Source organism: Lutjanus erythropterus, chromosome 1, assembly GCF_056507025.1.
Source record: "Lutjanus erythropterus isolate fLutEry1 chromosome 1, fLutEry1.hap2, whole genome shotgun sequence".
Lineage (NCBI taxonomy): Eukaryota > Metazoa > Chordata > Actinopteri > Lutjaniformes > Lutjanidae > Lutjanus > Lutjanus erythropterus.
Window position 1 is genome coordinate 1,004,462 of NC_139317.1, and position 72,089 is coordinate 1,076,550.

The 72,089-nt window shown below is 39.6% G+C and overlaps 1 protein-coding gene across 1 annotated transcript; it reads right to left on the reverse strand.

Annotated features, from left to right (window-relative positions):
- Positions 1-2,484: 2,484 nt before the first annotated feature.
- kifc3 (kinesin family member C3) lies at positions 2,485-56,882 on the reverse strand. The gene is made up of 23 exons (XM_084741440.1): positions 56,002-56,882; positions 42,947-43,067; positions 38,982-39,124; positions 37,227-37,362; positions 36,908-36,996; positions 36,416-36,481; positions 36,059-36,208; positions 35,449-35,730; positions 34,783-34,956; positions 34,202-34,288; positions 31,210-31,357; positions 30,961-31,091; positions 30,381-30,492; positions 29,844-30,025; positions 29,568-29,672; positions 29,340-29,470; positions 27,988-28,111; positions 27,310-27,439; positions 26,763-26,992; positions 26,511-26,663; positions 25,781-25,910; positions 25,254-25,300; positions 2,485-3,103 (listed from the first exon to the last, which is right to left on the reverse strand). Exons 1-23 carry the CDS (start codon positions 56,266-56,268, stop codon positions 3,095-3,097), a joined length of 3,147 nt encoding a protein of 1,048 aa, XP_084597566.1. The 5' UTR covers positions 56,269-56,882; the 3' UTR covers positions 2,485-3,094.
- Between the last annotated feature and the right edge of the window lie 15,207 nt (positions 56,883-72,089).

Sequence of the window (72,089 nt, forward strand, 5' to 3'; positions counted from 1 at the left end):
CAAGACAAAACGACTTTAGAGACGCAATGAGACAAAAAATTGACTTGAAAGAAGTAACGAGACATTTAAGACAGGACTAAAACTACTTTAAAAGACATAAGACAAAACCGATGTAACAAAAGAATGACTTAAAACATGTAGCAAGACAAAAAACGATGAAAAAGACAAAAAAAAGACTTGACACTAAAACTAGATGTAATAACGCAAAACAAAGATGCGAGAAGTACCAGAGCGCTCTAGGCCGAAGGTCAATAATTGATTTTGTTATCGTGCCGTTTGATCTGAGGCTGTATGTATTGGACACTCGGGTGAAGAGAGGGGCTGAGCTGTCAGCTGATCACCATCTGGTGGTGAGTTGGGTCAGGTGTTGGAGGAAGCCTCTGGACAGACCCGGTAAGCCCAGACATGTAGTGCAGATGAGCTGGGAACGTTTGGAGGAGGCCTCTGTCCAGGAGACGTTCAACTCTCACCTCCAGCGGAGCTTTTCTGGCTTCCCTGTGGAGGTTGGGGACATTGAACCAGAGTGGTCGATGTTCAAAACGTCCATTGCCGACGCTGCAGCTGAGAGCTGTGGTCTTACGGTCATAAGTGCCTCAAGGGACGACAACCCTCGAACATCGTGGTGGACAGGTAAGCTGTCCAACTGAAGGAGGCGGCCTTCAGGGATATGCTACCTCAGGGGACTCTGGAGGCAGTTGCAAGGTACTGACAGGCCTGAAGGACAGCAGCCTCGGCGGTGACACAGGCAAGGCAGCGGGTGTGGGAGGAGGATCAGCACCTCTAAGTCTCAGGCCATGGTTCTCAGCAGGAAACCGGTGGATTGTCTAGTCCAAGTAGGGAATGAGTCCTTATCCCTAGTGAGGGAGTTCAGGTGTCTCAGGGTCTTGTTCTTGAGTGAGGGGACAATGGAGTGTGAGATGGGCCGGAGAACCGGAGCGGTATTGCGTTCACTTTACTGCAGTGTCGTGACAAAAGGGGCCAGAAGGCGAAGCTCTCGATCTACCGGTCAATCTTCGTTCCTAAAAAACATAATTGTAGTTAGTAGTTTGCTGAAGGTGTTGAACCTCCAGCTCCGTATTAAACAGTTATGAGATGGTGATGTCATTAATGGACGGGACCAGTTCCACTTAGTTTTGAGTGTTTATTTAAAAAGGGAATAAAAAACAACAAACTGTAGAAGTCTACAGCGGAGACGAAGCAAGCAGACACACAGCAGCTCATTCCTTTTAACTACAACTACATCTAGCTACGAACTTGCTCCACCTGCGCCACATCAAGCTCAGCACCGGGTCAACAGCTACAGGTCGGTTCTGTCCGAGGTCAAAGGTCACCGGTGGTGACCGGACGACAGCAGGAGCACACCGTGGACGAGCGGTCCAGGAACAGTGAAGATTTGTTTGACGAAGCTTTTTCAAACATCCACAAGAACAGAAAAAACAACAAGCGTGTACACAGGAGAGAACATCATCATATTGCTCACGTCTGATTGGACAGATTGGGATCAGTGGAGTACCCTGATTGGATAAAGGAGGACCGCGAGGACACAAACACGGCCTCCATTAGAGAACTACAGAAGAGACGTGATGAAATGAGATTAACGTCAACGATTCAGAAATGTACGGAGGCTGAGAGCAGCCGTGGTGACAGTTTTTTAATGCCGTTATCCTGAGATCAGGATTATTAAAATAAATTACTTTTGTTTTCTTGAGATCCCAGGATGATTATGTAAAACAGAAAAACAGACGAGATAATTAACTTGATTGAGATAACAAAACTAGTTGATAAATTAACCTGTTATCTTGATATTGAGGGAAAAAAGGCAGATTAGATAATTTATCATGAAAAAAACATCTGGATAATTACAGAACTTCAAACTTCAAAAGTGAGATAATGAAATAATCAACTTGTGATCTCAATAACGGCAATGTCTCCTCAGAAACACGTGGCATCATCCAGCAAAAATAAACAAATAAAATAAGATTTAAAAAAAAAAAAAAAAGGCAGATTTCTAGAGATAACAATATAATTAATTGAAAAAAGACTTACTTTCTCAGGATCACAGGATAATTATGGTGTTAAGATAAAAAAATTAACTTGTGATCTTGAGATATCTGCATTTAAAAAAAAATATTTGAAAGCACAGCCATTCTTGGCTTCTATAAAAATCATCATTTTCATCAGAGAACTGTAAGATTAACCTCAGAAAATGTTCAAATGGCATCTTCCACCAAAAATAAAAATTGACAAAAAATAATAAATAAATAAAGATATAACAAACAAAAAAAGGTGATGAGATACGAAGATAAGATTCGTCATGAAAAAGTGACGTCTGTTTTCTCAAAATCCTGGAATAATTATGGAGAAAATAAAAATCAAGATAATGAAGCAATTTTAATAAATCAAAATAAACCAAAGTCGGATTTTTTGAGATAACAAGAAAATTTATCCAAAAAAAAAGACTCGTCCTCTCAAGATCGTGGGACAATTATGGTTGAACATGAAAAACACGATAACAAATTCATTAACTCGAGTTTAACTGCATCAAAGCACGGCTGTCCTCAGCTTCCATACACATCTTACTTTTCATCTCAGAATTTCAAGATTAACCTCAGAAAATGTTCATGTGGCCACGTCCACCAAAAATAAATCAAATTAAAGCAAAATAATAACAAGATTAAAGCATGTCAAACATAAATATAGAAGAATATGATGCATATATTAGAATCAACCACATCTGGAATTGTGGGTTAGAAAATAATCTAAAATTTAAAGTGCAACTTGACAAAGAAACAATAAAAGAAAAATACTGTGATTGGAGAGTTTATATACTGAAATCAGACGTTAGTAATCAGTTCAGTCCAGGGAGGGGGCGGAGCTTCTTTATAATTGTTCATCATCAGCAGCAGGAAGACGCGAAAACGTTTGGCCACGTTCTCTGCTGTGAGACAACAGAGAGAAGTCTGTTAAAGTTCCCATCAGTCTTTGCTCCTCCGTCCTGCTCTGAGGAGAGACATGAGTCCCAGAGGGGTGGGCGGAGCCTTGGGGCGTTTGCAGACACCCCGCCCTCTTCTCCCTCTCCCTCAGGCCGTCAGCTTCAGTCGTCCTGCAGAGAAAATCAGAGCATCAGTCAGCAGTCACATGACCCGTCTTACTGTTAGACCATGTCCACACTGCTGCCAACAAACATCCAGACCCTTCAGTCCACACCAGCAGAGGCATTCAAGGACACGCTCACACATGGCTGGATTTGTTTCTTGTCGTGCTGAATGTGTGCAGGTCAGGATGATGTTGGGTCAAACACATTTAAGAACACGTGAAGCAAATATTCGCAGATAATGCAAACGGTAGGTGAGTGAACAGGAAGTGAATATTCGCCAGTGTTAATTTCATACATGAGTGACTTCTGGTGCTAACACATGTTTACACCTGATACTAACACGTTTACATGTTGTACTAAGGTGCTAACACATGTTTACACCTGATACTAACACATGTTTACATGTTGTACTAACACGTGTTTACATGTTGTACTATGGTGCTAACACATGTTTACACCTGATAGTAACACATGTTTACATGTTCTACTAAGACGTTTACATGTTGTACTATGGTGCGAATACATGTTTACACCTGATACTAACACGTTTACATGTTGTACTAACACATGTTTACTTGTTGTACTAAGGTGCTAACACATGTTTACACCTGATACTAACACGTTTTCACCTGATACTAACACATGTTTACATCTTATACTAACAGGTTTACATGTTGTACTATGGTGCGAATACATGTTTACACCTGATACTAAGACGTGTTTACATGTTGTACTAACACGTGTTTACATGTTGTACTAAGGTGCTAACACATGTTTAAACCTGATACTAAGACGTGTTTACATGTTGTACTAACACATGTTTACATGTTGTACTATGGTGCTAACACATGTTTACACCTGATACTAACACGTTTTCACCTGATACCAACACATGTTTACATGTTATACTAACACGTTTACATGTTGTACTATGGTGCGAATACATGTTTACACCTGATACTAAGATGTGTTTACATGTTGTACTAACACGTGTTTACATGTTGTACTAAGGTGCTAACACATGTTTACACCTGATACTAAGACGTGTTTACATGTTGTACTAACACCTGTTTACATGTTGTACTAAGGTGCTAACACATGTTTACACCTGATACTAACACGTTTACATGTTGTACTAACACATGTTTACTTGTTGTACTAAGGTGCTAACACATGTTTACACCTGATACTAACACGTTTACATCTTATACTAACACGTTTACATGTTGTACTATGGTGCGAATCCATGTTTACACCTGATACTAAGACGTGTTTACATGTTGTACTAACACGTGTTTACATGTTGTACTAAGGTGCTAACACATGTTTACACCTGATACTAAGACGTGTTTACATGTTGTACTAACACGTGTTTACATGTTGTACTAAGGTGCTAACACGTTTACACCTGATACTAACACGTTTACATGTTATACTAACACATGTTTACATGTTGTACTATGGTGCTAACACATGTTTACACCTGATACTAACACATGTTTACATGTTGTACTATGGTGCTAACACATGTTTACACCTGATACTAACACATGTTTACATGTTGTACTATGGTGCTAACAAGTTTACACCTGATACTAACACGTTTACATGTTGTACTATGGTGCTAACACATGTTTACACCTGATACTAACACATGTTTACATGTTGTACTATGGTGCTAAAACATGTTTACACCTGATACTAACACACGTTTACACCTGGTGCTAACACATGTTTACACCTGGTACTACTAACATGTTTACACCTTGTACTAACATATTTTTATACCATGTTGTACAAAGGTGCTAACACATGTTTACACCTGATACTAACACATGTTTACATGTTGTACTAACACGTGTTTACATGTTGTACTATGGTGCTAACATGTTTACACCTGATACTAACACATGTTTACATGTTGTACTATGGTGCTACCACATGTTTACACCTGTTACTAACACATGTTTACATGTTGTACTAACACGTGTTTACATGTTGTACTATGGTGCTAACACATGTGTACACCTGATACTGACACATGTTTACACCTGTTACTAACACGTGTTTACATGTTGTACTAAGGTGCTAACATGTTTACACCTGATACTAACACATGTTTACATGTTGTACTAACATGTGTTTACATGTTGTACTAAGGTGGTAACACATGTTTACACCTGATACTAACACATGTTTACTTGTTGTACTAAGGTGTTAACACATGTTTTCACCTGATACTAACACATGTTTACATGTTTTACTATGGTGCGAATACATGTTTACACCTAATACTAACACATGTTTACATGTTGTACTAACACGTGTTTACATGTTGTACTATGGTGCTAACACATGTTTACACCTGTTACTAACACATGTTTACATGTTGTACTAACACGTGTTTACATGTTGTACTATGGTGCTAACATGTTTACACCTGATACTAACACATGTTTACATGTTGTACTATGGTGCTACCACATGTTTACACCTGTTACTAACACATGTTTACATGTTGTACTAACACGTGTTTACATGTTGTACTATGGTGCTAACACATGTGTACACCTGATACTGACACATGTTTACACCTGTTACTAACACGTGTTTACATGTTGTACTAAGGTGCTAACATGTTTACACCTGATACTAACACATGTTTACATGTTGTACTAACATGTGTTTACATGTTGTACTAAGGTGGTAACACATGTTTACACCTGATACTAACACATGTTTACTTGATGTACTAAGGTGTTAACACATGTTTTCACCTGATACTAACACATGTTTACATGTTGTACTATGGTGCGAATACATCTTTACACCTAATACTAACACATGTTTACATGTTGTACTAACACATGTTTACTTGTTGTACTAAGGTGTTAACACATTTTTAACCTGGTACTAACACATGTTTACATGTTGTACTAAAACGTGTTTACATGTTGTACTAAGGTGCTAACACATGTTTACACCTGATACTAACAAGTTTACATGTTGTACTATGGTGCTAACACATGTTTACACCTGATACTAAGACGTGTTTACATGTTGTACTAACACGTGTTTACATGTTGTACTATGGTGCTAACACATGTTTACACCTGATACTAACACATGTTTACATGTTGTACAAACACGTGTTTACATGTTGTACTATGGTGCTAACACATGTTTACACCTGATACTAACACATGTTTACATGTGGTGCTAATACATGTTTTCACCTGTTACTAACACATGTTTACATGTGGTACTAACACATGTTTACTTGTTGTACTAAGGTGTTAACACATGTTTAACCTGGTACTAACACATGTTTACATGTTGTGCTAACACATGTTTACACCTGATACTAACACGTGTTTACATGTTGTACTAAGGTGCTAACACATGTTTACACCTGATACTAACACATGTATACATGTTGTACTAACACGTGTTTACATGTTGTACTATGGTGCTAACACATGTTTACACCTGATACTAACACATGTTTACATGTTGTACTATGGTGCTAACAAGTTTACACCTGATACTAACACGTTTACATGTTGTACTATGGTGCTAACACATGTTTACACCTGATACTAACACATGTTTTCACCTGTTACTAACTCAAGTTTACATCTTGTACTATGGTGCGAATACATGTTTACACCTAATACTAACACATGTTTACATGTTGTACTAACACGTGTTTACATGTTGTACTAAGGTGCTAACACATGTTTACACCTGATACTAACACGTGTTTACATGTTGTACTAACACATGTTTACATGTTGTCCTATGGTGTTAACATGTTTACACCTGATACTAACATGTTTACATGTTGTACTAACACGTGTTCACATGTTGTACTATGGTGCTAACATGTTTACACCTGTTACTAACACATGTTTACATGTTGTACTAACACGTGTTTCATGTTGTACTAAGGTGCTAACACATCTTTACACCTGATACTAACACATGTTTACATGTTTTACTAACACATGTTTAAATGGTGTACTATGGTGCTAACACATGTTTACACCTGATACTAACACATGTTTACATGTTGTACTAACACCTGTTTACATGTTGTACTATGGTGCGAATACATCTTTACACCTGATACTAACACGTTTACATGTTGTACTAACACGTGTTTACATGTTGTACTAAGGTGCTAACACGTTTACACCTCATAGTAACACGTTTACACCTGATACTAACGCATGGTTACATGTTGTACTAACATGTGTTTACATGTTTACACCTGATATTAACACATGTTTAAATGTTGTACTAACACGTGTTTACATGTTGTACTATGGTGCTAACACATGTTTACACCTAATACTAACACATGTTTACATGTTGTACTAACAGGTGTTTACATGTTGTACTATGGTGCTAACATGTTTACACCTGTTACTAACACGTTTAAATGTTGTACTAACACGTGTTTACATGTTGTACTATGGTGGTAACATGTTTACACCTGTTACTAACACGTTTACATGTTGTACTAACACGTGTTTACATGTTGTACTAAGGTGCTAACACATGTTTACACCTGATACTAACACATGTTTACATGTTGTACTAACACATGTTTACATGTTGTCCTATGGTGCTAACATGCTTACACCTGACACTAACACGTTTACATGTTGTACTAACACGTGTTTACATGTTGTACTAAGGTGCTAACACATGTTTACACCTGATACTAACACATGTTTACATGTTGTACTAAGGTGCTAACACATGTTTACACCTGATAATAACATGTTTACATGTTATACTAACACATGGTTACATGTTGTACTATGGTGCTAACACATGTTTTCACCTGTTACTAACACAAGTTTACGTCTTGTACTGTGGTGCGAATACATGTTTAACCTGGTACCAACACATGTTTACATGTTGTACTAACACGTGTTTACATGTTGTACTAAGGTGGTAACACACGTTTACACCTGATACTAACACATGTTTACTTGATGTACTAAGGTGTTAACACATGTTTTCACCTGATACTAACACATGTTTACATGTTGTACTATGGTGCGAATACATCTTTACACCTAATACTAACACATGTTTACATGTTGTACTAACACATGTTTACTTGTTGTACTAAGGTGTTAACACATTTTTAACCTGGTACTAACACATGTTTACATGTTGTACTAACACGTGTTTACATGTTGTACTAAGGTGCTAACACATGTTTACACCTGATACTAACAAGTTTACATGTTGTACTATGGTGCTAACACATGTTTACACCTGATACTAAGACGTGTTTACATGTTGTACTAACACGTGTTTACATGTTGTACTATGGTGCTAACACATGTTTACACCTGATACTAACACATGTTTACATGTTGTACGAACACGTGTTTACATGTTGTACTATGGTGCTAACACATGTTTACACCTGATACTAACACATGTTTACATGTGGTGCTAATACATGTTTTCACCTGTTACTAACACATGTTTACATGTGGTACTAACACATGTTTACTTGTTGTACTAAGGTGTTAACACATGTTTAACCTGGTACTAACACATGTTTACATGTTGTGCTAACACATGTTTACACCTGATACTAACACGTGTTTACATGTTGTACTAAGGTGCTAACACATGTTTACACCTGATACTAACACATGTATACATGTTGTACTAACACGTGTTTACATGTTGTACTATGGTGCTAACACATGTTTACACCTGATACTAACACATGTTTACATGTTGTACTATGGTGCTAACAAGTTTACACCTGATACTAACACGTTTACATGTTGTACTATGGTGCTAACACATGTTTACACCTGATACTAACACATGTTTTCACCTGTTACTAACTCAAGTTTACATCTTGTACTATGGTGCGAATACATGTTTACACCTAATACTAACACATGTTTACATGTTGTACTAACACGTGTTTACATGTTGTACTAAGGTGCTAACACATGTTTACACCTGATACTAACACGTGTTTACATGTTGTACTAACACATGTTTACATGTTGTCCTATGGTGTTAACATGTTTACACCTGATACTAACATGTTTACATGTTGTACTAACACGTGTTCACATGTTGTACTATGGTGCTAACATGTTTACACCTGTTACTAACACATGTTTACATGTTGTACTAACACGTGTTTCATGTTGTACTAAGGTGCTAACACATCTTTACACCTGATACTAACACATGTTTACATGTTTTACTAACACATGTTTAAATGGTGTACTATGGTGCTAACACATGTTTACACCTGATACTAACACATGTTTACATGTTGTACTAACACCTGTTTACATGTTGTACTATGGTGCGAATACATCTTTACACCTGATACTAACACGTTTACATGTTGTACTAACACGTGTTTACATGTTGTACTAAGGTGCTAACACGTTTACACCTCATAGTAACACGTTTACACCTGATACTAACGCATGGTTACATGTTGTACTAACATGTGTTTACATGTTTACACCTGATATTAACACATGTTTAAATGTTGTACTAACACGTGTTTACATGTTGTACTATGGTGCTAACACATGTTTACACCTAATACTAACACATGTTTACATGTTGTACTAACAGGTGTTTACATGTTGTACTATGGTGCTAACATGTTTACACCTGTTACTAACACGTTTAAATGTTGTACTAACACGTGTTTACATGTTGTACTATGGTGCTAACATGTTTACACCTGTTACTAACACGTGTTTACATGTTGTACTAAGGTGCTAACATGTTTACACCTGATACTAACACATGTTTACATGTTGTACTAACATGTGTTTACATGTTGTACTAAGGTGGTAACACATGTTTACACCTGATACTAACACGTTTACTTGATGTACTAAGGTGTTAACACATGTTTTCACCTGATACTAACACATGTTTACATGTTGTACTATGGTGCGAATACATCTTTACACCTAATACTAACACATGTTTACATGTTGTACTAACACATGTTTACTTGTTGTACTAAGGTGTTAACACATTTTTAACCTGGTACTAACACATGTTTACATGTTGTACTAAAACGTGTTTACATGTTGTACTAAGGTGCTAACACATGTTTACACCTGATACTAACAAGTTTACATGTTGTACTATGGTGCTAACACATGTTTACACCTGATACTAAGACGTGTTTACATGTTGTACTAACACGTGTTTACATGTTGTACTATGGTGCTAACACATGTTTACACCTGATACTAACACATGTTTACATGTTGTACGAACACGTGTTTACATGTTGTACTATGGTGCTAACACATGTTTACACCTGATACTAACACATGTTTACATGTGGTGCTAATACATGTTTTCACCTGTTACTAACACATGTTTACATGTGGTACTAACACATGTTTACTTGTTGTACTAAGGTGTTAACACATGTTTAACCTGGTACTAACACATGTTTACATGTTGTGCTAACACATGTTTACACCTGATACTAACACGTGTTTACATGTTGTACTAAGGTGCTAACACATGTTTACACCTGATACTAACACATGTATACATGTTGTACTAACACGTGTTTACATGTTGTACTATGGTGCTAACACATGTTTACACCTGATACTAACACATGTTTACATGTTGTACTATGGTGCTAACAAGTTTACACCTGATACTAACACGTTTACATGTTGTACTATGGTGCTAACACATGTTTACACCTGATACTAACACGTTTTCACCTGTTACTAACTCAAGTTTACATCTTGTACTATGGTGCGAATACATGTTTACACCTAATACTAACACATGTTTACATGTTGTACTAACACGTGTTTACATGTTGTACTAAGGTGCTAACACATGTTTACACCTGATACTAACACGTGTTTACATGTTGTACTAACACATGTTTACATGTTGTCCTATGGTGTTAACATGTTTACACCTGATACTAACATGTTTACATGTTGTACTAACACGTGTTCACATGTTGTACTATGGTGCTAACATGTTTACACCTGTTACTAACACATGTTTACATGTTGTACTAACACGTGTTTCATGTTGTACTAAGGTGCTAACACATCTTTACACCTGATACTAACACATGTTTACATGTTTTACTAACACATGTTTAAATGGTGTACTATGGTGCTAACACATGTTTACACCTGATACTAACACATGTTTACATGTTGTACTAACACCTGTTTACATGTTGTACTATGGTGCGAATACATCTTTACACCTGATACTAACACGTTTACATGTTGTACTAACACGTGTTTACATGTTGTACTAAGGTGCTAACACGTTTACACCTCATAGTAACACGTTTACACCTGATACTAACGCATGGTTACATGTTGTACTAACATGTGTTTACATGTTTACACCTGATATTAACACATGTTTAAATGTTGTACTAACACGTGTTTACATGTTGTACTATGGTGCTAACACATGTTTACACCTAATACTAACACATGTTTACATGTTGTACTAACAGGTGTTTACATGTTGTACTATGGTGCTAACATGTTTACACCTGTTACTAACACGTTTAAATGTTGTACTAACACGTGTTTACATGTTGTACTATGGTGGTAACATGTTTACACCTGTTACTAACACGTTTACATGTTGTACTAACACGTGTTTACATGTTGTACTAAGGTGCTAACACATGTTTACACCTGATACTAACACATGTTTACATGTTGTACTAACACATGTTTACATGTTGTCCTATGGTGCTAACATGCTTACACCTGACACTAACACGTTTAAATGTTGTACTAACACGTGTTTACATGTTGTACTATGGTGCTAACATGTTTACACCTGTTACTAACACGTTTACATGTTGTACTAACACGTGTTTACATGTTGTACTAAGGTGCTAACACATGTTTACACCTGATACTAACACATGTTTACATGTTGTACTAAGGTGCTAACACATGTTTACACCTGATAATAACATGTTTACATGTTATACTAACACATGGTTACATGTTGTACTATGGTGCTAACACATGTTTTCACCTGTTACTAACACAAGTTTACGTCTTGTACTGTGGTGCGAATACATGTTTAACCTGGTACCAACACATGTTTACATGTTGTACTAACACGTGTTTACATGTTGTACTAAGGTGGTAACACACGTTTACACCTGATACTAACACATGTTTACTTGATGTACTAAGGTGTTAACACATGTTTTCACCTGATACTAACACATGTTTACATGTTGTACTATGGTGCGAATACATCTTTACACCTAATACTAACACATGTTTACATGTTGTACTAACACATGTTTACTTGTTGTACTAAGGTGTTAACACATTTTTAACCTGGTACTAACACATGTTTACATGTTGTACTAACACGTGTTTACATGTTGTACTAAGGTGCTAACACATGTTTACACCTGATACTAACAAGTTTACATGTTGTACTATGGTGCTAACACATGTTTACACCTGATACTAAGACGTGTTTACATGTTGTACTAACACGTGTTTACATGTTGTACTATGGTGCTAACACATGTTTACACCTGATACTAACACATGTTTACATGTTGTACGAACACGTGTTTACATGTTGTACTATGGTGCTAACACATGTTTACACCTGATACTAACACATGTTTACATGTGGTGCTAATACATGTTTTCACCTGTTACTAACACATGTTTACATGTGGTACTAACACATGTTTACTTGTTGTACTAAGGTGTTAACACATGTTTAACCTGGTACTAACACATGTTTACATGTTGTGCTAACACATGTTTACACCTGATACTAACACGTGTTTACATGTTGTACTAAGGTGCTAACACATGTTTACACCTGATACTAACACATGTATACATGTTGTACTAACACGTGTTTACATGTTGTACTATGGTGCTAACACATGTTTACACCTGATACTAACACATGTTTACATGTTGTACTATGGTGCTAACAAGTTTACACCTGATACTAACACGTTTACATGTTGTACTATGGTGCTAACACATGTTTACACCTGATACTAACACATGTTTTCACCTGTTACTAACTCAAGTTTACATCTTGTACTATGGTGCGAATACATGTTTACACCTAATACTAACACATGTTTACATGTTGTACTAACACGTGTTTACATGTTGTACTAAGGTGCTAACACATGTTTACACCTGATACTAACACGTGTTTACATGTTGTACTAACACATGTTTACATGTTGTCCTATGGTGTTAACATGTTTACACCTGATACTAACATGTTTACATGTTGTACTAACACGTGTTCACATGTTGTACTATGGTGCTAACATGTTTACACCTGTTACTAACACATGTTTACATGTTGTACTAACACGTGTTTCATGTTGTACTAAGGTGCTAACACATCTTTACACCTGATACTAACACATGTTTACATGTTTTACTAACACATGTTTAAATGGTGTACTATGGTGCTAACACATGTTTACACCTGATACTAACACATGTTTACATGTTGTACTAACACCTGTTTACATGTTGTACTATGGTGCGAATACATCTTTACACCTGATACTAACACGTTTACATGTTGTACTAACACGTGTTTACATGTTGTACTAAGGTGCTAACACGTTTACACCTCATAGTAACACGTTTACACCTGATACTAACGCATGGTTACATGTTGTACTAACATGTGTTTACATGTTTACACCTGATATTAACACATGTTTAAATGTTGTACTAACACGTGTTTACATGTTGTACTATGGTGCTAACACATGTTTACACCTAATACTAACACATGTTTACATGTTGTACTAACAGGTGTTTACATGTTGTACTATGGTGCTAACATGTTTACACCTGTTACTAACACGTTTAAATGTTGTACTAACACGTGTTTACATGTTGTACTATGGTGCTAACATGTTTACACCTGTTACTAACACGTTTACATGTTGTACTAACACGTGTTTACATGTTGTACTAACACGTGTTTACATGTTGTACTAAGGTGCTAACACATGTTTACACCTGATACTAACACATGTTTACATGTTGTACTAAGGTGCTAACACATGTTTACACCTGATAATAACATGTTTACATGTTATACTAACACATGGTTACATGTTGTACTATGGTGCTAACACATGTTTTCACCTGTTACTAACACAAGTTTACATCTTGTACTATGGTGCGAATACATGTTTAACCTGGTACTAACACATGTTTACATGTTGTACTAACACGTGTTTACATGTTGTACTAAGGTGGTAACACACGTTTACACCTGATACTAACAAATGTTTACTTGATGTACTAAGGTGTTAACACATGTTTTCACCTGATACTAACACATGTTTACATGTTGTACTATGGTGCGAATACATCTTTACACCTAATACTAACACATGTTTACATGTTGTACTAACACATGTTTACTTGTTGTACTAAGGTGTTAACACATTTTTAACCTGGTACTAACACATGTTTACATGTTGTACTAACACGTGTTTACATGTTGTACTAAGGTGCTAACACATGTTTACACCTGATACTAACAAGTTTACATGTTATACTAACACATGTTTACATGTTGTACTATGGTGCTAACACATGTTTACACCTGATACTAAGACGTGTTTACATGTTGTACTAACACGTGTTTACATGTTGTACTATGGTGCTAACACATGTTTACACCTGATACTAACACATGTTTACATGTTGTACGAACACGTGTTTACATGTTGTACTATGGTGCTAACACATGTTTACACCTGATACTAACACATGTTTACATGTGGTGCTAATACATGTTTTCACCTGTTACTAACACATGTTTACATGTGGTACTAACACATGTTTACTTGTTGTACTAAGGTGTTAACACATGTTTAACCTGGTACTAACACATGTTTACATGTTGTACTAACACATGTTTACATGTTGTACTATGGTGCTAACACATGTTTACACCTGATACTAACACATGTTTACATGTTGTACTATGGTGCTAACAAGTTTACACCTGATACTAACACGTTTACATGTTGTACTATGGTGCTAACACATGTTTACACCTGATACTAACACATGTTTACATGTTGTACTATGGTGCTAACAAGTTTACACCTGATACTAACACGTTTACATGTTGTACTATGGTGCTAACACATGTTTACACCTGATACTAACACATGTTTTCACCTGTTACTAACACAAGTTTACATCTTGTACTATGGTGCGAATACATGTTTAACCTGGTACTAACACATGTTTACATGTTGTACTAACACGTGTTTACATGTTGTATTAAGGTGGTAAAACATGTTTACACCTGATACTAACACATGTTTACTTGTTGTACTAAGGTGTTAACACATGTTTTCACCTGATACTAACACATGTTTACATGTTGTACTATGGTGCGAATACATGTTTACACCTAATACTAACACATGTTTACATGTTGTACTAACACGTGTTTACATGTTGTACTAAGGTGCTAACACATGTTTACACCTGATACTAACACGTTTACATGTTGTACTAACACATGTTTACATGTTGTCCTATGGTGTGAACATGTTTACACCTGATACTAACATGTTTACATGTTGTACTAACACGTGTTCACATGTTGTACTATGGTGCTAACATGTTTACACCTGTTACTAACACATGTTTACATGTTGTACTAACACGTGTTTCATGTTGTACTAAGGTGCTAACACATCTTTACACCTGATACTAACACATGTTTACATGTTATACTAACACATGTTTACATGGTGTACTATGGTGCTAACACATGTTTACACCTGATACTAACACATGTTTACATGTTGTACTAACACCTGTTTACATGTTGTACTATGGTGCGAATACATGTTTACACCTGATACTAACACGTTTACATGTTGTACTAACACGTGTTTACATGTTGTACTAAGGTGCTAACACGTTTACACCTCATACTAACACGTTTACACCTGATACTAACGCATGGTTACATGTTGTACTAACATGTGTTTACATGTTGTACTAAGGTGCTAACACATGTTTACACCTGATATTAACACATGTTTAAATGTTGTACTAACACGTGTTTACATGTTGTACTATGGTGCTAACACATGTTTACACCTAATACTAACACATGTTTACATGTTGTACTAACAGGTGTTTACATGTTGTACTATGGTGCTAACACGTTTACATGTTGTACTAACACATGTTTACATGTTGTACTAACATGTGTTTACATGTTGTACTAAGGTGCTAACACATGTTTACACCTGATACTAACACATGTTTAAATGTTGTACTAACACGTGTTTACATGTTGTACTATGGTGCTAACACATGTTTACACCTAATACTAACACATGTTTACATGTTGTACTATGGTGCTAACACGTTTACACCTGATACCAACACATTTACATGTTGTACTAACATGTGTTTACATGTTGTACTAAGGTGGTAACACATGTTTACACCTGATACTAACACATTTACATGTTCTACTAACACGTTTACATGTTGTACTATGGTGCTAACACATGTTTACATGTTGTACTATGGTGTTAACACATGTTTACACCTGATACTAACACATATTTACATGTTGTACTATGGTGCTAAAACAAGTTTACACCTGATACTAACACACGTTTACACCTGGTGCTAACACATGTTTACACCTGGTACTACTAACATGTTTACACCTTGTACTAACATATTTTTATACCTGGTACTAACAAATACTTACATGTTGTACTACCACATATTTACACCCTAATACTAACACGTTTACATGTTATACTAACAAGTTTACATGTTGTACTAAGGTGCTAACACATGTTTACACCTAATACTAACACATGTTTACATGTTGTACTGACACCTGTTTACATGTTGTACTAACACATGTTCACTTGTTGTACTAAGGTGTTAACACATTTTTAACCTGGTACTAACACATGTTTACATGTTGTACTAACACGTGTTTACATGTTGTACTTAGGTGCTAACACATGTTTACACCTGATACTAACACGTTTACATGTTACACTAACACATGTTTACATGTTGTACTATGGTGCTAACACATGTTTACATCTGATACTAAGACGTGTTTACATGTTGTACTAACACGTGTTTACACGTTGTACTATGGTGGTAACACATGTTTACACCTGATACTAACACATGTTTACATGTTGTACGAACACGTGTTTACATGTTGTACTATGGTGCTAACACATGTTTACACCTGATACTAACACATGTTTACATGTGGTGCTAATACATGTTTTCACCTGATACTAACACACGTTTACATGTGGTACTAACACATGTTTACTTGTTGTACTAAGGTGTTAACACATGTTTAACCTGGTACTAACACATGTTTACATGTTGTACTAACACGTGTTTACATGTTGTACTAAGGTGCTAACACATGTTTACACCTGATATTAACACGTTTACATGTTATACTAACACATGTTTACATGTTGTACTATGGTGCTAACACATGTTTACACCTGATACTAAGACGTGTTTACATGTTGTACTAAGGTGCTAACACATGTTTACACCTGATACTAACACATGTATACATGTTGTACTAACACGTGTTTACATGTTGTACTATGGTGCTAACACATGTTTACACCTGATACTAACACATGTTTACATGTTGTACTATGGTGCTAACAAGTTTACACCTGATACTAACACGTTTACATGTTGTACTATGGTGCTAACACATGTTTACACCTGATACTAACACATGTTTTCACCTGTTACTAACACAAGTTTACATCTTGTACTATGGTGCGAATACATGTTTAACCTGGTACTAACACGTGTTTACATGTTGTACTAACACGTGTTTACATGTTGTACTAAGGTGGTAACACATGTTTACACCTGATACTAACACGTTTACTTGTTGTACTATGGTGCGAATACATGTTTACACCTAATACTAACACATGTTTACATGTTGTACTAACACGTGTTTACATGTTGTACTATGGTGCTAACACATGTTTACACCTGTTACTAACACATGTTTACATGTTGTACTAACACGTGTTTACATGTTGTACTATGGTGCTAACACATGTTTACACCTGTTACTAACACATGTTTACATGTTGTACTAACACGTGTTTACATGTTGTACTAAGGTGCTAACACATGTTTACACCTGATACTAACACGTTTACATGTTGTACTAACACATGTTTACATGTTGTCCTATGGTGTTAACATGTTTACACCTGATACTAACATGTTTACATGTTGTACTAACACGTGTTCACATGTTGTACTATGGTGCTAACATGTTTACACCTGTTACTAACACATGTTTACATGTTGTACTAACACGTGTTTCATGTTGTACTAAGGTGCTAACACATCTTTACACCTGATACTAACACATGTTTACATGTTATACTAACACATGTTTACATGTTGTACTATGGTGCTAACACATGTTTACACCTGATACTAAAACATGTTTACATGTTGTACTAACACCTGTTTACATGTTGTACTATGGTGCGAATACATGTTTACACCTGATACTAACACGTTTACATGTTGTACTAACACGTGTTTACATGTTGTACTAAGGTGCTAACACGTTTACACCTCATACTAACACGTTTACACCTGATACTAACACATGTTTACATGTTGTACTAACACCTGTTTACATGTTGTACTATGGTGCGAATACATGTTTACACCTGATACTAACACGTTTACATGTTGTACTAACACGTTTACATGTTGTACTAACATGTGTTTACATGTTGTACTAAGGTGCTAACACATGTTTACACCTGATACTAACACATGTTTAAATGTTGTACTAACACGTGTTTACATGTTGTACTATGGTGCTAACACATGTTTACACCTAATACTAACACATGTTTACATGTTGTACTATGGTGCTAACACGTTTACACCTGATACCAACACATTTACATGTTGTACTAACATGTGTTTACATGTTGTACTAAGGTGGTAACACATGTTTACACCTGATACTAACACATTTACATGTTCTACTAACACGTTTACATATTGTACTATGGTGCTAACACATGTTTACATGTTGTATTATGGTGTTAACACATGTTTACACCTGATACTAACACATATTTACATGTTGTACTATGGTGCTAAAACAAGTTTACACCTGATACTAACACACGTTTACACCTGGTGCTAACACATGTTTACACCTGGTACCACTAACATGTTTACACCTTGTACTAATATATTTTTATACCTGGTACTAACAAATGCTTACATGTTGTACTAACACGTGTTTACATGTCGTACTATGGTGCTAACACATGTTTACACCTAATACTAACACATGTTTAAATGTTGTACTAACACGTGTTTACATGTTGTACTAAGGTGCTAACACATGTTTACACCTGATACTAACACGTTTACACGTTGTACTATGGTGCTAACACATGTTTACATGTTGTACTATGGCGTTAACACATGTTTACACCTGATACTAACACATATTTACATGTTGTACTATGGTGCTAAAACAAGTTTACACCTGATACTAACATACGTTTACACCTGGTGCTAACACATGTTTACACCTTGTACTAATATATTTTTATACCTGGTACTAACAAATGCTTATATGGTGTACTAACACGTGTTTACATGTTGTACTACGGTGCTAACACATGTTTGCAGCTGATACTAACACATGTTTACATGCTATACTAACACATGTTTACATGTTGTACCAAGGTGCTAACACATTTACACCTGATACTAACACATGTTTACATGTTGTACTATGGTGCTAAAACATTTTTACACCTGATACTAACACACGTTTACACCTGGTGCTAACACATGTTTACACCTGGTACCACTAACATGTTTACACCTTGTACTAATATATTTTTATACCTGGTACTAACAAATGCTTACATGTTGTACTAACACGTGTTTACATGTTGTACTATGGTGCTAACACATGTTTACACCTAATACTAACACGTTTAAATGTTGTACTAACACGTGTTTACATGTTGTACTAAGGTGCTAACACATGTTTACACCTGATACTAACACGTTTACACATTGTACTATGGTGCTAACACATAGTTTACATGTTGTACTATGGCGTTAACACATGTTTACACCTGATACTAACACATATTTAAATGTTGTACTATGGTGCTAAAACAAGTTTACACCTGATACTAACATACGTTTACACCTGGTGCTAACACATGTTTACACCTTGTACTAATATATTTTTATACCTGGTACTAACAAATGCTTATATGGTGTACTAACACGTGTTTACATGTTGTACTACGGTGCTAACACATGTTTGCAGCTGATACTAAAACATGTTTACATGCTATACTAACACATGTTTACATGTTGTACCAAGGTGCTAACACATTTACACCTGATACTAACACATGTTTACATGTTGTACTATGGTGCTAAAACATTTTTACACCTGATACTAACACACGTTTACACCTGGTGCTAACACATGTTTACACCTGGTACTACTAACATATTTACACCTTGTACTAACATATTTTTATACCTGGTACTAACAAATACTTACATGTTGTACTACCACATATTTACACCCTAATACTAACATGTTTACATGTTATACTAACAAGTTTACATGTTGTACTAAGGTGCTAACACATGTTTACACCTAATACTAACACGTTTTCACCTGATACTAACACGTTTACATGTTATACTAACACGTTTACATGTTGTACTATGGTGCGAATACATGTTTACACCTGATAGTAAGACGTGTTTACATGTTGTACTAACACGTGTTTACATGTTGTACTAAGGTGCTAACACATGTTTACACCTGATACTAACACGTTTACATGTTATACTAACACGTTTACATGTTGTACTATGGTGCTAACACATGTTTACACCTGATACTAACACATGTTTACATGTTGTACTAACACATGTTTACATGTTGTACTATGGTGCTAACACATGTTTACACCTGATACTAACACATGTGTACATGTTGTACTATGGTGCTAATACATGTTTACACCTGATACTAACACATGTTTACATGTTGTACTGACACCTGTTTACATGTTGTACTAAGGTGCTAACACATGTTTACACCTGATACTAACACATGTTTACACCTGATACTAACACGTTTTCAACTGATACTAACACATGTTTACATGTTATACTTACACGTTTACACCTGATACTAACACGTTTTCACCTGATACTAACACATTTTTACATGTTATACTAACACATGTTTACTTGTTGTACTAAGGTGCTAACACATGTTTACACCTGATACTAACACGTTTTCACCTGATACTAACACGTTTACATGTTGTACTATGGTGCGAATACATGTTTACACCTGATACTAACACATTTACATGTTGTACTAACACGTGTTTACATGTTGTACTAAGGTGGTAACACATGTTTACACCTGATACTAACACGTTTACACCTGATACTAACACGTTTACATGTTATACTAACACATGTTTACATGTTGTACTATGGTGCTAACACATGTTTACACCTGATACTAACACATGTTTACATGTTGTACTATGGTGCTAACACATGTTTACACCTGATACTAACACATGTTTACTTGTTGTACTATGGTGCTAACACATGTTTACACCTGATACTAACACATTTACATGTTGTACTAACACGTGTTTACATGTTGTACTAAGGTGGTAACACATGTTTACACCTGATACTAACACATTTACATGTTATACTAATACATGTTTACATGTTGTACTATGGTGCTAACACATGTTTACACCTGATCCTAACACATGTTTACATGTTGTACTATGATGTTAACACATGTTTACACCTGATACTAACACATATTTACATGTTGTACTATGGTGCTAAAACATGTTTACACCTGATACTAACACACGTTTACACCTGGTGCTAACACATGTTTACACCTGGTATTACTAACATGTTTACACCTGGTATTACTAACATGTTTACACCTTGTACTAATATATTTTTATACCTGGTACTAACAAATGCTTACATGTTGTACTAACACATATTTACACCCTAATACTAACACGTTTACATGTTATACTAACACATGTTTACATGTTGTACCAAGGTGCTAACACATTTACACCTGATACTAACACGTTTACACCTGATACTAACGCATGTTTACATGTTGTACTAACACATTTACATGTTGTACTAAGGTGCTAACACGTCTTTACACCTGATACTAACACATGTTTACATGTTGTACCAAGGTGCTAACACATTTACACCTGATACTAACACGTTTACACCTGATACTAACGCATGTTTACATGTTGTACTAACACATTTACATGTTGTACTAAGGTGCTAACACGTCTTTACACCTGATACTAACACATGTTTACATTTTGTACTATGGTGCTAACACATTTTTACACCTTATACTAACACATGTTTACACCTGGTATTAAATCACACCTGATACTACCACAGTTTACACGTGGTACTAAAACTTGTTTACACCTGTGGCTAAGACATGTTTACACATGGTGTTAGCACGTTTACACCTGGTACTAACACATGTTTATACCTGGTGCTAACAAATGCTTACATGTTGTACTACCACATATTTATACCTTGTATTAAATCACACCTGCTACTACCACATATTTACACCCTGATACTAAAACATGTTTACATGTTATACTAACACGTTTACATGTTGTACTAAGGTGCTAACACATATTTACACCTGATACTTACACATGTTTACATGTTATACTAACACATGTTTACATGTTGTACTATGGTGCTAACACATGTTTATACATGATACTAACACGTTTACATGTTATACTAAAACATGTTTACATGTTATACTAACACATGTTTACATGTTGTACTAAGGTGCTAATACATATTTACACCTGATACTAACACATGTGTACATGTTATACTAACACGTTTACATGTTGTACTATGGTGCTAAAACATGTTTACACCTGATACTAACACATGTTTACATGTTGTACTATGGTGCTTACACGTTTATACCCGGTACTACTAACATATGTTCACACCTTGTACTAACACATGTTTATGCCTGGTACTAACAAATGCTTACATGTTGTACTAACACGTTTACACCTTGTATTAAATCACACCTGCTACTACCACATATTTACACCCTAATACTAACACATTTACATGTTATACTAACACGTTTACATGTTGTACTATGGTGCTAACACATGTTTACACCAGGTACTAACACATGTTTACACCTGGTACTAACATATGTTTACACCTTTTACTAACACGTTTACACCTGGTACTAACAAATGTTTACACCTGGTATTAAATCACACCCGATACTACCACAGTTTACACCTGGTACGAAGACGTGTTTACACCTGGTACTAAGATGCGTTTACACCTGGTACTACGACATGTTTACATGTTGCATCAACACATGTTTAGACCTGGTATTAAAACACATCTGACACTACCACAGTTTAAACCCATTAGTAAAACATGTTTCCACTTGTGACTAAGACATGTTTACACCTGGTACTAAAACATGTTTACAGCTGGTATTAAGACATTTTTACATCTCATGCTAACACATGTTTATACCTGGCACTTACACGTTTACACCTGGTACTAACACATGTTTAAACCTGCCACTGACATGTTTACACCTGGTACTAACACATATTTACTCCTGGTACTAACACATGTTTATATCTGGTACTAACAAATGTTTACCTGTTGTACTACCACATGTTTACACCTGGTATTAAATCACACCTGATAGTAAAACCTGTCTACACCTGGCACTAATACATGTTTTCACCTGATACTAACACGTTTATACTAGGCACTGACACATTTACACCTGGTACTGATAAATGTTTGCATGTTGTACTAACACGTTTACACCTGGTACTAACACATATTTACATATGGCACTAACATGTTTATACCTAGTGGATGTATTGCTTAACATCCCTGACACCATAAAGGAAACATGAACGTGGACAGTGCTGGCTACATCATTTGAAAATTTACTTTTTGAACATAAAAGGGGGCATAAATTAACTTTAACCCTAGTGACAGGTGATTCGGTCATTGCCTACCAACAATGTTAAACTGCACTTCTCTGTTTTGAAAATGGTTTCAACAAAAAAGGCAGTGTGATGTGCATCATGTTTTACAAACTGCAAAGAGCGTTCTGTGTGATCAGGGTCTCAGAGAAGAAGTGAAACTGTGTTGATGGAATCCTGTGATACAGTTTAAACTTACAGCAGCAGTGTTTACAGATTCATCAGTGCGGACATGAAGGCACAAATCCCACAATCCTCAGCTCATCAGCAGGACGCCCAGCCAGGCCACAGAGCAGCAGAGACAAAGGAGGGAGGGAGGAGAGGGGACGGGACGCCAACTCACTCACAACAGCCTCACAACAGCCTCACAACAGCCTCACAACAGCCTCACAACAGCCTCACACTCTGAAGTCACAAGGAAGGTGGTTTATCAAACTGTAGCTGTTTATGTCAGGTTCATCTGTGTGTTCAGGACAGGGTTAGTGTTCACTACATGTCTACACACCTGGTATTAACACAAGTTTACACTTCGGCTAAACACGTCCTGGATCATTTCTGTACTGGACACACAGATGAAACTGAGATCTGAAACTTGTGACTGTTCTTCAAACATTAGACTTTTACTTTAATGTGTAATTTCCTTGTGACTTGGATAAGAATAATATAAGAACAAGACGTCAGCATTCGAACAGGCAGCACAAACAGCACAGTCTGCTGGGCTCTGTGGGCCCTGCTCTCGGCCCTGCAGGCACACACAGAGAAGCAGGTGGAGCTCTGTGGTTAGAGGTGGGGAGTGTTAGATGGATGGAGGGGGGAGGGGGGGGCACCATGCCATGCTGAGCACTTCCATGCCAAGCTATCCACCAATCAGTATACACCCCCACCTACCTGCCCACCGTCCCCCACCAATGGGCTGGCTCTGTCTACCTGTCTGTCTGTAAACCAACCAATCAGACACCAGAGTGAGGACACAGGAGGAGGAGGAGAAGAAGATTGAAGAAGACAGAAGAAGGAAGAGGAGGAAGAGAAGAAGAAGACAGAGGAAGGAGACGACGACAGAAGAGAGAAACAGGAATGATGAAGAAAAAAGAAAGAAGGAACAATGAAGAAGAAAGGAAGGAAAAGAAAGGAGGAGGAGGAAGAAGAGGAAAGATGAAAGAAAGGAAGGAAGAAAAAGAAGGAGGAAGAAGAAACAGGAAGAAGGAGGAAGATGGAGAAAAAAGGAGGAAGAGAGAGGAAGGAAAAAAGAAAGAAGAAGAACAAAGAGGATAAAAGAGGAAGGAGAAGAAAGAAAGAAAAAAGGGAAAAAGAAGAAGGAAGAGGAAGACGAATATGTGTATTTATACTGTGTGTAATGTGTGTACTTGTCCGTGTATTTGTACTGCAGTACTCATATGTACTGTGTGTACTCGTACCTGTGGACAGCTGGGACTGGGATCTCCTGCGGGTGCTGCTGGGAGTTCTGGAGGTGGAGGAGAGGGTGGAGCCGGCGCTGCTGGCCCGAGAGATGGGGAGGGGGACGGGGGTGACCGGGGGGGAGTCCAGCTGAGGACGAGAGGTCAAAGGTCATCAGGGATCAGAAATATGAATACAGTATAACCATTAAAGTGTTCTCTTTATTATTATTCAGTCTGCTCAATTTCATTTTTATATATTCTTAATTTTATTTTCTGTAAATAAATAAAGTTTTATTTACTGGTCATATTTTAATATCATTATTACATTTTTCTTATTAGTTTTATTATACAACTTCACAATTTAGGATTTTATATTTTACTGTAAATTACAAAATGAGTAGTAATTTTATTATACTTCATAATTTTTAGCTTTACAATATCAAACTCACTCTAGAGCAGGATATAATGTGAAAAATATAAAATATTGGTGCCACTATGAGTTTTTACCAAAACATTCTTTCAATGAAGTCACATTTTTCACTTTTTTAAATTCAACAGTTGTTTATATTGTTTTTTTTGTTTTGTTTTTTTTTACAAATCCAAATGTCAGTGTTTTATTTGTGTTTTATTTGCCTTTAAATCAGCTGCACAAAAATAAAAATAAAAAATAAAAAGAACCAAATCAGGAAACATCTGATGGAACCTAAACTGAAGTTATTGAAGTTTTGTTTCTGTCTGCGTCTTTTACCTCGACGCTGTCGTGGGTTGGCGAGGACGAGGTGGACGAGTTCTCGTGTCTCCTGGAGGACGAGGACGCTGAGCTCAGCTCGACGCTGCGGACGCGCTGAGCGAACTTCAGCGAGCACACCGACTCGCTCATGTTACTGGGCAGCGGAGACACCTGAAGACGAGACGGAGGGAATAAACATAGAGTCACGTGGTGTGTCTCTGAAGGACAAACTGCGGTCTGGTCCTTTATTAAACGTCCTCCCGGTCTCACCTGCACCATCATCAGCGTCTTGCTGTCTCCGCTCAGAGAGTCCTGCAGCAGGTACGTGAGGCGCGAGTTCCTGAACGGGACATGGGAGTGTTTGCTCCGCAGCGCGTTGATGACATCACCGAGCGCCGACAGGGATTTGTTGATGCACTGAGCCTCTCTGAGGCGGCTGCCCTCTGCACCAGACTTGGCGATCCTCTCTGAGCCCGCCAGGTCCACCAGGTTCAGCTTACCTGCAACAAAAAACACACCGAAACATTTGATTTATTTTGTTCACTCTTTTGTTAATGTACCTTAAACATTTCATAATCACACTGTGATGTGTACGTTCATCGATGGGCGTGGCCAAGACAGAAAAAGCAGCACCCCCCCCCCCGAACACGTTTCACTGACAGTCATGTCCAGACGTACAAAAAGGTTTCTTGGACCCATAAGCTAAACCTAACAGGAAGTTGGCCACTTTGAATGACTTCAAAATAAATGTGTGACATCTAGACTGTGTGTGTGTGTGTGTGTGTGTGTGTGTGTGTGTGTGTGTGTGTGTGTGTACCTTGTGTGCGGTTTCCAGTAGCAGAGTTGAATCCAGACACGGTGATGATGAGCAGCGCGTGAGAACGAGAGCTGTGTTCGTTCAGGTTGGTGCAGGCTGTCGCTCGGTTCATGTGACCCAACTCAAACACCTGAGGACAGGTGGACACACACACACACACACACACACAGACACAGACACACACACACACACACACAGACACACACACACACACACACACACACACACACACACACAGACACACACACACACAGACACACACACACAGACACACACACACACACACAGACACACAGACACACACACACACACACACACACAGAACAGAAGTTCAGTTTTTTCCTTTCTACCTTTTGTGTTTCTGCTGCACAGCTGTAACTAACAGTTATTTTCATTATCAGTTCAGAATTGTTTTGATTAATCAACTGATCATTTCAGAAAAGAGTCAAAATGTTCATCACAGTTTCCAGAAACCAAATAAATTAAACATTCAAACATTTTGTTTTGTCCAAAATTCAAACAGTCACGTTCAAACAGGAGAACGTTAAACGGACTGTAAATGAAAGATTGTCGTCAAACTGTTTGAACTTTATAGAAAGTTACAGACAAAGACCAGAAAGCAGCAGCTGACTGGAGGTGTTTTACTCTGAAAGGATGAGCGCAGCAGGAAGTCCTCACCCTGTTGATGTCCTCGGGGCTCTGGACGGTGAACTCTGTCAGTCCGGGGACGTAGAGCTGTCCGCTACCGTCGGGGTTCATCTTGATGTCCAGCTTGTCGGTGGGATTCTCCCCGAGCAGGTTCCTGATGGACAACAGAGACGTTTACAACCTGCAGACACTGAATGAGGGCAACGCAGCCCATCAACACCTGTCCAATCACAGCTGAGCACATTTCTTGTCTCCCACCAGTTCATTTAGTTTAATAACTTTTCCAGGAATGTCCCGACCGTGGGAACTCTGAGATCATGGCGTTTGTGTGTGGAACACAGATGAAGGTGGATTAAACTGAGCCACCTGATAATCTGAGACTTTAATCTGACTTAAGTTCCCAGAGTTCTGCTCCTTTCTGCCAAAAAAAACGTCCAGATGTTGAGCCCTGACGGGCTTTCAACAGATGTTCTGTTACACAACAGCTGGACACAAACAGATTTCATATGATCCACATTTACATAACTGCTCTGTTTATTCAGAGGTCTTAAAGGGATAAACATCTACATCAGTTTATACTTGACCTCTTTACCTTTCTGTCAGACAGATCTTTCTGTCAGACACTACTGTTATATAACACAAACATCACTTAGTCTCCCTACCAAACTCCATTTAAAAAATCAGTAACTTTAGCTCACAGAACTCAGCAGTTGTTGGTCTGCTGCTGCCTCCATCTGTTAGTTGTTGTGTGACCTCGGTGTTTTAAAGGGTTCGTTCAGATTCACTGAAGTCACACAAAAACACAAACACACTAACAGATGAAGCAGCAGCAGACCAACAACTCCTGTGTTCTGTGAGCTAAAATTACTATTTTCTCAATGGAGTTTGGTTGGTTTGGATGTACGTCTGTGTGTTCCATGTTTGGCTCTATTATTCAAGACTTTCCTGTAAAAAATATTTTCACTATCAATTAATCTGTTGATCATTTTCTCCATTAATCAATTAGTTGTTTGTGCCATAAAATGTCAGAAAATAGTGACAAAAAATGTCCAAGATGACGTCCTCAAACGTCTCGTTTTGTCCACAACTCAAAGATATTCAGTTTAGTGTCAGAGAGGAAAGAAACCAGAAAATATTCACATTTAAGAAACTGAACTCGATTACAATTAGTTTAAAAATGACTCAAAATGATTCATAGTTTAATTAACAAACATGCGTCTCTGTGCTCCACCTGTTTTCATATGTTTGTATTTTTCAACTAGTGATCAATCAACTAGTGGCAATAATTTTTCCAGTAATTGATTAGCTGTTCTTATTAAATTTATAAAACTTGTTCAAAGATGCCGTCTACAATTTTAAATAATGATGGCGTGTTTTCTCACCGCAGCGTCTCGTTGTAGATCTCCACCATGCTGACGGTGATCTTGTAGTCCCAGTCCGGCGCTTTCTCCGTCACCTCGGAGAACAGCAGGCGGAGAGCTCGCTGGTTAATGCCGGGGTCGTCAGCCACGCCCTGAACACACACACACACACACACACGTGTATCATTGTTATTTATCGAACAGGAAACAGGGACGGCTCTGCAGGAAGTCTCATGGTTTTTGTCTGACCTCCATGGTGTAGGTTTTCCCGGAGCCCGTCTGTCCGTAGGCAAAGATGCAGACGTTGAAGCCGTCGATACAGGAAGTGACCAGAGACTGGACCTCCAGAAACACCTGACAGACCAATCAGAGAGCAGAGAGGACTTTTAGTCAGAACACAGACAGTCCCTCTGATATTACACTGCATAAAGTAACTAAGTACATTTACTCAAGTACTGAGAGTTTAAATTGTTCTTCATTCATTAGTTTTTTTGTTTTTTTTCATGTTAATCCTTCGTCACCCACCTCTTCCTGCGTGGCCTGAGGAGGGAAGACTTTGTCCAGTTCAAAGGTCATGATTTTGCCCTTGTTGGAGAGGTAGAGGACGGCGTCGTCATCCGAGTCGAAGCTCAGCATCGTTTTGGCGTCGGCGGAGTCCTGCTCCTCCTGACTGACCGGCCGCACGCGGCAGAAAACACGGATGTTACCTTGGAAACAGAAGGCGGGATTTTAAATGCATGAAGTCTCGTTTCTTCCGAGGACGTGTCCTCTTCACAGTGTCTCTGGGATTTGGGGGATTTTAGCAGTTTGTCTACAGTTAAAACACGTCACGTTCGACACTTGTGTTCCTGCAGGTTTGAACAAACAAAAACTGTCAGTTTCATGGAAAGACTTTTATAATCTGACACTAAAGGCCCGGACTGTCAGAGAGGAGCACAGGAACCACAAAATATTCACACTGAAGAAGCTGAACGCAGAAACATTTCATGTTTTTGTTAATTAAAAAATAACTAAAATTGATTAACTAGATTAATTGATCCTGTCAAATGAAAAATAGTTCACCTTTGAGTCGGACCAGCTCGTTGTGACATTTCTTCCTCAGGTTCATCTCTCGCTTGTATTTACGCAGCAGCTCCTGATTGGCGCTGCTGACCTCACTGATCACCTGACAGATCTGACACACACACACACACACACACACACACACACACACACACACACACACGTGAGACGTGAAATGTGAGACGTTCCTGTAAAATCCTTCACATTAAGTCTACAGAGGTTTATATACAGTTTCTAGCTTTTGATGAAAAACTGACAGTCAGGAACAACAAACTGACACTTTGGGGAAAAAACAAATCAAATCTGATGCATCTCCATTAAATCTAATAATCCATAATCATTAAACATTAAACACACAATGTGTGTGTTCTGCCACTAGAGGTCTCTCACATTAAAACAACAAAAGACAGTTTGATGAAAATCTACACGACTCAGGAAAGTGTTAAAGTTTTATTCACACTACGTTGAAGAAATGATTGAAAATTTGTGATATGTGTCTCATGTTTCAGACATTTTAATGCATACATAATAAAATTCTCTCCTATCAGAGGAGCTGACCACACTGAGCACGCTCACTAACCTCCTGCTTGGCCTCAGTGATGGCTTTGTCCAACATGAAGGGGAAGTCCTGCACCTGTCTCTTCAGACAGTTGTAGTCACAGGTGAGTGTCCTGAGGGCCGGCTGCAGGCTCAGCAGGTTCATCCGCACTCCTGAAACACACACACACACACACACACACACACACACACACACACACACACACACACACTCAGCTGGGTGCAAATACACTGGGACAGAGTTGACAAGAGACAGGAGACAAGGTCTGACCCGCCAAGTTCTCGTGGACGGCCTTCATCTCGCTCTCGGCTCTGATGAACGCCTCCTCGATCACACGGTTCTTCTCCTCCTCCAGGTTCTGCATCTCGGCCTCCAGCTGGCCCTGAGCGCGCTCCATCTCACCTTCATACACCAGGATCTGAGAGGACAGACAGGAGGACGCAGTCATCAGAGAGGACAGACAGGAGGACAGAGAGACAGACGGCTGCAGGATGACACACTGCTGTGAAGAGTTCTGCTGCTACTGAGGAGAAAATCAACACTTTACACAGTTAGAACGTCCCGACTCAGAGTTACGAACCTTCAGACTCATCCATCTGTAAAACAAACAAACAAATAAACAACAACAACAACAACGACAACAACAACGACAACAACAACAACAGCTTCTTGTGTTTCCTGTTCATCAACCAGAGGAGAAGCTTTTAAAAGGACCAATGGCAGCATCAGTTTAGAGGTGGACAAGAACAACTTCCTGTCAGGGTTTATTTCACACTATGTTAAATACTCGATTCTGATTGGTCAATTACAAGAATCTAAGGTCAGTTATTTCTGAATAACAGACCATTGTTATGAAGAACAGAAACAGTTCTGATCGTCGACTCTGGAGGAACAATAAAATCATTGTTAAATCACTAAATCATTTTAAATCATTTTTATTTTCAGTTTCAGAAGATAAACTAAAGTAAAAAACACCGACACACACAGCAGCTAGAACCACTGGAGAACACACAGGCAGGTCAGATCACACAGGTGTACAAGGTTGAGGAGGCGGAGCCTCAAACACAGGAAGGACGGCTACATTCACACTGATCAGACCAAAGTTCTGATTGAGAAAAGAAAACAGATCTCAGTTTCATCTCTGTGTCCAGCACATAGACAGGTCCAGGACAGAGTTAGCCTAGCTTAGCATAAAGACTGAAAGCAGGGGTAAACTGTTAGCTTAGCTCTAGCCTCGCATAGCCAGACGTCTCTTCACAGAGCTGAGATTGGTTCATAATCTTGTCAGCTGACATACGTCCGTGCGCTCCAAATGTTTTCACGTTTGGATATATTTTTCAACTAGTGATCAATCTGGCGATAATTTTTTCCACAAATTGATCAGCTGATTGGTCCATAAAATGTCCGAAAAATATTGATCGAAGTCCAAGATGATGTCCTCAAATGTCTTGTGTTGTCCTTAACTCAAAGGCTAACAGTTTCCCCTTTTTTCCGGTCTTCGTGCTAAGCTAGGCTAGTAGGCACACTGAAAAAACATAATGGGAACAGAAAAAAAACCAAATAAATAAATCAGGTGTCAGCAAAAAATCATCTTTAAGTCTTTGTTGTAGTGTGAACGCAGCCTCAAAGGAACAACAACAGGGAGCACTGGGAGAAATTCACTGGGTTCATATAACAGACTGGGAGATCTGACAGGCTCCAAAGCTTCCCAGTAAAACCAGTTAAAAATTATATTTACTGCCGTCCTCCATTTCAGTGGTGATTCCTTAGAGAAGTAAACAAAATCATTCTCATTTCCAGCTGATGACGGTGGATTTTGTGGCTAAAATAATGACTCACCAGCAGATTTCATAAGTGTAGCTGGCTGATGTAAGCTAATGCTAATGCTAACTCGACTGGAGTCAGCTGAGAGTCTCCAGCTGATGTTTTAATGTTTCCATGTGACACGTTTAAAACAAGAACCCTGTGAAAGTGTTTATGTAAAGTTAGCTAACAGCTGCGTACATGATATAACATTAATGCTAACAGACTGAGGCTAAAGCTAGCTTACATCTCAGCTAACATTGGTCAGATGGTGAAATACAGCAGGTATATCTACATGATAGATGACAGAAATACACTCATTAACGTGGGAAAAGGAAGAGCAGGGACTCGATTAGTGCAGCGGACCTTGAGACGGGTCACCCAGCCAGACCAGCTGGACCACGATCACCACAGGAAGGATACAAGCTAAGCTAACCCAGCTCAGACCTGAGACAGCGAGCCACAGAGAAATGCATCATCATTGGCCCACTTTGATTCTTCATCAGCCCACATCCTCCTAACCAGATCTAACAGGTTTGTCTGGAGGTAAAGTTACTGCAGCTAGTAAGCTAGTGTTAGTTAGCCAGACATGCTAACGTTTGCAGCTTATGTTTGAGCAGATGAAGACAGTTTAATCCAGTCTCATGAAATGCTGAGTATCGTCTTCTCAGAGCCTCCTGTTCCTGTCCAACATGGAGGGAAATGGAAAGATTGACAGGCCTAGCTATGGTTGCCAAGCTATGATTGGACAGTTGCTGTTTGGAGGTGGAGCCTAGCAAAGGGCCAATCCAGAGAAGGAAATCTTCCAAATAATTTCAGGATTACAAATGACTCTGTCAAACAGTTAGTCAGTGGGTCAGCTTCTGGAACTATTTGTTTTATGCTTTTCCTTATTGTAGATCAGACTCAATCCTCTATAGTTTGATACATAATTATCTACTTTATTTAACTTCTATTGTCTAAAATGTCACCAGAGTTGTCTTCAGTTTGTTGTTATTCTAGTCTTTGTGGCCCTGAGTTTTGCCTCTCAGGCTACAAACAGGTTGCTTGCAGGAGGTTTTTCAGGCAGTATGTAAGCTGGAAGGAGTACCTGCAGACACTGATCAGGGATTAAAAACGGGACACTTATTGTAAATCTAATGTTATAATTTACTCTGAAAACTGAACATGAGTCAAAAATAAGTAAAGTTACAAAAAGTATCATAAAGGAAACTAAAACTTAAGTAAGTTTAAAATACAGAAGCATTTCTTGTTTTTGTCACTAACATCATTACAGAAAACACAATTATCAGTTTAATGTAATTTGTTTTCTGCTCAGTTCATCTAAAACCGTCCGACAGCAGTTTATGGAGGATTTGTGGTTTTATTTAGCAGCTTTGGAGCCTGAACTCCCTGTCAGCACAGAGGGTCACTCTCAGTGATGTCACAATGGGAGACAGGGGAAGTGGGCGGAGCCAACCTTGGACAACCTGCGAACCGCCTCGCTGTTGCCCCTGCCGACGGTCTTGGACAGGAAGCCGCACAGACGGCCTCGATCGGAGAGCAGCTGCAGCCGAACGCATGAACAGAGGAGAAGAAGAAGAGCTGCAGAGGTGAGGTGGTTCAACTCACCTGAAGTCCACGTCCACCATGTGACATCATCATCATCATCATCACCACCTGCTTCACTGAGCTCTGATCACCTGATCAGTGAGCATCTTTTTGATAAACTTTTGTCCCCATCGGGCTCCTGTAGAAATGATGACTGTATTGTCCACAGATAAAACTGTTTAAAGGGCTAATCTGCAATATTTGTACTTAAAAAAAAAAAAAGGGAAATACTTGATTCCAATAACTGAAATGTCTTTTCATCTTCTGATGGAGCTAGGCTAACAGTTACCTCCTGCTTCCAGTCTTTGTGCTAAGCTAGGCTAAACACATTGTGGACCTGAGTCTGTACTGAACACACAGAGATGAACATTTGGTCAGACGTGGCCCCCTAACTGTTTCTGCATGCCTGTTTCCTGTCTGAGTGTCAGACAGGTGAGCTGTTTGTGTTACCTGAGTCCTGAGCTGAGCGCAGGTCCTCTGTGACTCGTGCAGCTGCGTCTCGAGTTCCCTCAGCAGCTGCCTCTGCACGGCGAGCTGCTCCTGCAGGCCGGCGTTCTTCGTCTGCAGCTCGGCCAGAGCTTTCTGAGAGTCAGCTGACTCCACCTCCACCGTGTGGGTCACATACTGACAGAGAGGAGATAAGACTCGCGTTAAAATAATGATTTCATTTTTTTGATTTCACGTTTTTCTGAATAAAAGTACCAACTGTACAAACGGAGCTGCAGGAGTGTGATAAAAATACACAGAAATACTGTCCAATGCCATGCACAGAGTATAGAACATAATACTTCATGTATCCATCAATACACATCACATATGACAGAAGTAACAAAACAAAAACAACGCAAAAGACGTAAAAATTCTAACAAGGAAAAAATTAAAAAGTTGCAAAAAATGTAAATAAAAGAAGACAGACATAAAAAGATTAAAATAAATGAAGAAGTTCAGGTCTGTTTGTTTTCTAGACGAGGACTTTCGCTCCTGGTTTATATTTGATGGTTTCAGATTTTATATTTATATTAATTCCTTCTCTGTATCTCAGTGTAGATGTACAAAAACAATAAAATCTACTGATTTACTATGAATGTGAAGCGTCTCTGACCAGCGTGTCCTCACCTTGACTCTGGGGGGCGTGGCCGCCTGCCTGGCGAGCTCTTCCTCGCACTCCTGCAGTCGGAGGGTGAGTTTCTGCTCCGCCTCCCCCTGCCTCCTCCTGGACTCCTCCAGCTGTCTCCGGCCGTCCTCCAGCTGCCGGGTGGACTCGTCCAGCTGCCGGCGGAGACCGTCCACCCTGGACGTTTTCTCCAGCAGCTCTCGCTCCAGCTCAGCCAGCCGCCGCTCCCTCTGCCGGGCCTGGCTCTCCCAGCGAGACACCTCCCTCCGCAGGGACTCCGCGTCCTGCAGGACACAGACAGGAAGTTAAATTTTAGCTCTTTTCAAGATAATTAAACTGAAAACTTTACAGACTCTCAAACCCTTTATCATTATATTGTTACTATAAATGCAGTTAGAAAATCCTTCAATCCTTCACAGCAATAAATGTTTATTATCACTGTTCATTCTATCATCAGGATTATTTATTGCTCACTCATGTCCAGAGTAAAAGACCAATCTCAGTTTGAAGGACAAATATTGTTTATATACATGGAAAAAAAATCTGGATCCCACCTGGCTGTGTTCCTGTGTGTTTACTTGTTTACCTGTGTATACACCTGTATAGACTCACCTGGCTGTGAGGGCAGTGGCTGCAGCTGCAGGTCTCTGCAGCAGCATCGAGACTCTGAAGCTCTGAGCTCCTGCATGACTTCAGCTCCTGCTTCAGACGCTGGTTCTCCACCACCAGCAGCTCCAGCTGCTTCTCCAGGTCTGTCGCCCCCTGCAGGACAGGAGGACACACAGACAATACAAATCAATACCTCTAAATCGATCACATTCACATTGTCTGAGTCATTGTCTGATAGATATTTGATTTCTTCCCTGTGATCCCTGTGTGACACCTCAATGCAGTGACACGTGTGTGTGTGTGTGTGTGTGTGGTTTTTTTCCCAGGGTTCCTCAGGAATGTGGTCCAGCAGGGTCTCACCAGTTCAGAGCGAAGTCTCTCCACCTCCTGGGTCTGATCCAACAGCTTCTCCTCCAGCTCCTCCACCTGCAGACGCCACACGCTCACGTCACTCTGAACTAAATCAACATGTTGGATCTCTGCATCACATATTTCTCATTTTCTATATTTCTGCCTTTCCGCATTTTTTTTACTCTGCAAAAACTTTATATTTTATTGTTTTCTTACAGTCAAACATGTTTTCACACATTTACCTTTAGCTTCATTAGAACCTGATCAGACTGACAGACAGATTTTTACTGATGTAATAAACCTGTCAAAGTGTCAGACAGACTTTCACAGTTCATGTATGATGTATATTCATATCTTCAGTCTGACAGGTGATACATCACCTGAGAACGCTGTTACACACCCTCAACTTTTAAACTGTTTGTTCACAGAATTAAAACAAACCAGTTGTCACGTCACTCTTTGCTCGGTTGCGCAGGTGTGATGTGTTTCCTGCAGACATACCTGTGTGCGCAGCCGAGTAACGAGCTGCTCTTCTTCTGGACTGTTGAGATGATCTGAAGGTTGTTCACCTGGCTGCAACACCCTCACACCTGCGCACACACACACACACGCACACACGCACACACACGCACACACACACACACGCACACACACACACACACACACACACACACACACACACACACACACACGTCAAGATTTTGTTCATTCCCGTGAAAATAACATGACAGACACATCTGAAACATTAGTAAGTAAATGTATGTTATATGTAGAAATATATATTATGTGTATTATTATTTGTGATCATCTGTGACCTCACCGTTGGGCGGAGCAGACGTCTGACCGCCAGTCTTCTCCTGGACGTTCTGCTGCTGCAGCTGCTGGAGCAGCAGGTGACGGGTGACCTCCTCAGAGTGAAGACGAGCCTGAAACTCACACACTTTGTCCTGTAGAGTCTGAACACACACACACACGCACACACACACACACACACACACACGCACGCACACACACACACACACACACACACACACAAACATGACGAGTGATGTCATTTATTCAGTCAGGTGAAGCTCAGACTGTTTCTAAGAGCAGGAAGCTGCAGAAATCAAACACGTCTAACAGCTCTGAGACGTCTGTCAGGAGGAGGACAGGAGAGAGGAAACAGGAGAGGACACACACTGAGACAGAAAATGACGAAGAAAGAAAGAAGCAGCAGAAACTACGAGACAGAAGCAGAATGATGGTTTTTACGTTGGCTCGAGTCCACCAGCAGGACCAGGTGACCCTCTGACGGAGGACAGCGTGGAGACAAAATGGAGGACAGAACAATGAGATGAGATGGACAGAACAGAGAGGAGGACACTCAGAGAAAAGCAGACAGCTGGATTTTCTGCAGATCAATCCGACGTCATTTTAAGTTTCACCTGTTTGATTTTCCTTCTTTCTTTTTGGATTATTTCTCTGGACGAGAGACACCAGAACAGTCCTGCTTCCACTGTCCATGATGGAAATGAAAGACTTTATGTTTTGGAGGGAGTTTAACATTCATTCATTCAAGTTTAAAGCTACATACATGTATTTAACAGGGACAGTGCACATTATTAAACATCACTGTAAAGGCAGCAGAGTCAGGAACAGACTCAGCAGGATCCAGACTGAAATTTAAACCTCCAGATTCAGGATCTGGAGGTTCATGACAGACTTTAACACCTCGTCCTCTGTGAGACTGTCCTAACTGGCTGTTCGTTTTTATTCCTGTGGCTTGTGTTGGAAGTCGAGCTGCACCATTTGGTAAAAAAAACCAAACAGTCACATTGTGATTATTTTGACTGAAACTGTGACAGAGTTATTGGGAATGATTGAAATAATGATGTGATATTTGTTGGAGTCTGTATCAAACAAACATGTTTTCTTTCATCTGAAGATTCGTAGGTCAGGTCGTCTCCGCACTTCCTCATCATAATCCTGCTCTCTCATACACTTCTTCTTTTTCAAAAATGTTATGATTTGGTGACAATAAAGCTGAACATTTGTTAAAGATTATTAAGCAGAGTTGTGTTTTTTAACTACAAATAAAGAGACTTCATGTGCTGTTTAAATAAAAAATGGATTCAGTGTGACACTTGGAAAAACTTCCTTTAAAACACTTTTTTGTATGCAGACGTCACATCGCAGTCAATCTGATGATGGACCAACACGTGATAATAAACAAAGAAAATCCTTTTTCTCATCACAAATAATTCTGAACTCAAGTTTCACCTGCAGCCAGTATCCAGTAAGAAATACAGTTTATTATAAAATCTGTTTTTCTAATAAAGTTATGAAAAATGTCTCCACAAATTTGCTGTTTTAATGCTGATGTGACCGAAGCTGCAACATCCTGCAGAGTCACCAAGACATCACAGAGCATCATCAGTGATGTCATAGATATGATGAGCAGGTTGACAGGAAGTGTCCCCCGAGGTGTAAACAGAGTCTGAGCTGACGTCAGCTAACTCAGCACGCACACGCGTACACACGCACGCACACACGCATACACACACACACACACACAGCGTTCAGAGTGTGTTACCTGGATGAGCAGCTGCTGGCTGGGTGCGTTCGTTTCGTTCAGCTCTGTGGTCAGAGACGGGCGCTGTGAGAAGGTGGCGGTGGGCAGAGACAGAAAGGAGCCTTCGTCTTCACCATCACTCATCAGGAAGTCCACTGAACTCGCTATGGAGACATGGGAGGGACAATCAATCAATCAATCGATCATTTAACAAAACAGAGCAAAGTCTTAAAGTTTCATTTTTATTATTTGTGTGGTCATGAAATGATTTTGTCTCAGTTGATGTTTCAGCTGATCTCAGTCAGCTGATCTAGTCTGAACTGGTTCAGGTCCAGATGTCTTCTGTCCCCACTGGGGTCTTTTATTAAGATCTAGCAGGTCACGATGACGTCCAACCACAAACACACTCAGCTCATGCTGTTCTCATTGATCCGTCAGCTACAGGTGGAGGTGAACAAACCGCCATCATCCACATAAAGACTCATACAGACCCAGGCTGTGTTTGGTCACACAGCAGCCATCTTTGAACCTCTCACAGGTCTTTTCCACCAACATGGAACCAGTCTTGTTCCAGTTCAAGTGTCTGATTTGAACCTTTCTGGGCACTAACCTTGGGAACCAAAGTGGGCGTGTCACATGCTCCTGGTTGTTGTGCGTTCTGTAGCACTCTGTTGGTGACTGATTGATTACAATGGTTCCACTTAAAACCCAGGTTCCCAAAGTCTCGAACAGAGTCGGTTCAAGAACCAGGGCAGATTTGGTGGAAAAAGGCCGTTCACACGCAACGAAAAGATACGCCATGTTTTTATCATGTGGGGGTCATCTTTTGTTTGGGACAAAGGCCCAAAATCACCACAAATTTTATTTTGAAAGGTCAGCCTCATGTCGAGATCAACACATGGATCTATTAATAAACTTAAAGATCAACACTGTCACATGACAAGGCAGGAACACGGCTTCTGACTGAAAGCAAGGCATCATGGGAGTGCCAGTGGGCAGCTAACAACATGCTAACAACTGTTTTCAATACAGGCAAATTGATAATTGATTTATCATTATGAATTTATTTTTCAAAATCCCCAAAAAGACGCTGATTAGAGAGCTGCTGAAAGAGACACGATCACACCGAGCCAATGTTGAAAAGGTAGAATACATCATTAGCATTAGCTATTTTAGCCTGTTCAGCTTACTTCGGAGTTAACGTCTTTGCTTTTCCAGCAGATTGAAACAACAGACGAGACTTTTCTTAGTGTTGAGAAGCTGCAGTGTTTATTAACTGACTCACTGTGACCTGAACTGTACATTTACTGCCACACTGACAAACTGACTGCTGACAGCAGCACCGTCAGTCTGCTGCTCCCTCTGCTTCACCTGCAGGATGAACACTGCGGCTGCACGATTTGGTAAAACTGTCACACTGCAATTGATTTAACTGAAATTGCGATCACTAGAAATGATCAATTTTGCATAAAAATTTTCATGTTCAAAGAAAAAACTATTAAAAGTGTGATGATGTGATATTTATTGAGGTCTGAACAAAACAAACATGTTTTCTTCCATCTGCAGAACAAAGATTTTTAGGTCAGCTCATCTCTGCAGACCCACAGTGCCTCAATATTATGATTTTTCCTTTTTCCAAAAATTGCGATTTGGTTCCAGTTCTGCGATTTGGGTACCGCACTTGGCCATACTGCAATTTTATTGCAATTAATTAATTGTGCAGCCCTACTGCCCACTTACTCACCACCCTGTTCCTGAAAGGAGCTACGCTTCAACAAACTCTGTTACACGTGTTGCGTTCAAAGTCTGATAAGAACTGCAAACCTGCACAGAAACGAGCTCCAGTCAGCGTGTTGAAATCTGCACATACCTCCTGATGTACAGAAGCATTTAAGTCTCTTAATGAACACAATCCATAAGAAGATTTGTGATTATTGAGGCTGTTAAAAAACACAAGAATCAACCTGCGGTCTCCTCCTGGATCCTGACTCCTCCTGTTCCTCAGTAAACCTGCACCTCCTCCTGAGCACCACAGAAACCAGTCCGACCAGATAACAGCTGATAACAGCCGCCCGCTGACACATTAACCCGCTCAAACTGTGTGTGTGTATCTGTGTGTGTGTGTGTGTGTGTGTGTGTGTGTGCGCAGGTGTGTGTGTGTGTGTGCGCAGGTGTGTGTGTGTGCGCAGGTGTGTGTGTGGTCACAAGTTTTCTACGAGGCCTCAAATCTTATCAACCTGAGAACAATCTGCACTCTGTGGGAAAAATCTGAGCATTAACAGGACTTAACACACACACACACACAAACACACACACACACACACACACACACACACAAACACACACACACACACACACACACACACACACACACACACACACACACACACACACACACACACACTCACACACACACTCCCAGTGTGTTCAGAGCTGCACACGTGGACTCAAACCTGCTTTAAACTAAACACAGTTCAAACTGGAGCGACACACTGACAGATTAAACACAAACTCCTGCAGGAGAAAACGCTGTGTTTGCTTTTTTTCTCTCGATGACACACTGAATGTCAACTCTGCTGAAAAACATGACACACACACACACACACACACACACTCATTATGAATGTAGATTGTGATAATTCAGGTTTTGAATGTTTTTCCTTGTGAAGCTTCTTCAGTGTAAAGATCTGCAGCTGTTCTTCTTCTACTGTTCTGTGTTTCTCCAGCAAGTTTTTAGTGACGCTGCAACAATTAATCAAATAATCTATTATTAAATCAATTGGCAAATACATGGATAATTGATCAATTAGTTTGAGAGAAAACATAACCATGATAATGAAAATAACTGTTGCAAGAAAGATTAGAAAAAGAACTGGTATGGCTGCAAATATGTAATAAACATATTTGCAGCCATACTTGGACCTATTTTCAACTGACAGGATTAATGAATCAATTAATTGTTTTAGGTCTTTTTTTTAAGGAAAAAGAGTGAAAATTCTCTGATTTCAGTTTCTTAAATGTGAATATTTTCTGGTTTCTTTGATCCAAAAAATGATCTGATCAATGGCTCAAGACTGTGATACGATCCAAACTGTGAATTTTGTGATCTGTTGCAGCTCTATTGTCCACCATCATATTTTGTGCTTCTGTTTTTAAAAAATATCAGTTCAGGCACCGTTTTTATTGCTTCAGTGCTTGTATCAGAAAAACCCCAAACAATATCCCAACCTGACGTCTAATACATCAGATATTTCTGAAGCCGGTTCACCTTCAGACACAAATCCCAAGAAAATATTTCTGATCATCTGTTGGATGGTAAACTGATGATCCTGTTCCTGAGGATCAGCATGCAGACTTTTCATCAGATCTACAGTAACTGCCAACGCGGGTGGTTTATTTTTGTAAACATTTATAGAAACACAGAGAAAGAAACTTTGATGGAAAATAACTGATTAAAAAAGGGAAAAAATGAAGAACAAAATCTGCTCCAGAATGAAAGAACAGTGAAACTGAGAAAGTTTCTCCTCCTGACAAAAGCTGCAGTGTTTCACCCGATCTGTCGTCTCCAGAGAGTCTGACTGTAAAACGATCAGCTGAGAAAAACACACACACATACACATACACACACACACACACACACACACACACACACACACACACACACACACATACAGAGGAATAAATAAATAAAAAACTAAAGAGTGATAGTTTGAGCTCACCTGTTTGTTCCTCTGATACTCACTGCACACACACTCTGTCTGTCACTGTGGAGCTCCATTCATTACTGACAGGTCTGACTCACCCCCCCCCCCCCCCCCCCCCCCCCCCCACCACCACCACCACACACACACACACACACACACACACACACACACACACACACACACACTGCTGTCAGGACAAAAATGCAGCCACGCTGGTGTTTTTTTTTTTTCCTTTTTGTTTGTTTAAAGCTCCGCCTCCTCTGCGACACACGTCTGACTCACCATCCAATGAGATGTCTTTCTTCCAGAGCTCCTGCAGGCAGGGGGCGTGGCTGAGGTCCCAGGTCTTTCTTGTGCTGAACATGACCGCCGGGCTGAGCAGTGCGTTGGACCGCTGGACCGGCTGCAGACACACAGAGACAGAGAGACGGAGAGAGACAGAGTTATTGTCTCTGCAGTGTTTCGTCTCTTTTCTTCCCCACACTTTCATTTTCTCTCTATCTGTCTTCCTCCATCTGTCTGACTGTTCACCTGTCTGTCCATCTGTCTGTCCATCTGCCTGTCTGTCTGTTAAACAGAGTGTATAAGCAGCAGAGACCTCACCTGTCTGTAAAACTCAGTTTTAAAAAAGAAGAAAGACAGTGGAGGAAGAAACAACAGACGTGGGCTTTTCACAATAAAACAAATGACAGTCCAGTCAAGAAAATAAAAGATTCCCCTCTTGACTGTCAGCAGCTCCTGTTGATTTACAGATAAACCACTGAGATACTGAAGAAAACCTAAGAACAGGATGATTCTCAGCAGCGTTCTGCTGAGTTTTTATGATCGAAGCAGACTTAGATTTTTTTCATGATGGACATCAGAGATGTTGATGTGCTCAGGAAGTTTAATCCCACCCAAGCTTAAGATCTGTGACACTGGAAAAACTGACACCACAGAATTAATTACCTGAACCAACAGAGGCAACACGTTGCCTGCTAGTAACCAGAGCTGCTTTAAAAAATAAATAAATCAGCCTCAAAGACACAAAATGGGATTTTTTCCCCACATTTTAGAGTAACAAACTGGACAAAGTGATGGAAGAAACTAAAGACTGAAGTGAAACGAGACTTCAGATACATGATGTTACAGCTTCACTGCAGCTCATAAAGCTGAATGTTGTGTGTGACTCCACTCATGTGTCCACAAACTGCCGTACAACACGTAGAAGAGAAGTAAAGCTGGTTCTGCAGCTCAGAGAGCTTTCTGTTTCTTTCCTTGTACGTTTCTCCACTGAATTAACTCGACTACAGGATGACACCAAACAGGATGTCCTGTGAGGAGGGCACACATGGTTGTTGGTGTTTATGGGTGGTTGCTAAGCAGCAGGAACAGAGGACAACCTGAAGAGGGAATCCCAAACCCTCGGCCACTACCACGGACCCAATTCAATCAAGTGGACCACAGTTATATACTTTCAAATTCAACCAACACCTCCACAAAATGAGACAGGAAAGATTCACTTTTGTGTTAGTGAGGAAAAACACAGGAAACATGCATATGATTGTTAAAATATCATTTTAAATTTTACATGTTTAAACACCATCTTGTGCCCTGCACCAACCTTGCAGCAGGCAGCAAAAATAAAAGTCTATTCTATATTTGCTGCGTGCTGCAAGTCTGCTGCAGCCACAACGTGCTGCATTAACATTAATGCTTTAATTGTGCCTGAAAAGTTGAGCCCATTGAGGTCTGATGCCGACAAAATTCTGTCTGAAACCGACCCGCATCAGCATATTTCAGCCTGAACCCGTTTTTCTCAACAAGCTTCACTGCAGGCACCAAACATCAGCAACAATTCATGCAGGGAACTGGAACTGGCAACAACTAAATTGGGAAGAAAAAATGAAATATAATATATAATATTATAATAAATGTATTACAGGCCAAACCTGATGCGAGTCTGTGAAATGTGTGAGAAATAAGGCCTGAACCAAACCGGGTTCGACACAGATCTCAAGCTCTAACTCACATTTGGTTTATGATCAGATTCCTGAATAACTGATGACATCACCATCAGCCTCAGACGGACTGAGTTAAATGCCAACATCAGCTAATCAGAGTAAACACAAAGTACCACTGCAGCGTCAGTACAGCTCATCCATACAACTGTCCCTGAACGCACCACGCTGGCAGACGCTCAGTCTGTCTGCAGTCTGAGCTGCCTGTCTGTCATTATTCAGGAAATAAAAAAAAAACAAAAAACAAATTATAAATCTGACAGTTTGGGGTCAGATTAAATCTTCCGTCCCTCGGTCACCTGTCCTGTCTCACCTGAGGGATCCCACCAATCAGACGACAGCCTCTAAACTGAACCTGCTCCTCTCTCTGTCCACGTCCACATCGAGCTGTCCGCTCCGATGGCTGGACATGTCTCTCTCGCTCCAGCCAGCTCTTGTTGAGCAGAGTTCCCACCCAGCCCAGCATGTCGCCGCAAACGCTGCCGCCACCGCCGCCACTCCACGCTCACATCCTCAATGCACACACACACACACACACCTGTGAACTGGTCCCAGTCTGAACCAGTGAGCTGCTGCAGAGCTCAAAGTGAGCTGAGGAGCAGGTGATGGTTCAGGATGAATAATCTGATAATCCTCAGAGCAGATGGCCTGTTTAACCCTCGACTGACTGCAGCTTCAGGCGTGTTTACTATCAGTTTGAGTCATTGATGAAGTTGACTGATCTCTGACTCCTCACTCAGCTGACAGTGACGACACAAACTCAGAAAACGCACTCAGACGGAGGTGCACTGCTTTTTTTGTTTAAAAGTGACAGTTTCCCTCAGTGTCTCCTCCCCCTCTGCTGATGTGAGGATGGATGAAGATCTCCAGTTCATAAAACACCTTCAGCAGAAAAGAGAACTGCAGCCAAATCCACTACAACTGAAGTGACCAGTTTTAAAATGTAAAAATGTTTTTATTATTCTTGTTGCTAAGCAACCACCAAATTACCAAATTACCAAATTACCTATCTGTAGTCTAACTGTGATGTAAAGTCAGTTCTGTGTCTTATTTTAGTTCACCTCACAGTCAGCAGACAGTTAAACATGTGGATGATACATGGACAGGTGGACACCTGCTGCTCTGATTGGCTGTTTCCAAACTACTCTGGGAACAGATCTGTGTGGGTACACTACACTGGAGGAATAATCAGGGGTTAGAATCATTACATTGACATTAAAGACCACCTTTGTCATGCGGACAAATATCTTTTCTCACGTTTTTATTTTCTAGAAAATACGGAGTCAATCCATTTCTATTTATTTTATCAGAAAAGGTTTGATGCTTTTTAATGTTTTTTCTGTTGCAGCATATTGTTATTTATATTCAAAATTTGATTGTATTAGAATATAACTACAAGTATCTTCAAATGCTCAGAAACATCCCAAAACCACTGAAATAATTTGATTTTAAAAGTTACTTGGAACATCACAAGCGAACCATAATATAATAACACATTTTGTAAATAAATAATGACACATATGACACAGTTATCTGCCTCGACAACAAGAAAACTTTAAATACATTTTTTCTCAGTTCTGCACTCTGACAAGTTCCTGCCTGTTTCCTGTGTGGGACAAAATATTATTTACTGTAACTGCAATACCTCATTATAATGATGTTTTCTCACACATTTTTGCTTTTTCAAAAAATTGCGATCGGGTTCTTCTGCAATTTAGAAAGTGCACCTGTGCAATTTCAATAATAAAGCGATCCTTTGAGGGAAATCACAGGACAACTTGTCCAGGGACTTGCTGAAAGTGAGCTAACGTTAACACCAACCATGAACTGTGTTACCCACAGATATATCTGTATGTAGAAAACTGCACCCTCAACATGAAGCCAAAGCACCTCAGTCGCCCCCTGGAGGCTGACCACAGTCTAAGTCAGAAATCCCTCTGTCTGCAGCATTTGTGACTGGCACAATCCTACAGCGCCTCACGATGGTTGGAGGACAACAGTACACATGTTACATTACACAAACTACATAATCTTTCCAGATGTGAAGACTCTGACTGGATGTGTGCCAACATCAACACAGAACTTTACATAATGAAACTGAAGGTCAGTTTCAGCCACATGGAACCTTACTGACACTAATAATATTCATCATCTTCATCATCTTCATCATTAAAAGTGCAGGTTGTTTCTGCAAACACTGTTCTTGCTGCTCATGTTCTGTCAAAATGGCTTCAAGGGGTTCATATTACTGCTGCATTGGTTTTGACAAGTCATGATACGATGATTTGATATTTTATTAATTAAGGAAAGCATTAAGTTATTAATCAGTATTAAGTTAAAAGAAAAAAATCTAATTTTATACAACAAAAGCTACGTCCTGCAGAGCCACGCCTACCGAGGCGAAAATACCAGGTTCTGTATGTTCTCTGGTTCCTGCTGCATTTCACAACAAATGATTTCTTGTCACATAACATTCCTTTGAAATTTAGAACCACCAGGATAAGAAGGTATTACAGTCAACACACACACACACACACACACACACACACACACACACACACACACACAGCATTGTGAAAGTGCAGATTAAAGCTTTAAGGACGGAGTAAGATGCTGGCAGCCGACTCACACACACACTGAATATGACTTATTATTAATGTTGACAGTTGCTGACACACTTCTTCCTGCAGACTGCAGACCTCAAGTTAACCACACACACACACACACACACACACACACACACACACACACACACACACACACACACACACACACACACACACACACACACACACACACACACACACACACACACACACACAGTAACTGGGATCAGTTAAATGCAGAATAAACATTTTCTCAGCTACAACAACTCAGACAGGAGAAAAAAATGTTGATTCTGGTTCGACTCTACATGTTTTCATACAGGTGTGCACAGACTGTAGTCAACAGGTATTAAAGGGGCGTCCTGGAAAGACTCAGTTGTTCATAAACATGGATGGGGTCAGATTCACCACTTTGTGGAAAACAGTTTAAGAACGTCTGTCAACACAAAACTACAGGAATTTATAGATTTCACCATCTACAATCCATAATATCATTAAAAGATTCAGAGAATCCAGAGAAATCTCTGAAAACCAACACTGTCTGTGACCTTTGACCCCTGAGGCAGCGCTGCATTAAAAACCCTCATCATTGTATAAAGGACACTACATGGACTCAGGGACACTTTGGAAAACCGTTGTCAGTAAACACAGTTTGTCTCTGCATCTACAAATGTAAGTTCAGACTCAAAGACAAAGACAGATATCAACAACATCCAGAGACACTGCAGACGTCTCTGGACCAGAGCTCATCTGAGATGGACGGACGCAAAGAGGAAAAGTGTCCTGTGGTCTGACGAGTCCACATTTCAGACTGTTTTCACTAATCATGGACGTCGTGTCCTCCGGGCTGAAGAGGAAAAGGACCATCCAGATTGTTCCCAGCACTGACTTCAACAGACAGCAGCTGTGATGGTATGGACGGATTCAGAGAGACACATGCTGCCATCACTGACGTCTTCTTCAGAGACGTCCCTGATTATTTCAGAGACGATGCTGAGACACATTGTGGACGTGTTCCAACAGCGTGTCTTCATAGTAAAAGAGTTCAGGTCCTAGACTGACCTGGACCTGCAGTCCAGACGTGTCTCCCATTGAAAATGTGTGGTGCATCATGAAGGACAAAATAGGACAACAGAGACTGTGGACTGTTGATCAGCTGAAGACGAATATCAAGAAAGAACGAGACAGAATTGACCTTTAAAACTTCAACAGTTAGTGTCTCAGTTCACAAACACTGACTGAGTGTTAGAAGAAAAGATGATGGATCACAGAGAGAAACAGGATCCTGTTAATTTACAAAAAACCTGTAACGTTTAGTTTAGTAAAGTTCTTGGAACTTTTTGGGGGATTGAGGTCTGTATGTTGCAGCTGTGAGCTTCAGCTCAGTTTATTTTCTCCTCCTGCGGTGAAAGATGAACACATGGAGGAACGAGGTGTGTGGGTTTTTTTTTCCAGCCACAGTTTCCAACCAGCAGCGACTGTTTCCTGCAGTAAAATCAGCACAGAGACATCTGCTGCAGTCTGACACCTTCAAGGTCCAACAACCCGTCTGAGTGTGGAGCAGATGACAGTCCCTCAGAGACACAGAGGACATTCACTGACGTCTCTGATCATCACAGCTCACTCCTGTTAACAGGTCACACACAGAGGAACATGACGCCCCCCTGTGGCGACTTTCATTATTGCGTGTTTAATGTGAGTAAGACTGCACACAGTTTGTTCTTCACTGCAAGTCCATCAAAAATACTCAAAATCAGAGCTGCACAACAAGGTAAAAAAAAAAAAAATTCGTGAGATTTACCAATTTTGCATTACAATTTTAATTATTACTTAAAAAACAGCTTAAATGGTGATGACGTGGCATTTACTTGTTGCTGTGGAAATGAAGATTTGACTGAGGGGTTGTTTGGTAAATGCAAATGCATTTTGTAAGTATGATTAATCAATTAATTGATTGTTAATATTACCAATGATCAAATAAGGAAAGAGCTTACAGTTTGCAACCCTAATTTTTAATGAACTGCACAAAAAAAATTGCAAATTTTTACAGCAAGTTTCTCTTAGTCCTGCAATTTTGTCGCACAATATTCCTAAAAGCATCACAACATGCATCAATTTTTTTTTTTAGAAAAGCTGCAGTGAAATCAGACATTTTAGGCCCAACAATCCCAAAAAAAGGTCTGCCAGATCCCGAAGAGAACTGATTAGAGAGCTTAAAATAAAAACCTGCACTGCAAAGATCAGCCAAACGTCTTTAGGACAGACCAGAATATTTACATCTCTTTACCTTTCTGTCAGACAGACAGGAAACCACAGTTATATAAATATCAGTCACTACAAACCAACCGAACTCCACCGACAAAATCTGTCATTTTGAGTCTTTGGTGATTTAAAAGGTTCATTCAGATTCACCAAAGTCAATAAATCATCAAATCTGCATCACATCCTCTCTGACTGTGTTTACCTCCTGGAGAGACTCTAAGATCCCTCCTCCTCCTCCTCCTCCTCCTCCTCCTCCTCCTCTAAACTGGGTCAAATCATCTCTTCCTGTTTTCTTTCAATCTCCATGTGCTCACAGTCAAAGCCTGTCTGCTCACACACACACACACACACACACACACACACACACACACACACACACACACACACACACACACACACACACACACACAGACAGAGACAGACAGAGACAGACAGACCAACATCACGGCCTCACACACAGTTTACTACGACTGAACCACCACAGATCCTCCACAGGGTGAATTCCTGCTGAATCAGGGAAACAACAGCAGTAAAAATGTGAGTCCAGGTCAGAACGAGCTCATAAACATAATAATCACGTCGGATATAAAGTGGTTTGTCTGTTAGGAAGCTTCATGGTGTCACTCTGCAGCAGAAACTGCAGACAAAACCAGATGATGAAGCTGCTACATTACACAAACAACACAAGCTCTCCAGAAAAGTGCCAAACACAGTCCAGTAATCATAATAATCAAGAAAAGCAGAACTCCGTTTCGGTCTCAGCAGGTAACCAAATTCAGAACTTAGAACTGAAAAAAGTGGATCAGAACGTCTCTGTTTTCACTGTAAAGTGTTTAGTGCATAAAATCAATCAGCAGATTAATCGATGATGTAAATGATCGTTGATTTCTAACCCTGTAATAACCCAAAGGAACAGTCTGGGGTTCAGCATCCTGCTCAACATGGGCGGAGCCAGAACAGCTACCTGAGCTACAGCTGCTCGTCTGGGACTGATGCTGCCTTCAAGACATCATCAGGAGGTTCAGAATTTCCCTGCTAAAATTATGACCTCATGGACGCCAAAAGTCAACAAAAACATGGCTGACTGAAAAGTGTGCACACAAGTGAGAGACACAGAGATAACGGACACCATTACACATTTTATTTACGCCGCACGACATTTAGCAACACATTTTGCAGCATATTTCAGCCCAAACCAGATTCCATTTTCTTAACAAGCTTCCCTCAGTGTATCAGACAGCAGGAGTCAGTGTCAGGGCAATACAACACTACTACTGTTAATAAGAAGAAGAACAAGAATAAAGCCCAAACCCGGGTCCCGGCAGGTTCTGGCAGGTTGTGGCACAGATCTCAAATCTTCACCACATATCAGAGCAGCTGATCTCACTGCTGACTCAGCACAATCATTCAGGAGAGATGACTCTGACTCTTCATGCAGCCGCAGTTTCTCACTTTTGTAGCTGAAAAACTGAATGAAGTCATCACACATTTAAAAAAAACAGATGAAGTCACTGTGAGACCTGCTGTAGCTCCGCCCACACCTGCGGACACGGGGGGGGGGCAGTTACCTGACCAAGACCTTGAAATTTAAGATGTTGCATCAATAAAAAACATGCAAATTTCAGCATTCAGATGAACTCGTGTTTCCCTCTGCAGGCTGCATTTTGTCCTGTACCTGGACACTGTCTGTCCTCTCTGGTGCGAGACTGCTGGACAGTGAAATTTCCCTGAGCAGCGTCTCCTCCAATGTAATAAAATCAGAAAATTGTCTCTGCTGGGAACACATCTGCCTCAGTGAGCCACAGAAATGAATTCTGGGATACGCAGAGCAGAGAAAAAGTTACCAGACAAAAGGAGGATTATCAGGACGAGAGAGTGAATCCAACCCCAGGAGGACGAAAATAAAAAATAAAATTCATGCAGCCTCCTGTCCTCTGCACGCACACACACACACACACACTCTCACGGCGGCAGTGTGTATTCAGGTCATCAGTGAAACACGAGTCTCTGCATCAGGTTACAGCCAGACCTCCATCTCACTGGATTACCTCAGTCTCTATTCAACATGTCTGTCCTGCATCCCTCCATCCCTCCGTCTGTCTGTCTGTCTTTGTGTCTGTCCGTCCGTCCTGTTCTTACCTCCCTCCCTGCGGCCTCGCCATCCACATCATCGCTGCATCTTCTTCCTCCTCGTCCTCCTGCTGCAGCTTCACGCCGACCGACAGACAGCAGCAGGATCAGTGTCACCGCCACCCGCCGACCCCCTCACACACACACACACGCAGCTTCCTGCCTCTCTGTTCCCCTAGCAACAGCACAGCAGCATCACACCTCCTCTCAGTCCCGCCTCCTCCTCCCCCTCCTCCTCCCCCTCCCTCCATCACCGGATGAATATTTCAGCCTCAACTGAAGCGTGAGGAGCTGCTCCTCCCCCCAACTGAAATATTCAACAGCCCCGTGTGTGTGTGTGTGTGTGTGTGTGTGTGTGTGTGTGTGTGTGTGTATAAAAACATGATAATAACAGGAGACTGTTTCTGTCTTCCTCTGTTCATTATTTTCTCAGTTAATCATTTTACAGTTTTTATATTTTTATATTGTCTGAAGGTTATTTTAAGTGGGATCAGAAAAGACCTAATTAGCTGATTATTGTTTATTAGTTAACTCTCTCCTCTGTGAGGAGACAGCTCACTGAGGAGTGATGGTGGAGCTGCAACCATTAATCAATTCTAGATCAATTATTGAATTCATCACCAGCTACTTTGAAAGTTATTCAGTTTGAGTAATATTTTAAGAAAAAAAGTCAAAATTCTCTGATTTCAGTTTCTTAAATGTGAATATTTTCTGGTTTCTTTCCTCTCTGACAGTAAAGTGAAGATCTTTGAGTTGTGGACATTTGAGGACGTCATCTTGGACATCTTGGCAAACAACTAACTAAAACCTGATTAATCAAGAATATGAACCACAGGTTAATCAAAAATGAAAATAATTTTTGGCAGAGCGATTGATCGATTATTAAAATAGTTGTCGATTCGTTTAATAATTGATTAATTGTTGCAGCTCTAATGCAGCACGTTACTGGGACAGACTTGCTGTGTCCACCAGCAGAACATCAGTCCCAGACCTGAGTCCTCTGAGCCTCAGGAGGAGTGAATGTGAGGTAAACCAGCGTCAGACTCGTCCTGCAGTGAGAGCTCAGCTCGGGGGGGGGGGGGGGGGGTTCAGAGGAGGTGAGACGCTGCTGAAAGTGCTGAAACAACAAACTGATGTCCTGTGTTTACAGGCAGGCCTGAGGGACAAAAAGCCAAAAATAAAGAAAGTCAAAGAAGGAGATGAAGTTCAAAAGAGTCTTGCAGGAAGACGGAGGACGGACAAAACAACAACCACACAAAAAACTGACAGACCTGCAGAGACTGTCTGTGTTTCAACAGTCAGATTCTGTCAAAGTCGCTGCATGAACAGAGTCGTGTGGTGCAGGAGGAGAGTTCAGGAGAGCTCAGCTCAGATTAACGGCATCATATGATGATCATGATGATGATGATGATGATGAATCTGCGGTTATATAACTGTTGATCTGACCGACAGTCAACATGTAACAGGATTTCAGTCACATCATGTGATCAGAAGCTTTACGCTGAGAAACACAAACATCACATTTCACTGGAACGTACCGACATTAACCAGGAGACAGTGAACACACCAGCAGGATGATGATGATGATGATGATGACGATGATGATGATGATGATGATAGGCTGAAGATAATCAGAGTCTCTGTGCTGCGTGTTTGATGTTTAAAGGTGTAACAGAACATCAACATCTCAGACCAGAAGAAGTCAGTCACCAAACTTCCTTCACAAAACCAGCGATTTTACCTCAAACAAAATAAAACTCACCAGAACGTCTCTATTCATTTTTCTACTGTTCAGCTTTCAGCTACAACTCTTTTTTAGTTGAAATCAAATTGTTAAATCGACTCGCCAGAGCCGACAGACTCACACACACATGGACACACACACAGACAGACACACACACACAGACACACACAGACAGACACACACACAGACAGACACACACACGCACACAGACACACAGACACAGATACACACACGCACACACACAGACACACACAGACAGACACACACACACACACAGACACAGACACACACACGCACAGACACACACCCTTTTAGGGTTGTTGTGACCTTAAATGCCTGATTTCACTGCAGTTTTCTGAAAACATTGTGATGCATGTTGTGATACTTTTAGGGTATTTTTTGTAAAGAATTTTACTATTAAATTGAGGGACCAAGAGGAAATGACAAAAGTGTTAAAAAGTGTCAAAATGTTTGTCAAAATGTTTCCAACAAAATGTGCATCCAGATTTCTCAAAGCCCAACTCCACATATTCAGATTGGTGGTTTTGTCTGAATATTTAAACACAAAGAAAAAAAGTTAATATTCAGAAGCCAAAGCCAGAAAATATTTTGCATTTTAACAATAAAAGAAGAGACTTCAATGTTTTTTTGATTGTAAAAAAACCCACAAAAATAGTTGTTTTTCTCTGTCGCTTGACTTCCAACTCTGAATCTGGATTTTTGCAGAATTTCAGGTATTTAAAGAGGAACTGAACACTTAAACATGTTGTTTTGACTGTAAACTGTGTTACTGGTGTTTTCACGTTTGAACCAGTTGACCAGATTGTGACAGACTGAATCTGTGCTCAGAGGTTGTCCTGCGTTTCAGATTAAACTGATCTCAGTTGGTGAAAATGCGATTTAAAATCTGGATTTATGATTAAACTGCTGAGCTGAACCGTGTTTGAGGTGGACAGACAGCTGTCAGCCAATCAGAGAGCAGCATAAAATGACTGACCTTCCAACAAAGTTTAATGTTTAAAGTTTAGTGTTTTCGTTTTACAGCTCCGGTCAGATCTGATAATCTGATATAAAGTTTATTGCTGTCTGTGCAGATTAGGCTACATAATGTTAGGTTTGTTTGTTTGTCTGCAGGATTTCAGAAAAAAACTTCTGGCCTGATTTTCATAAAACTTTGGTTGAAGTGTGGAACACGGACTAAAGAAGAACCCAAAACATTTTGGAGCAGATCAGAATCACAGGGTGGAGAATGAATTATTTTCCACTTTCAGGGAGCATTTCTAACATCTGTGTCTACGACAAAATGGACAGAAGTCATTATGCAACCCCACTGAAATTCAACTGAACAGTCAGCAATTAATAAAAGAGCCAGCTTAATGACACCAGTCACCATGGAAACAAATATAACACGTGTAAGAAATAAACAACGTCTGAATTATCCTGACTGTTTTTTCCAACTCCATACAACCAGAATAAGCCCACTGAAATAAATCCAGCGTAAATCAGATGGGTCACTTTGACACTTTCCATGATCAAGTCGAGCCTGAGATGGACTTTCTCTTCAGTGAGCCTGACCCCGCCTTAAAGCAGGCTGTGTTGACATCACACCAACTGCAACCAATCACTGGTGAGCCTCAAACGAGACTGAACTGATGTGTCTGTTTCAGCTCTCTTCTTCTTCTGTAGCTTCTAACTGAATCTCTGAACTTTTGCTGAAAATAAAGCAGAAACCTGGAAGTACAAACAGCGACACAGGAGAGAAACTAAACTTCAAACTACACGTTCTTTACTGCAGTACAAGTGCAGATACTCGAGTAAAAGTAGAAGTACTGATTCTACTTGTTTACTGCAGTAAAAGTGAAAAAGCTCAGGCTCTGAAATGTCCTCAGAGTATAAAAGTAAAAGTCAAACCTCAGCTTTTCTCCACCAGAGTCTCCGTCTCTGTCGTCTCACATTTTTACATCTTTAATGTAGTCTTTCAACTTGTTACGTGATTTTTTTTTTACCTCTTTATGTCTTTTTGTCCTTATATCTTTTTCATTTGAGACATCTTTTACATCATTATTTTTATCTTGTTACGTCTTTGACAGTTTTTCATCTTATGTTTTTTTTTCTTTTTTATTGGTTGTCTTCCTCTTTTAACACCTCGTTACGTCTTTTTTGTCTCGTTACATCATTATTTTATATTGTTTTTATGTCTTGTCACATATTTTATGTAGTTTTTCTTCCACATCTTTTTTGTCTTGGTACATCATTTTAATTTTGATACATCTTCAACATAGTTTTTTCATTTTGTTATGTTTTTTTTTGTATTGGTAGGCTTATGCCTTTTTCAGTGTTTTTACATCCTGTTAAATCCTTTATGTAGTTTTTAGTCTTTGTCACGTCTTTTTGTCTTGTTAGCCCTTTTTCATATTTATGTTCAGGGAATAAAAATAAAAATTTGTCAGGAAATCCTAAATTTATACTTCACTATTGATTTTGAGTAAATTGTTTCTCAGCAGAACATTTTTACCGTTTTCTTTGTTCTAGTCTGTTTTTATTTTTATTTTTAAAAAACAGAACCATCATCTCTGAAATCCTCCGTCTTCTCACCTGGACTCTCTTCCTGCTGTCGGGGACGTTAGGGACGCCACTGCCGCCGCTGCCTCCTCCTCGCCTCCGCTTCCCTTCAGCTCTGCAGCTCCTCACACTCTTCGCCGGATCACCTCCACCTCCCCGACGCCTGGACGCCCCCCATACCTCGCCCCCTCTCTGCCCCGCGTCCTCCGAGCTGCCGCCGCCCTCCACCGCCGCCGCGCCGCTCCAGCTCTTCAGCAGGCTGTGGAGGGTCAGGACCGCCAGGGTACACAGGACGTACATGACCCCGCCCAACAGGTCCAGGTGTCCCCGAGGAAACGGCTCAGAGTGACGGAAGCTCTGGGTGGATGTTCGGCTTCATCTGAATCCAGGTGACAGATGTGGGCCCAGGTGTCCAGGTGTCCAGCAGTCCAGGTGTCTCGTTACATCTTTGAATTCAGTCTCTGTGTCTTCGTCCAGATATTTTTCCTCCCAGCTGATTGGAGCTCTTCAGCTCTGTTTTAATCCTGCTGCTGTGTCCACTGTGTATAATCCGTCCTCTGTCTGTCTCCCTTTATCTCACCTGAGTCCCACCCCGTCACAGTCCACATTACATTTCCACAGAACTCATAAAACCTGTGGACCTTGTCCCGTCCTGCTGCTGTTGTCACGTCCACAGTTACCTGACAGGTAACCAGAGCAGCAGGAGGCGGCTTCAGTTTCTCCCTGAAACTCAAGACGAAGATCCGCCTGAAACTGAAGCGGTTTGATCTGAAGTCGCAAACAAATTCACTCAACTGACTTTTCAATCAGTCCGACCTCTGACCTTTCACTGTAAAGTTCACTTACTTTTCAGATAGATTTCACTTTTTTTGTCTGACTAAAAAAACAAAAAAAAAAAAAAAAACAGAATATAAGCTAGATTTAGATTTTTAACTAAAACTTTGAAAAAATGTCATTTTTAGCATTTTTTTTTGCTTCTAAAGTCGATCAAAGGTTTTAGATCTTGTTGCTTGACTAAAAATATCCGATTATCAGCAGAATAAAACCAACAAAACATAATTTTCAGGTAGATTTACATTTTGTTTGACTAAAAAAACAAACTGATTTAAATGGAAAGTCAGCAGGTAGAAACAGGAGAAAAAATAGAATCTGTTTTGCTTCTTTTTTCAGTGAAAGAATCAAATAAATATTCAGATTCAGATTTCTGTTTGACTAAAAAATGAGGATGTGACTGAAGTAAGTTTTTAACACCAACACTTTTAAAAACAGGTTTTTTAGTCGAGCTGCAGAACTGAGATAAAAGAGAAGATAAATCTGACTTCTACCTTTATTTGTGCTCTGAAAAGCTCAAAAACCTGAATTTTAGTTTAATAAGTGAGTGTAAAGCAAAACTGCAAAATTATTTTAGACTCCTGAGTCCGAACATTAAAGCTGTACAGAAGTTTTCGGTTGTGTTTCTGTAACTTTATTCTAACAGTTTCTATTTATTTCTACATGACAACTGAACTGCAGAGTTAATCTGAAAAAAACTAAACTGAATAAAGTCGATTTAAATCAGAAAATATCTGATAAATGTCTGATCCAAGAATCAAAGAAGAAGAAAATGAGGTTTATCATCCAGACCGAAAATCCAGATCCTCTGTGGAGTCCGTTAACTTTTCCTCCATGTTTGTTCCACCTCTCAGCTCCTCCGTCTCCTCGTCCCTCCGGCCGCCTCGTTAACTTGTTAGTTCAGTCTGAGTCCTGATTGGACGAGCAGCAGCAGCAGGTCCAGGACGAACTGAGCGGATCCATCAGACTGGTCTCTGTCTGTGACTCTGGAACAGATTAAATCTGCGGCAGGTCGAGTCTTCACCTCCATCACTCAGAGAGAGAGAGGGAGAGAGAGAGAGAGAGAGAGAGAGAGAGAGAGAGAGAGAGAGAGAGTCCTCTACTCTGTGTGCACCTCTCTCGCCCCCCCCCCCCGTCCCGGGACCATCTGTTGTTGCTGCAGGAGGATAAAACTCGCCGCTCGCCGATGATGTAACACATGATCAGAATTCATGATGCATTTAAGGAAAAGTTAAATATCTGATCACGTCCACACGTTTGTTTGATCAGAAATAAACTACATGCAAATATGAATACTCAAATATATTTTACTGATTGAATTTTACTTTTACTTGTATCACAGTATGTTTATGTTTAGTATTTTATATCAGGCCTCCATGTTTATCAACATGTTAAAAATATACATTTATAAAAAATGTTTTGTTTGAATATTTCTTTATGTGACGTTCTTTGATAGTCTTTTTAAAAATGTTTTTATTTTTATCTCAGTTGTTCACTTTGATTCTTTTAAATATGATTCGGTTTTAGTTTCGTTACACTTTAATAAAACTGAGGGACACGTGACAGTTTTGAACAAAATGTGCAGCAAAAAAAAAAAAATCTTTTTCTCCAGATGAAAGAAAACTTTTTTTTTTTGGTTCAGATCTCAATAAAGGTTGAGGATTTTCATAGTTTTTCTTTTTCAGTGAAAATGAAAAATGTGATGCAAAACTGATAATTTCCATGAATCCATATATTCCACATCACAATTTAATCAAAATAATCACAAACACATGAAACGTGTTGATCTGTTTCCTATTTATTAATTGATTGATTAATCGTTCATTAAGAATTTGATTGATCCATCTACTATCAAATAAACAGGTGACACTCTTTATATGTTCCACAGGCTACACTCTGAGAAGTAAGGGTTCTTCTTGAAGGTCTGTGGTTCTACCCAGAACTATTTGCTTCTGAAGAACTTTTTTGGAAGATATGGTTTGACAAGGGTTCTTTGTAAAACAAAAGGGGTTCTATTAAGAACCCTTTTCATCCAAAGAACCTCTTTTTTAGAGGAAAGAAAGAGTTCTTCAAGGATTGTTGAAATTCTTCAAGAACACTTTCAAGGGTTCTTGATAATATAAAAAGGTTCTCAGTAGATGAAACCCATGGAATATAAAAACGTTCTTGGTAGATTCTTATTAGCACCCTTAGAAAGGTAGAAAGGTTCTGGATAGAACCTCCAGAGAGGGTTCTAGGTGGAAGCACTGCACCATAACAGGGTTCTCTGTAGAACTTCTCACAGGGGATTTGAGTGGAAACATTTTTATAGATGGTTCTAGATATAACCCTTTATGTTGGGTTCTAGGTAGAACTTTTATATGGTTCTAGTTAGCAGCATTATTTCTAAGTGTGTATGTAACGCTGTCAGAGAACGTGGAACATGTTGCCATGGAAATAAAACTTTGATTGAGGGGTTGTTTGGTAAATGAAACATTTTTAAGGTTCTGAAAATCTGATTAATCAATTAATTGATTGTTAATTTTACAGATGATCGATTAAGAAAAGAGCAAACAACTCGCAACCCTAGTTTTTTTTTTGTTTTATTTTTTAAAATCACAATCTGATCAACTGATATTTCCAAATCACAGGATGATCTTTGTTGAAGGTGAAATGTGTTTAAAATAGATTTTTAAATGAAATCTCTTGTTGCTGCGGAGACGTTCTAACAAACACATCGTCACTTCAGAAAACATCTGTTCACATCACTGACAAAAATAAAAAAAAGAAGAAAGACGACAGATAAATCAAATTCAAAACCATTCAGCTCCAGTGTCAAAAATATTCTCAGGTTTGATTTTGTCCTTCAGTAAAGAAAAGTAAAGAACCGTCCTGATACTGATGACTGCGATCATCTCAGAACTGTTCTCCAGGTGTCAGATGATGCTGATGATGTTCTGCTGACAGCAGCATCAGAACACATTCATCATTCTGGAGGAGAACAAACATTATGTTCTCTTGTTTGGAGGATTTGTTTGACAACATAAGGTTCAGGGACCTGAACACGTGTCCTCCTGCTCAGAGTCGACCTCATTGCTCAGTGACCGACTCCGTCCTGGATACGTGACAGAGCCGAGGATTGTGGGAACTGACGGTCTGAATCAGAGCCAGTGAGGCGTCACTCACTGTACGGAGGAGAACCTGCCGTCTCTAAAACTGGAACAAAAGAGGACGTTTACAGTCCAACGACCGCTTTCAGGGTCCTAATGAGAGGGGGTGGAGTCACGGCGGGAGACACTCGCTTCACTCTGAGGGTGACCACCGCGTCACATGGTCCAAAGACCCCCGACCTGACAGGATCTGGGTTCTGTGAAGGATCCAGGAGACGGTTTTTGAGGAGTTTTAAGGAGATTCCAGTGGTCTCTAAGAAGTTCTGAGCAGAAACAGAATCATGAAGCTCCAGAAACAACTGAGGAATAAAAAAAAACTAAAAAAACTCCTCTGAACAACATCTGACCTCAGAACAGGAACATCTGACCTCAGAACAGGAACATCTGACCTCAGAACAGGAACAGTCAGTGCTGCACTGTGAACCTCAACAATCTGCTCCACCTGTTCTCACCTGTTTGAACCGATTTTTCAACCGACAAGATTGTGACAGGATTAATTAATCAATTAGAAATAAAATAATCAAAAGATTAATCAATAAAGAAAATAATAATCGTTACAGGAAAGACCAGGTCTCCACAGTTCACTCAGGTTCAGTCGCTCCACCTTTAACCAATAAAGTGGTTTGTTTCCGTCTGTTCTGCAGGGCGACCTGCCAACACTCCATCAAACTGTAACTGAACACAAGAATAAAAAGTTCCACAGAAAGTAAACAAGTCCGTTATCAGATCAGACTGTGACTCGATTCTGAGGAAGACGAGGGTCTAATCTGTTGGGATGAAGGTTATCTGAGGGTCAACTGACCTGCTGCAGGTGATGAAGGAGGGGGTCAGGAGGAGTGTGAGTGAGCGTAAGAGGCTCAGACCCTCCTGATTAAAGCAGATTAAAACATGTTCCTCTCTGCATTTAAACGAGCTTTGGTCAGGGTTCTCCTGAATCTACAGAACGTTCCCCCTCCAGGACTTTATACAGGCCACATAAACTAACCAGGTTCAATTAAAGAGGTGTGTGTGTGTGTGTGTGTGTGTGTGTGTGTGTGTGTGTGTGTGTGTGTGTGTGTGTGTGTGTGAGAACCACTCCTTTAGCTCCTGTTTATCAATCATAATAAACTGGAGTCATTTAGTAGTTATCACCAAAGCAATTATTATACTAGTTTTATTTGTATCATTATTTTTGTATCATATATTTAAATATAATAAAAATTACACCAACAATAATAATAATAATAATAATAATAATAATAATAATAATAATAATAATAATATGCAGGACTGTATACACTATAGTACATATAACAGATAATTCTACACTGTACAGTATAATACATCATGTCATGTGTTTCTATGACGACAGCATCTTTCCACCAGTGAAAATGTCATGGTGGTGATGTCACCAGAGGTCATGTGACGTCTTTTAAATCAGTGTGTGTTCACAGGGATGAGCTGCAGAGTGAAACACAGCAGCATCTTCCTGTCAGATTTTAAAAACGCTGCATTTAGAGCAGTTAAGTGTTTCGCTCAGAGACCTTCTTCATATTTTATACATTATTTGACACTTCAGCCATGTTTATAACACAAACATCCAAAATATTGTGAGTATGAAGAGAAACTGAGGCAAAGAAAAATAAAACAGGTTTAACTTTAAATCTTCTGACTCAGCAGCCAGCAGAAAGATTCTTCTTCTCAGCTGTGCAACTAAACACCTCTGACTAAAATTAATTATGGCAACATTATTATAAATTTTAGTCTTTGCACGATGTGGAAAATGTCCACATCGTGAAAATTAAAAAACATACAAAAACACATTTGCAGTAAATTGTTGTATTATTTTCTCAGACATCATGATATAAGTCTGGATTTTAGTGGAAATGGTAATTTTAGCATGTTATTTTTGTTGGAAAAAAAAAAATTAAAAATTAAAAAAAAACATTGTGATACCAAATAATGATGTTCCTTTACACCTGGAGAACATGATTTACAGATCTGAGAATCTCTGGAGCACCTCAAATCTTTATTTATAATTATATGTTTGCCTTTATCAATAAAAACTGCAGTTCCTGTGATTTAGATTTTGTGTTTTCAATAATATTTCAATTAATTGCTCAGCTCTAATTATTACCAATATACTGTATTTGTTGTTTCATCAATTATAACTAATAAACATGAAAATAAAAGTCCTATAGAAAAAAAACAAACAAAGGAACATGAATGAGATAATTTTGGTCCAAACTGAATTCACTGCAGCAGCTTTACAAAGAGGAAGAGGAGGAGGAGGAGGAGGAGATGTTTGGATTTAGTGGTTTACAGATTCCCAAAATGCATTGCACACACCCATTTCAGCTCCACATCTGAGCTATTTTAGGAGGAAATTACAGCTGGGTGGAAACACACACACACACACACACACACACACACACACACACACACACACACACACAGCATGTAACACGGCTGTAACATGACATCAGTCATCTGAAAAAAGAAAAGAGAAAAAGGAGGAGAGAAAAAGAAAAGCTGACAGAGAAGGAAACAACTCGAGGAGGAGGAGGAGGAGGAGGAGGGTGGAGGCCTTCGTCTCCTCCTCTTCTTCCTGTGTTTCTGTTCCCTCTGATGAAAACAAACATCTGACTGAGCTCAGAGGATTTCCCCACATGGAGACAGAGACAAAGATTAGCCTAGCTTAGCACAAAGACTGGGAGCAGAGGGAAACTGTTAGCCTGCAGGTGGAACTGTTTTCACATGTTTGCACCTTTTTTCTGGACTAAACAACTTACTGATTAATTGAGAAAATAATTGTTATGGTCAAAAATTTAGTAAGGAAAAACTTTTGTCATCACTGATGGACTAAACTGATCACAAAACTACTGAAAATGATCATTAATGCAGCTCTAATTAAAGAGTGTCTGCTTTTAACTGATGAGATGAAATTAGTTAAAATTTGAATGGAGTTTGGTTGGAAGTTTAAGCTCCTTTTGTGAGTTTGTGGAGGGCTTTTTTTTAGCAGGAAGTGAAGTGTGAGTCCTCAGACAGACACACACTGCAGAGCAGCATCCAGCCAGACACCCTGTGGCATCATGGGAGATCTGGCTCAACAACTCCACCTGCTGGGCTCAACAGGATCAGTGTGACAGTCTGCTGCTGCCGTCTGGTTTTAATCACACACACACACACACACACGTGTTACATAACAGCTGACACACACACACACACACACACACACACACACACACACACACACACACACACACACACACACAAAGTGTGCGTCACACTGACTCAAACACATTAAACAGACACCAAACAACACAACTGTAAGTTCTTCAGTTCTAGAGTATTTTTCCACATGTTGAGCTCTCTGGATGAAGAAGATCTGACATCATCATCATCATCATCATCATCATCAAGTTTATAAGGAGACGTTAGAAAGCAAACACCACACCCACACAGTGCAGGGCCGGGGTGTCGCTCAGAGTCTGACGAGTTAATCAAGTTCACAAAACAAGTCAAACAACAGAAACATCAAGACAGAAAATAACAAACTGCATCAGATCTCATTTGATCCAAAAACCTGCAGATGCAGTCAGACTTTTCAAACTTTATTCAGTTGATTAAGAAGATATTTAATGTTCAAACTGATAAACCTTAATGTTTTTTGTAAATAAACACATTCTGAATTTGATGCTGCGACATGATTCAAAAAAGTTCTGAGAACAACAGTTGATCAGTTTGAACATTAGATTTTTGTCTTTGTGCTGAATTCAACTGAACAATGTTCACCACGTTTTGTTTCTGTTTACATTTTATAAAACTTTTATTGGACTTTGGTTTGAATATAAAATATCCTGTGTCTGGTAAAGCCACTCAGGAAGTGTAATGAGTCACTTTTTACTTCATTACTCCTTTAAAAAAATAATTTTACTCATTACTTGGAATCCAAAGTAATCATTTACATTACTAGTTATATTACCTGTTGTGCAGCTTCTGTTGCTGCTCAGATTTACTCTGTAATCCCTTACAGTACTCATACTGGGTAAAGTAATATTACAGCAATATATTGTTGAGTAATGTGTTACTGTGCGACACTGCTGTCTGTTTTGTGCTTATAGTTTATATTTTGTCTCTTCATTCTGTTTTTTTTCGTCTTTTCTGTAGTTTTGGTCTAAATACAGTTTGAGCTATAACTTTATTAATGTATCTTATGTTTGTTTTCTCTAACTCAGCTATTTATTTTTATTTATTTTTTTGTTGTTCAGCTCTTGCTCTCAGTTTCCTTCCTTTTCGTCTCTTTTTTTGCATTTTGTCAATAAATTATTGATCATAAAAAAGAAAAGTGGAAAGCTCAGAGTCTAACAGAGTCTGAGGCAGCAGCGGTTCTTCTTATAAACCAGGAGACTGATGAGTCAGTGGAACCAGATTTAAACACAGTCGGCGGTGGGTGGTGTCAGGAGGAGACTCAGCTTCACCAACTCTGAGCTTTTATTTCTGCACAGTTCTACTGTGAGGTGACGTCATGAGGAACTTCTGTTCTTTGACGTTCTCAGCATTTTAAACTTCACACCCTGCTAGAACGTCCTCTGTCTGCAACACCAATCAAGAACACGCTGCAGCTCATTAACTGCAGCTGTCAGAGCGCCACACCACCAACACTCACTACAGCTCCGAACACGCAGAGCGACTCCGCCCACAAACACCCGTCATTCCACCTTCAGACCGCAGAAACAAGCAGTGGGTGGAGTCACAGCAGCGTGGGTCCGTCAGTCAAACCTCCGCTCTGGTCCAGCTCTGTGATGGACTGTGATAAACGTGGTTCAGACCTTCATGAATTATCAAAACTTCTCATCAGGAGCCAGAACATTTAATCCAGATCAGAACAATCCAGGTAAGATTAAGTCTCAAGTGTGGGTATTTCAAAACCAGAGGATGTGATCCTGATCCCTCAACAACAGGAAACGATTTGGTAATCCAGTCCTGCCCAGAATCCACATCAAATCTGGGGATTTCAAAACTCTAAAGGTGCAGATTAGTTCTGATGTTAAAAATCAGGGTCACCAGGGCATTTTGTTAGATTCATTTCTTGTATATTGAAGTCACACAGATCATCCCCAAAAATATCTGTTTTAAATTAAATAATTAATCAATAAACCGATATTTTCAATCAGAACAAGTTGTGTAAAAATGGGTCGGTGCAAAAACAGGAATTTCACATTTCTTATAATAATTCTCACCCGATGCAAACTTCCTGACCAATGAGGGGCAGCTCTGCAACCAGATCAACCAGCTGGACGGCCAATGAGAGAAGCTCTACGATCCACTATGTCACTGAGGGTCTTTGGATCAATAAATTAAAACTTGAGATCTGTGCCCAAACCTGACAGAACCCGATGGGTTCAGGTCGGGTCGGGTCTCATTTCTCACATATTTCACAGCCTCACGTCAGGTTCTGGCTGTACTATATTTATTTATTTATTTATTTATTTATTTATTTATTTAAATTTTTCTCCAAAATCTGGATTAAAAGTTTTGAAATACTGGTCAACATTTTAAGGTGTTCAGTATTTTGGTTTATGACATTATGTGTTTACAGCTAGTTAGCAAACATTAGCACTTGAACACGCTAAACTGATGGGCTGGTCTGGTTTGACTCGGTGCATCAGGACACGTGTCCATGTGCTTCAAATGTTTGAACCCATTTTTCAAGTCTTTACTGTCACATCATTATTTTCACAGCACTGATGTGTGTCATCACAGTACAGTCATATCATTTAGTCAAAAAGCATCAAAATCCAGATTCTACCATTGAAATCAATCAACACAGAAAAATAACTTTTTGAACTATTTTCACAATCAGAAAACAATTAAAGTCGGTCTTTGTCTTCTGAATATTTGCTGCTTTTGTCTTTGTGTTTCTGACATTTAATTTCAGCCTTTATCTCAGACAAAACCAGAAATCTAAATATGTAAAGTTGGGCTTTGAGAAATCTGGATGCACATTTTGTTAAAACATTTCTGACACTTTGTTTCTGCAGATTAGTAAGTTTTCTGTTGATCAAAGGAAATGAGGACGATAAGAAACGATCAATGTAAAAGGTCAAGTTCTACAGTATACAGTAAATAATATAGACTGAATTAAGGCTGTAACTAACAATTATTTCATTATCAGCTAATCTGTGGACCATTTTCTTGGTTAATTGATTAGCTGATTGGTCCACAAAATATCAGAAAATATTGATCAAAGTCCAATTAATCCTGTCAGGATCTTGTCAAATGAAAAATAAGTCCAAAGGTCCAAGTGCACGGACATACACATCATTCACAACTTCATGATTAAGGGCTGGTACCAACGTTCAACACTGATGCTTTTATTTTGAAACTTTATTTTTCACCAGTTCTCTGCAGTCTTTTTTTTCCCACACAGCCGTCTGTCCTCTGAAACTGGACACACTCTGCAGAACTGACTCTCATTATGAAGCAGTAAATCACATTTCCTCAGATAACACCGAACCTCGTGATTTACTCTACATCTCAACTCCTGACTGCACTTAAACGCAACACAAACATCAGCTGTCTTCTTCATATAAGGAAAATGTACAACCTGCAGAAATAATTGAAGAAACATGAGAAGCTCTGACTGAAACCTGCAGTAACATCATCATCATCATCATCATCATCATCATCATCACCATGAGACCCTGGACTGAGTTAATGTTTAATGATCAGTGAGTGGCAGCAGCAGCTCACACACACTGCTGGTATGCGTTTGTTCCAGAGACAGAGACAGAGTGTCCTTTTACCATGTAAAGACACATCTGCAGCACAGGAAACACAGACACTGAACACAGACAGACTTTAATCAAAGACAGTGAACGCGTCTCAGGCCTGAAGTTACTGCATGAGAAGAAGTTTGAAGTGAAAAGAAAAAAACTTTTCTCACAACGCGACTTCTTATCAGAGAAACGTCACCGCGGCCTGCAGACTGAGAGGAAGAGGGAGGAAGAGGGGGAGGAGGTCTGGAATGTAGCATGAGGCTGGACAACCTGCTAGCTTCACCATTAACTTAGCTGCTCCTGTCCACAGAACCAGTGGACAGAGGAGTCCACATATTCACTACTCAAGTAGAAGTACAGAAACTTGAGTAAAAAAAAAGACTAGAAGTACTGATTCAACCTGTTTACTGCAGTAAAGGTGAAAAGGTTGAGGCTCTGAAATGTCCTCAGAGTATAAAAGTCAAAAGTTGTCCTCTGAGGGACATTTCTACTGACTGTCTCTGTCCTCTGTTACGTCTTTTCCATTGTTTCCGTCTCATTGGTTGGTGTTTGAGGTGCACTGATGGATTTTCTATCGTCTTGATGTTGGAAGGCGACGAAAAACAAAAATCATCAATAATTCCCCTCAAATGTATTAAAACTAAAGTAAAAAGCCTGTTTTGAAAATGTGAGCAGGAGAAATTTGGTGTTCAAATGTAGGGAGTAAAACTAAAAAGAAAAATAAATACTCAAGTCAATTACAGATATCTGAAAACTCTACTTCAGCCGAGTAACAAAGTATTTGTACTTAGTTACTTCTCACCTCTCTGACTGGTAGTTAAATGTCTGTTTCATCATGAATCTAACACGATCGCCAACACTGACATTAAATACACTAAGGATGTGGTGACTCATCAATATGACTGATTACAGAAGTTTGCATTTCGTGTGTCGGCATGACAGGAAAGTAAAGAGCAGCCGCCGTCGGAGAACAAACCTCCACAAACATCTGCAGCGTGGGAGTCTTTCAGACAGACACACAACAGTGTGGAGCTCAGAGCGTTTTATCAGCAGGACAGAGGACAGAGGACAGCAGAGACAGCAGCGTCCCGTTTCATTTCTGTCCCCATCCAAGAATAATCCATCAGGACCATCGACACGAGCAGCTTTCAACCATGAGGCCTGCGAAAGAGTTCAACTACTGTGATAATCCATTTATTCTTCATGCTAAAAAATGACATGTTCTGGATTTTCTTTGTTTGTTATCATATTAAACTGAACATCTTTGGGTTTAAACTGACAAAATGAGACATTTAAAGACTTAAAAAAACATTCAGTCCCTCCTGGATTTCATCGGCGATGTTTTGGGATCGTTGTGACCTAAAATGCCTGATTTCACAGCAGCTTTTCTAAAAAAAACTGATGCATTTAGTCTTTTCTTTGCAACGAAACTGAACAAGAACATTAAGATTTTTTATATATAATTAGTTAGAATCAAAGTCAGCATGTTCTAAAGAGAACAAAACTGCACTCTGAGGCTCACAAGAACAAAAACTCTTTTCAGTACCTGTGACAAAATAAAAAAATGTAAATACAAAAATCTGGTGAAAAATAAAACAACAAACTGACTGGGTTCATTCAGACAAACATGTATGATGGAACATTTCCAGAAAAGTTGCAGAGTTTGAACAAAATTGCGAGGATGTGCAGAATTCACAGGGATTGGTTGAACTCGAGTGAACTGATGCAATTGCGACTTCCTGTAGGGACTGAATGTCACAACACTAAACCAAAGATGACGACTAACTTTAGTCTGTTTTAATATTTGATCACTGTTAATTAAACTAAAACAATCAGAAACAAGTAAAAACTGACTTCAGACAAGAAGATTTCTGACCCACAACTTAAACACTGAACGAAGCTTAACAGTCAATTCTTTGCAAATTTACATGTGAATGTTTGATTTTCATCTCCACACATTGAGAAGTTCAGTTTGTGTTGCTGCAGCTCCGAGTGTTAAAGATCTGATTAAACCGTTCAGATTCTGTGTATCGTCTGTCTGCAGGTCTCTGTGTTGCATCAGCTGTGTGACAATAAATCAGAATCTAACAGAGAAATAAAGAAGCAGACAGAAGAAGTTTAATTATTTCTGTGTCCACGTCAGTAAAGTATTGGACGAGGACGTCCTCAGTGACGTGGCTGCTGCCGTTTGGCTCGGTGACACAAGAAGAAGAAAAAAAATCTGCAGACAAAACCAGGTTTATTTATAGAAGATCTGCTGCTGCAGCGGTCAGTGTCTGCAGACACACCCTGCAGACCGACACACCGACCAGCCGCCGCCGCTGCTGCTGCTCCAAACACACTGATGTTACCGTCATCATCACTGCACACACACACACAGCAGGAACAGGAAGCCAGCCAGTGTGTCCCAGATGTCCTCACGAGGACAGGAAGAAGATAAATCCTGCAGAGTGAGGACGTCCAGCAGCTTCTCTGAAAGTTTAAACTTGAGTTCACAATCAGCAGCTAATTAAGAGACTGAAACGAGCTGCTGGAACGTCTCATGTCTTCAACATCTGCTGTTCAAAAAGAGGTTTTACTGACTGTTTTTTACTGAACAAGAGCCGACTGTTCACTTACTAACAGATAGGCCTAACTTAAAGAGACAGTTCACCAGAAAAATCAAAAATAGACATTTTTCCTTTTACCATAGATTGAGTCCAGGAAGCTGTGATGTGATCGCAAGAATTAACACAAATTCATCCAATCCCTCTTAATCCTGCTCGATCGTGCAATTTTGTCAAAATTCTGCAACTTTTCTGCAAATCTGACCAATCATCATTGCTTCTTTTAAACTGTACGAGTCACTGCCCCGTGCAAAAATCATATTTCATCGCCTTTTCTATTTTTTTGTTATAGGCACTAAAAAGAACATTTGTCAGTGTTACTAACATTTATCTGTGCACTTTAAGGTTTAATATTTTATATTTTTCTACCTGTTGTTTTGACTCACTTTGAGCTCAGAAAGACAGATTTGTCTTCTTTGTGGAAAATCCCACAGGTGCTTACCTTCATCTACATATAAAGCAGATGTTGTTAGAATTTTTGTAATCCTGAGCTTTTCTGGTAAAGTTACTTAGAACGCTTGGAGCAGTGTGTGGTTTTGTTCTCCCTGGAACAAACTGCCCTTGACTTGGTATTTATCCATCATCGGTGGATAAAGTGTATATGTTGCATTGATTTTGGGGTGAACTGTCCCTTTAACTGTACTGTGAGATTTGTGCACCTCCACAAATTCAGCTTTTAATGAGCCCAGAAAAAAAAACAGCTGCTGGAAACACTGAACTGATGGGTTCAGACCTGACTCCGCCCCCTTCCTCCCAGGTCACTGATTGGACTGACACTGATGTCAACCTATGGGGACACTAAAGACAATGTGGACGCTGCTGTCAGAGCAGCTCTGAATCAACTAAAAAGCTCCAGTATCAGTGTCGACTGAAAACAACCACGTGTGTGTGTGTGTGTGTGTGTGTGTGTGTGTGTGTGTGCGTGCGTGTGTGTGTGCGTGTGTCTCCAGTACCTATATACAAGTTATAAACCCTGAAATCTGACAGCAGAGCTGCAGTGAACAGACAGGAAGGTGCTGCTGTGTTTCACTCTGCAGCTCATCTCTGTGAACACACACTGATTTAAAAGACGTCACATGACCTCCAGTGACATCACCACCATGACATTTTCACTGGTGGAACGATGCTGTCGTCATAGAAACACATCATAAGATTGTGATATTTTTTGAAACTTTGACGAGAGCTGTCTGAACTTCTACACACACACACACACACACACACACACACACACACACACACACACACACACACACACAGCTCCTTTCAGCTCACCAGAGCAGCTCTGTGTCTGTTTGACTTCTAACCAATCATATAGTGCTGTGGGCGGGACATTGAGCCAGACTGTAGAGTGTAGGAGTGTATTATACTGTACAGTGTATAATTATCTATGATATGAAGGGAGCTCCTCTTGTTGTTCTCCATTGTGCCAAATCTAAATCACCTAAAACATGCTCTATAAAATACAACAACAACAAAAAAAGACCTGTCTATCATCCATTGGTCCATATCAGGTGAATATCCAGCAGATATATCAGCTGACCAACGTATCACTCAGGCTCTACAATAAATACACTTAACTTCAAGGACACAGAGCAACATAATGAAGCTCACAGCACATCGTCAGTGACGAAGACAGAAACAGCAGAGAATCAGCAGGAAGACAAGAGGAAACAAACATCATTTCAAAATAAAAGTCTCTGAACAGAAATGGCTGAACATAAAATATTTTGTGCTGTAAAATGTAAAAGTGGAACATTTTGTTAACGGTCAAAATTTCAGAGTTGTGTACAAGGTTTAATAGACAAGCGTCTGATATATACATATATATATATATATATATATACATATATATATATATATATATATATATATATATATATATATATATAATAACAAATATCAAATTTTATCCCAGTTCTCAAGAATAAGTAACAGCCACTGTGGTGTGTGACTTTAGTGGCAAAAAAAGTACCTCAACATTGTACTTAAGTACAGTAATTGAGTAAATGTACTTAGTTACATTCCACCACAGATGTTTTGTTATTGAATTAGTGGAGTTTTTCTGCTTTTATCTCTTCATAAAAGTATTTTTGGAGGATTCAGAGCTGATGGACAGACAGAGGAACAGTCTGTGGGTCCTGTCAGAAGCAATAATTTACCCATTATCAATAAATATCGATACTTTTCAGACATGCAATCAAATCATCACTGCCACAGACACACAAACACGCGTGTGTGTGTGTGTGTGTGTGTGCGTGTGTGTGTGTGTGTGTGTGTGTGTGTGTGTGTGTGTGGACCAGGTGAGCCCTGCAGCCTCTTTTGTTAGAAATAAAAAGCGCTGTGACAGTGTGGAAGCTGCTGGACGTCTGTCCGCATGAAAAGAGACAAACACAGAGGACACAGGGGACACAGAGGACAGACAGGGAGGTGAATAATCAGATCTGCTGTGTGACACTTTTAAAAAGGACAAACAGCTGAACACACTGAACCGAACACACCCCATCCACAGCCTCGACACTCTGACCGGGACTGAAAAGTTTCCAAGGAACCAAACTTTTTCCCTCCTCACCTCTGGTCCCGAGCAGCTCCTCTTCCTCCTCCTCCTCTTTTCTCCTCTTCCTCGCTGTAAATTCCCTCCAGTTTAACTCGGATAAACAGTCCAAGAGTTAACTCGTGAATTCAAGTATAAATCTGGTCTGTGTGTGTCGGTAGTTCGTAGTTTTTCCAGCGGTGAGACACCGTGTCTGTCCCCGCCGCTGCTCAGAAGTCAAGAC

Bases quoted from the DNA above. Each gene is read 5' to 3' on its own strand.
- kifc3 (XM_084741440.1), bottom strand. From the start codon at position 56,268: ATGTACGTCCTGTGTACCCTGGCGGTCCTGACCCTCCACAGCCTGCTG. The intron at 36,997-37,226 runs GTGAGGTCACAG...GTGTGTGCGCAG, and splicing joins GACGTCTGCTCCGCCCAACG to GTGTGAGGGTGTTGCAGCCA. The intron at 31,092-31,209 runs GTCAGACCTTGT...TGTGTGTTTCAG, and splicing joins CGTCCACGAGAACTTGGCGG to GAGTGCGGATGAACCTGCTG.